Genomic DNA, 58,655 nt, shown 5'->3' with positions numbered 1-58,655 from the left:
TTGTGAAGGTGGACAAGACTTGTAGAAGAGTTTTGTGTTTGAGAATACTTGTGGGCAATCGGTTTAAGAGATAGGCTGAGGTGGCAATGGCTTCTGGCCAGAAGTGTTTCGGGGCTTTTGACTCTATAAGCATAGAACGAGTCATTTCGAGGAGAGATCAATTTTTCCTTTCTGCCATACCGTTTTGTTCAGGAGTATGAGCACATGTGGTTTGGTGTATAAGGCCTTTGTTTTGGAAGAATTGTTTCATGGTAGAATTAACGAACTCCCCCCATTATCTGACCGAAGGACCTGGATGGTTTTGTGAAACTGAGTTTGGATAAGGTTATAGAAATGGGTAAAGTGTGACAAAACTTCAGATTTTTGTTTCATGAAATATATCCAGGTCATGCGAGTGCAATCATCCACAAAAACTAAGAAATATCGAAAACCTTGCCCCCCAATAACTGGTGCGGGCCCCCAAACATCAGAGTGTACTAAGGCAAACGGGGTTTCAACACGAGTATTACTTAATGGGTAAGAGTTCCGATGACTTTTGGATAAAAGACAAGTTTCACAGTACATGTCATGCTTAGGAATAATACTAGGAAATAACAATTTTAAGTAACCGATAGATAGATGACCCAAGCGTCGATGCCAAAGCCAAGCTTTCCGATCAGCTGATCCGTGAGTTAACATGGCAGTCCCTTTTTGAGCTATCTCATCCACATAGTAAAGCCCATCACGTTCAGTGCCACGCCCAATTATCTCCCCGGTTCGGATATCCTGCAACAGACAAAATTGTGGCTGCATTAGTAACGTACAATTCAATTCCTTTGTGACATGACTAATGGATAATAACTTATGAGACATCGAATGAATATATAGACAATTTGATAACTGCAAAGTTGGGGAATGTTAACAGTTCCAGCCCCCTCAACCACTGTAAATTCCCCATTGGCAGTTTGGATATGAGATTTTAGAGGTTTCTGAAGGTTGGTAAGGTCTGAGGCATCATATGTTATGGTATCGGTTGCCCCACAGTCAAAAATCCATTTATCATTTTTCTCATGGCTATTAGATACTGCACACACAACTCCAAGCTTCTCGAGAGGCTGAAATCGATTTTGGCAAGTAGTTTGGGAAATTATGGAATTTTCAGAAGATTTGGGGGCTAATTGTGACTGAGAATTTTGGTGGGGTAAAACCTGCAATTTCCCAAAGATTTGGGGGCTTCCAATAAAAGAGCCCCCTAACCCTAATCTACCTGAATCGGGCGCCGCCTCTTCCCTCATCAATTCTTCACTCCAATCATGAATAACACTCCCACTTCCGCCGGTGACGAAGTTTGCTGCCCCGGTTGTGTTCACCGGCTGAGCAGCTTCATTTCCGGTCCTTCCTCCTGGCTGGACAGCACCGGCGGTTTGCGCGATCCCCTGCACGGCATTTCCACCGTCGCCTCCAACTGCTGCGGCGGCGTGCCCGCCACGGTTCCAGGGTGTTTGCGGTTGCGGCGGCTTGCCGTGCTTCTCCTCCCACCAATCTGGATACCCAATTAGTTCAAAGCATGAATCTTTTGTGTGTTTTTTCCGTTTGCAGTAGGAACACACCAATTTTGACTTGTCTTCTTCATCACTTTGCCGATTTCTGCCATTGCCGCCGCCGCGACCACCACCGTTGCTGCCGCGACCGCCACCCCGAGAGCTGTCGGTAGGGTTCTGCCACCCTCGGATGGCGAGGCCGGTTCCGATTCCATCCGTGGCAGCTGCTCCGCCGGTGTTTGCCTGTTGTAACACTCGGAGTCGTGTCTCCTCCTGCTGAATCAGGTTGTACGCATAGTCGACGGAGGGAAGCGGGTCCATTTTCAGTATCTCCCTCTTGGTTGTTTCATATTTGCTATCAATTGCATGTAGAAACTGACATACTCTCTGATCTTGTATTAATTTGTTATGAATCTCCATATCCTCTGGACATTTCATTGGGTTCGTCTGTTTTTGATCAATTGAAATCCAGATCTCTCCCAACCGGCTCCATATTTCTTCTAATGAACTGATTCCTTGTCTTAGTGTGGTTGCTTTAAACTGAAGGTCATACACCTGGATTTTATCTCTTCCACTCCCATATGTGACAGCCAACGCATCCCAGATATGCTTCGCCGTCGGATGTTGTGAAACTCGACTAACCAGTCGAGGCTCGATGTTTTGTATTAACCAAGTGATCACACAGTGATCGGCTTGTTGCCACTGTGTGAAGGCTGGATCGGTTCGAGGTGGGGAAGGAGGCACTCCGGTGACGTGAGAGACCATTCCCCGACCACTTATTGCCGTCTTTATCAATACGGACCAAAGGGCGTAATTTTCTCCATTTAACTTGTTCCCACCAATGTGGAGGGGCTGCGTGTCGATTCTGAATGGCACAACAGCTGTTTCTGGTGGATTTGGTTGGTTCATCGCAAAACTATTGCGCATAAAATTGGCAAACTGCCAGGCAAATTCATCTGCCATAGATGAATCTGAGGTTTCGGTTACTATATAGTTGTCATTTGACATTTTGGCTTATGGTTACAGGTACAACGGAAAAAGGAAAAAAAATGAGAAGGGGCCGAGAAAGGTATCAAGGACGATGATGAAACCTTATCTGAGTCCAAACCCGCTCTGATACCATGTTAAATGGTATAGACAACATATTTAGAGAAGAAAACAATGGGAGAAGATAATTGTATTTGATTGAATGATGAAATGGTACTCAACACCCATATATTTATAGGGATGTTGACGACCTTTGAGATCCTACAATAAATGTATATTCATGGAACTACACTATTATTGGAACATGCACATCTTCAATGCTTCTTGGAACTCCATTCTTGGAACTTTATTATTCTTTAATGCTTATTGATACTTTTCCTTTTCTCAACAATAACAACTTTCAAATTAATTGTATAAATATAGCCATACAAGTAAACACTGCATTGTAGATTCCTATTTAATTAATTGTAAATTCAAACGTACATTTCTATACCTACTTTTACTTATGGTGACAACAGTGATCATATTCATTTTTTGTCAGGCCATAATTTCTAGATTGCCCTATTGGATTTTTTTGAAAGTCAACTTATCCTCATTCTTTTTATAGAAAAAATTGTTAAATATTTCACGAAAATTGTTATGAACATCAATAGGATATTAGTGTGCACATCTCATCAAACTTTATTATTATTATTATTATTATTATTATTATTATTATTATTATTATTATTATTGTTGTTGTTGTTGTTGTTATTTCGAGTGTGATCAGTGGGTTATAACTGTTTGATTTTTTATTATGATTGTTTAAATCAATGGAATAGATGAAACAGATGGCTAGAAAATGAATTTCTGAAAAAAAATTGGGGTGGAATCTTAAAATTAGAGAATTTCGTTGGGCTCGGACAAGATCTTCATTAATTCCTAGCCGTAACCGTTACAATAGGAGAAAATAAAAATTATCTTCCCCTCTCTCCAACTCACTTTCTCATCAACTCCAACGCAGGCTTAATTATTCAAAATTTAACCCGATTTCTTTACAACCGAACTTCACTTCATTGATAGAGCACAGAATTGAATTGATGGTGAAAGGAGCCGGCTCGAAAATGGGCCCGAATCGAAACAAGGAGCGTCAGTGGAGGTCGGCGACAGCCGGGTTCGGTTCGTAGTGGAGCTGAATCCCAAGGAGACCACGATTGTTTCCTGGAAAAAGCTTTTGAAAAAGGCAAATTTAAGTGAGGGCGATGGGCCCGGTCCGTCGACTCCGGGCCCGTCTTTTGAAGCCTGTGGCGACGCCGTTGCGGAGCCGCCAACTCCGTCTGATGAGCATTTTGGGCCACTTGATGAAGATTAAAACGCTGAAGGTATTTTCCCAATTTAAGACAGAATTTTTACTTTTAGGTTACATATGTTTTGTTCTTCTTGCTATTTGGCTTTCACATGAAAATCGTCTATTTTTTCCTAGTTTCCTTTACTGTTTGATGACCTGGAATATATACTGTGTGGCTGGTTTTGGTCCTGTCACCTCATTTTTATGATATTCCATTTGGATATTTTGCTTTCGATAACCTTTTTTTGTGATGACGTTACAGAAGTATTTTGAGGTGGAACGCTATGTCTTGGCTGAGACAAATCCAAAATATTAAAGACGTGTATTCCAAATGAACTCCTCTTCTAAGATACATGGCTTAGAAGTAGATATTTGTTGTAGAACTATCTTCTTTAGTACCAACAACCGAAGCACTTTAACTTTTGAGAATAATTTTTTCCTAAACCTTAAATTTATATGGTCATCTAAAGTTATTGGTAGGGAGTTTAAACAAAACGTGAACAAAATGGATGTCCTGAAAGACGTGAAACACTTTCAGATCAAATTAATTTGGCGGTTCTACTAATATTTGATCAGATACAATTCAGGTTTCGAAGATATTCGTATGTCGATTCTGTAAACAAACTTTGAACCCAGAAATTGATCATAAGAAGAGGCTGAAAACGAAGAGTCGTGTCTCTTCATTTCATAACTGTTTTTAACAGTTTTATGCGGGAATAAGAAATTGCAAAATAGTCCTTCAACTTTCGAAAATTATGTTTCCGGATGAATTTTCTGTGCAGCAACTTTATGGAAATAAAAAATTTCCAAAAAAATTTCCAAGCTAGGCCAGGATTTCTGTACAGCTCGACCCCAGCCAGGGGCTCTGCCCCTTGGACCCCGCTACTCGGGGGCGCTGCCCCCGAACCTCCGTCTAATCATAAGAAATTCAAATAAGTGTACATTTCGTACTTCCAACTTATTTGATGTCTCATTATGATCACGTTGATCAATCAAGTTAATCCAATTACACTAAAATATCCAACAATCCTCCCATATTTCAGTGCAATCCTTGATTAACTAAAACAAGTCATCTTAAAATTTAAACTTTTACATAAATGAAATATCGTAACGATTGAATTTCACCTTAGCACAATATACATCCCATACATTCGAATACCCATGGTGTCTCTAAGGATTGAACCATGGGAACTCACTTTGAATACACGAAGATAATGTACACAAAAGTTTACATACAAATATGTTCTATCTTGACCCTATATTTACTAGCCTATGTCATTATTCTTCATAAACATGTCGAAGCCAAGTCCTAGCTTCTTGAAGCGGCTAATCTTCATGCTTATATAGGTAGTTCATTTATTCTTGCACCTACATATGCAATTTTTCAAAAGAACTATTAAGAATATATACATTCAACCTCCTTAACTTGTAGGTTTGAACAAATACCTTGGGATGATTCTTCAATGTGTTCCAATCTCCAATTATTAAGCCTTCCACATTGAATTCAGCATCTAGTGTCATACTAAATGAGAATTGGGTATCTTAATATCAGAGATTTGTAGTGGACTTTAATCTCATCCCTATAGCCAACTTGTGCACAAGATCTCTACTTAACCCTTTGGTCAAATGATCGGCTAAGTTGTTGTGAGTTCTCACAAACTCCACAGATATCACACCATACGTAATAAGTTCACGAATCATGCTATGTCTAACACCTAAGTGTCTTGACTTTCCATTATACACTTGAGTATATGCCTTAGCCAAGGTAGTTGTACTATCGCATCTGATAGATATAGGTGATATCGGTTTAGGCCACAATGGAATTTCATAGATTAAATTTCTTAGCCATTCAGCCTCTTTACCAGCTGCTGCTAATGCCACAAACTCTTATTCCATTGTTGAATTTGTGATACAAGTTTGTTTTTTTGATGCCCAACATATAGCACCTCCTCCAAGATGGAATACCCAACCACTTGTGGAAGAATGATCTTCCATATTGGTAATCCAACTTGCATCCGAATAACCTTCAAGAATAGAATGGAATCCAGAATAAGACAAACTATAATCCATGGTCCCTTTTAAGTATTTAAATACTCGATTCATTGCTTTCCAAAGGATTAAACTTGGATTGTGAGTATATCGACTCAATTTTCCAACTGCAAAGGCTATATCGGGTCTAATACTAATCATGGCATACATGAGTGATCCAATAGCCTTTGAATATTCAAGCTGATTCACAGCAACTCCTTTATTAGGCACGAGTTTTGCACTAGAATCAAAAGGACTCTTAACTAGAGAACAATCTTTGAAATTAAATTTTTCCAACACCTTCTCAATATAATGTGATTGAGAAATGGAAATTTCTTGTTCTCCATGTGTAATCTTAATTCCAAGAATCACATCAGCTTTTCCCATATCTTTCATCTCAAACTTAGATGACAAAAATTCATTTGTTTTATCCACTTGATCTTGGTCAGTACCAAAGATCAACATGTCATCTACGTATAAGCAAATGATCACCCCTTTACCAGTAGTGCCGAATTTGCTATATACACACTTGTCTGCTTGGTTTAATACAATACCATTAGACAACACCACGTCATCAAACTTTTGATGTCATTGCTTGGGGGCTTGCTTTAGTCCATAAAGAGATTTTACCAATTTACATACCGTATGTCCATTACCAGGCATGCAAAAGCCTTCTGGTTGTTTCATGTAAATCTCTTCATCTAATTCACCATTAAAAAAGCCAGTCTTAACATCCATTTGGTGAATTGTTAGATTATGTATAGCCGCAAGTGCTAACAATAATCTAATGGTGGAAATCCTTGCAACAGGACCATAGGTGTCAAAGAAATCAATTCTTTCCTTTTGTCTAAAGCCTTGGATAACCAATCTGGCTTTATATTTGTCTATGCTTCAATCCACCTTCATCTTCATTTTGAAGATCCATTTACTATTCAAAGGTTCACACCCATGTGGTAAATCAGTCAGTTTTCAAGTATTATTTTGGATTATAGAATTCATCTCATCTTGGATTGCCTCTTTCCAAAATGCAGCATCCCTCGATGCCATGGCCTATTTGTAGGTCCTTGGATCATCACCAATATTAAAACAATATTGATATTAGAAGTTAATTTCATTCCTTGATCCTTCTACCAAGTACAATTGGAAATCATCACCAAAAGACTGAGCTTTTCTTGCTCTACCACTCCTCCTAGCCTCAGGAGGTGTATTAGTCACTTTGTTCGTCACATCATAGTTACTAGAGCTTGCAATCATACCTCTAGGTTTAGGTAAAGATGTGCATCTATTCTCACTGCCAAAATCAGCATCTCTTAACTCAATAATAGAGTGCATGGATACGTAGTCATTAGGTTCTATTACATAGAACCTATAACAGACAGAATTCTCGGGATAGCCAAGAAATACACAATCTATACCTCTTTGACCTATGGTCTTTATTTTAGGGTCAGTTAGTCTTACCACAGCCCGACAACCCCAAACTCTGAGATAATTCAGTTTTGGTGGTTTTTTATGCCAAAGTTCATAAGGGGTTATCTTGTTCCTTTTATTAGGAACTCCGTTCAATAAGTAACAGGTTGTTAACATAGCCCCACCCCAAAATCCTTCACTTAGGCCAGAATAGTGCAACATTGAATTAACTATTTCTTTTAACGTTCTATTCTTTCTTTCCGCTACACCATTTTGTTGTGGTGTATATGGAGCAGTGGTCTGATGTACTATACCAATAGATTCGAAATATACTGGATCATAATATTCACCTCCCTATCAGTGCGAAGAACTTTAATCTTCACACCATGATGAAACTCTACACTTTCTTTAAAGATTTTAAATTTGTCAAGAGCTTCATCTTTTGAATGGCACAAATACACATTGCAATATCTAGTAGCATCATCAATAAAAGTAACTACATACTTTTTATTACCAAGTGATGGAGTCGAATGAAAGTCACACAAATCACTGTGTACAAGTTCTAATACCTTAGTATCTTTACTAATATGTTTATTGAAAGGTTTTCGAGCATGTCTTTCAATCTCTTATAATGTACATGTCCTAATCTAGCATGCCACAATTCTGATTTACTAACATGATTACTAGAACTAGTAGAAGTCATGCAAACAAAATTATTAACAAAAGAAACATCTAGATTCAACCTAAACATGCCACATAGATAACCAAATCCAATAAAAGTACCATGTCTAGACAGAATGTATTTATCACTTTCTAACACATGTTTATAACCATAGTTATTTAATACAATACCAGATACTAAGTTTTTACGAATTCCAGGTACATACACAACGTTTTCTAAAACTAAAGAGTTTCCAGAAGTAAATACTAGGCTAACATTTCCTATTCCTTTGATTGGTTCAGTTGCAACGTTGCCCATCTTCAAAGAAGATCCATCTTCAAAGAAGATCCATCTTCAATTGGTTTGAAATCTTTGAACCATTGACGATCCTTGCACACATGACACGTTGCACCCGAATCAACCCACCACGAGAGATCATCATCCAGCACATAAAGTGCTTCAGAAATTATTGATGGATAATAATTCTCAACAGAATGGTCATTAGGTACAGAAAACGAACTTGATTGTTTTCCCGGATCCTTAGATCCACTTGTACCAGCCTCGTTCTTTCCCTTACTTCCACCGTTCCCACACTTGCAATCCCTCTTGAAGTGCCTGGATTTACCGCACTTCCAGTACATCAGTTTAGGCTTCTTATCCCCAGCCTTACTGTTGTATCCTTGAAACTTTCGTTTCCCTTTAAATAATCGTTTCTCTTTTCCAGCCTTGGAAGATTCACCCTCTTCCACCATGTTCACAGAAGAACCAACCATTGTTTTCCCACTACCGACAGAGCTCTTTTCCATATCACGTATGGACTGTTCAATTTAGAAGTCACTTCCAAGTTCGACCAGATTCAACTCCTCCTTCTTATGTTTCAAATTATTTTTAAAATCCTTCCAGGAAGGTGGCAGTTTATCGATAATGCTAGAAACAGAAATGGATTCATCCATTTTCATATCATATTGGGAAAACTGTCACAATATCCTCAACAATTTGTTGTATTGTTCCATGACAGGCCTCGAATCCACCATTTTATAGTTAATAAAATTCCCAACAAGAAATTTCTTGCTAGAGGCATCTTCTGCCATATATTTGGCTTCGAGGGAATCCCACAACTCTTTAGCAGACTCTACGTTTTGATACACATCAAAAAGGGAATCAGACATACCGTTTAAAATGTGACCACGACATATGTAATCATCGTTATCCCATTTCATCTGCCTTCTCGTCTGTTCCAGAGTTTCATTATCAACAGCCTCGGGCATGGGAGTACTCAGAACGTACAAGACCTTCAGACCCGTTAACATGAAATGCATCTTCTGAAACCCTGGCCAGCAAACTTGTCCAAGTTCGCAAAACCTTTTGTTGTTTCCTTCGCTGTTTCCTTGTTCGACATTTTCAGAATTTGATTTGATCTTTGTTAGGGAGTTTAAACAAAACGTGAACAAAACGGATGTCCTAAAAGGCGTGAAACACTTCCAGATCAAATCAATTTGGCGGATGTCCTGGCCAGCAAACTTGTCCAACTCGGGGACGCTGCCCCCAAACCCCCGTCTAATCATAAGAAATTCAAATAAGTGTACAATTCTAGAGGTCCCCAAACCGAACCGAACCGGACGAACCGGAACCGTCGGTGGCGGTTCGAACCGTGACCGGAACCGCCGGTTCCGCCCGGCCAGTTCAGGTTTCCTATTTTGACAAACCGTAACCGGCGGTTCGGCGGTTCCTGACAACTTTTCAGGCTACTTCCGACCTACACATAGCCTTTTCAGAAACCGGGTCAGAAATTACCGGTTTTCGTCAGAAAACCGTTGACGAAACTGGCGGTTTCAACATAAAACCGGCGGTTCAGCCGGATTTTCAAAATTTTGAAATTTTGAATTTTTTTTAAATTTAATCACAATTTTTCTCTATAAATACCCCCTCCTCTTCATTTCTACTCACCTCATTCCTGTGTTAATAAGAATTTCTCTTCTCAATCTCAATTTCTCTATTCTCCATCCTCATTCTCTCAAGTTGTTTACTTTATTTGCGCTCATAATTTACTCACGTTGTTCACGTTATCATATTCACACAATCACACTACTCTCTATTCTCCACTTTCAATTTCCATAAATATCATGTCTTCATCTCGTCGTGGTGGTGATCGGGGCAAGGGAATTGCCCAAGATCAAAGTGATACTCGTCGTCGACGTGCCCCTACTAGAGCACAAGTTGCGGAAGAGGTGGGAAGGTGAGCCGCTCTTCGAGCGCAAGTAAGTTCTAATATGTTTTTGTTTTTTGCTAATTCATGTTTATTAAATTCATAATTTCATTTTTTAAATCTATGTGTCTATGTGTTTTATTTTTGTGTTAGTATTTTTACTTAGTTGTATAATTTTCGTAGGAGGAAGAAGATCGAAATGATGCCTTGTTACTTGCCCTCGCAGACGATGACCAACAGGGGGCATTCACATTCGGCTTCGCGTTTCGAATACGATGTGAATCTATCGTCGGAAGAAGGCGATGATGGATCGCATCAATTCCCCCCTTCTAGCGCCGGCCAAGTTGGCGAAAATGATGAGGGGGAGGAGGCCGATGCTCCTCCTGCTTCCGGATGACAAAAGAAGAAGATGCCACCAAAGTTGAAATCCGACATTTTCACCAAACATTACAAGAAGGTCCCGGTGGTAATTTCAAATCCTAATGATCCGACCACTACCATGGAGACAAATGAGTTCAAAGCATATTGCAACTATTGCGATAAAGTCTATCCATTTGGAACCGGTGGGGGATATGGTACTCTCCATCGCCATTTGAAGACAAAACACCCCGTGGAATATGGGCAAACTAAGTCCCTAAGCCAAATAAACTTCCCTTCGGGCTCATCGTCTCAAACAGGTACGCCTCTATTTAAATATGATCCCAAAAATGTTACTGATGCTATGGTAAGATGGGCGGCAATGAAGCATTTGCCGTTTAATTTTTTTAATGACAAAAAATATGAAGTTACTATGCAAACCGCTTTTAATGTTGCTACAAAAAGAATTCCCCCTCAACTGCTCAAAGATCTAACAACCGGCAGTTTTTTGATAAAAAAAGAGAAGTTGGAAACTTTCTATCCAACTTGGGGCACAAAGTTAATATTTGCTCCGATGTGTGGACGGATTCTTTCCAAAGAAATTCTTACATGGGAATTTCATGTCATTTTATAGACAATAGTTGGTTTTTAAATAAACGTTTAATTGGTTTTAGACAATTTCCTTCCCACACACCGCACAAGCAATTGCATCTTTAATTATTCAAGTTTTGAATGATTATGAGTTATGCAACAAAATATTTTCGGTTGGTTTTGATAACGCAACCACCAACACTGCAAGTATACCCGATTTAATTGCGGCTTGCTCCCCGGTGATAAGTGGTAAGTATTTTCACCAACGATGTATTTGTCATATTTTAAACTTATGTGTACAAGATGCTTTGTCTTTATGGTAAAGACATATTCAACCTATTACAACAGTTGTATCCTTGATCCACTAGAAGCCTCAAATTGGCAAGGCGTGGAAGAAGTATTGCCACTCGAAGAAAATAAGATACACAACTTTTACTTTAGACGTGTCTACTAGATGGAACTCTACATATGATATGTTGCATTCTATATTAGAGCATATAGAATATTTGGTTGTTTTTTATAGAACTTTCCCTGTTGATGATTTATATCTAACTTCTTCTTGTTGGGATCAAAGCATGAGTTTATTTAAATTATTCAAAGGTTTTAGAAATGCCACCGTTGAGTTATCGGGTGTGTATTATTGCACATCCGTTCTTGTTTTAGAACATTGCATGTACATATCACTTGGTTTTAAAACTGCAATGAAAAATTCCGCAAATAATCTTGAATTAATGTGTGTTTTATATTACATGGTTGAAAATGGCTCAAGTATTTCAATGAGATCCCAACGGTTTTTTTGCTTGCAAAAGTTTTGGATCCAAAATGGAAACTAGTTGGTACTTTAAAAATTTTAGAATTTTATTGCAACAATTTGGCTTCTATTGATCTTGAACCACTCCGAGCTTTGCAATCGAATGACGAGGACAACGACAACTACATAAACATAGCCCAAACATTCCAAATAAACCTCCCCCACCTCCCAACCCTGCAAAGAAGTTTTGAGTTCGACTTGCGGACTCTCTTTCACGATTACGAAGCCAAGTACAACAGTACCCACCAAGTGAGACCTAGACCCCACCCCCCCCCGTCAAACACATAACTTTGGCTTCTTCCAAGTTGATGACCCCGACGCTCAATCCCAATTGGCGGATCTATACGGCTTCAGCAGTGGAGGAAGGACGGAAAATTCGGTAAGTGAGTTAGATAGACGGTGGAGGTGGCATGGTTTGAGAGTATGTCACTCTTCTCTGACAATACTTTTGGTCGTCCATCCAAAGTCTGCTCTCTTTCGATGGTGAGAATTCTCCCGTCACTCCTTTAATCCGGTTTCTGATTCTTCAACAGCCGACGCTTCGCGGCCATTGTGCGTCCCCCATCTCTGGATCTTCTCCCATTGGCTTTGGCTTTTCCCGAGGTTGTTCCTTTAACATCGTCTTTTGGCAACAGGTTCTCAACGTCCTCTCGACGACATCTCATTCCCATCAACTCTTCACAGCGGCTGTGTGGCGACACTATCTCTCTCCCCTCGCCACCCAGACGTTGGCTGCTCTGCCTTCGTCCTCGGCAATTCTCTCCTTAATTTGGAGATTGAATCGTTTGGCAGTGGTTGATATCTCCCCTCTGCCAAACACTTCATTATAACGTAAGTTCACAACTCTCACGGCTGCCACCTCTTCGGCAGTAGATTTTCCTTTCTCAATTGCTTCTTCTTCTCCGGACCATTTATGCCTGAAGCTATCTTCTCTGGCATAGGCGCTGCTCCAATCATCTCGAATAATTATCCGGCTGGGGCTAACCTCTCCCCCTCTGCAGGATAATTCTTCGACTGCTATATCTCCTTACCTGAATGCCCTGCTGCTGGTCATGGCAAGCTTCTCACGGGCCATTCTGGCGGTACTTTCTCAGGCCAGATCTGATTGTTTGGTCGGATACTTCCTCTCCCCCTCGGCCAAATAAACTGTGGACTCCTTTGTTTTCTTCTTTTTGAAAGGGGTTGGACGGCGTCGCTCCATCAGCCACTACCAACGATACTTTTTTCCATTTTGGTGTCTCCATCTTAGAGACTTGATCTCTTCTAATGTCCTCTGCTCGCCCCTCTGCCATCTGCTCATGGTCTCCAACTGCAACACCTCACGGGGTCGTGAATTCCCATGGGTCAGTGGCTATTCTATCGTCCACTCCTTTTATGACACATGAGAGCTTCTACTTTAGATGCAGGTTGCCTTGGGAGAACATTTGGTCTTCTTCAGTGGCGGTTTGAGTTTCTAAATTGGAGTGTTGATGTTTAGATCTTGGGTTTCTAGTTTGTTGCCGTGGTGGTGGTTGTAGACTTGTAGCTGGTGGTTGTAGACTTGTAGCTGTGAAGAAGGGATGTATAAGTTTGGTAAAGGTTTTCATGGAAGATAGAAATTAGATCCAAATTCCAACTACGCAACACATATGAGTTTGGTTAGGATGGTTTTTTTTTTATATAGAGACAATGATCGATCCCTTTTGATCGAACCTGCTCTGATACCATGTTAGAAAATATAATGCATAAAATAAAATATTATTGCAGAAAGTAAAAGATGGGGAGAACTTTTAAGACTACATTGTGAATGACTTGAATTGATTATCTCAATGGTTACACAACCTTTTATAGGCTATAATTCTAGCTATACATGGAAAATATATTCTAATTGTACTGATATCCTTTTTATTTGACTTTTCATAATCTTTAATTGATTTCCTTCTTTATTTTTGCCATAACTTCATCTCTTTCCTTCTTGTTCTCCAATTAATTGATTTCATCATTCCAACAAGAATGATGTCAAGCTTCAGTATTCTAGTAGAATGTTCAAAAGGAAAACAATGCTATAATGGAAACTACATTACGGAAGTAAGTTGTCTTTTCACTATTTAATGTCTGTACATACCTAGAGCATAACAATAAATTAGTTGCACACTCTCATTGTAAGTTTCTAAGATGTCTAAGTTCGTTTATACCCTTCCTTACTTCGATTACGTGGGGATACTCAACAACGCAATTAATAATGATGTGGTTCGTTCGACAAAGACTCTAACAACGGAGACATAGATTCAGAAGGCGACAACCCTACCCTAGTATATAAGATCCTCGATGAGGACATCCTGCCAGCCATCCCGCCGACCGATCCAACCCCGGGGCCACTGTCATTTCCACCGCAGGTGCCGACCGGTCCCTCCGATCCCGCTGGCGGAGCAAGTCCCTCCACTCCTGATGTTGGAGCCAGACCCTCCACTCACACTGCCTCTGCTGGTCCCTCCACTTCTGCTGCCTGAGCCGGTCCCGCTGTCGAAGCCGACAGTGTGTAGGCGTTCTGTTTATTTTGCTTATGGATTATATATTTATATTGCTTATGGATTAGGAATTTGCTTATGGATTATGAATAGATCTATTTAATTTGTAACACGTGGAGTTTGAACGACTTTGATGATTTCCTATGGTATATTATTGTGTTTCAAATTAGTGGAGTATTAATTATTATTAACATAGCATTTATACTAATTTCAATATAATTATATCCCATTTATTATTCGAACCTATTTATCTCTCTTTCATTTTTCAGGTTTATTATTCTTGTTTAGATTTTCGGTACTTAAATTTATTTTTGTTATTTAACCGTGTGAGAAATGAAGATTAGAAAAACTTGGATCATTTTTCAGTTTTCCCTAAACTCAAATGTTAAAAGGGAAATTGATAAAAAAACTATAAACTCCCACAAAAATTTGGTATATCCCACCACCTTTAAAGTAGTCTTAAAATCACCAACTTTTCAAATTGTATGAATTTCCCACTCTAAAGTTTCCGGCATAAATTTTGCATACGAGGAATGCCGACACTAATTCTAGAGCATCCATATCATCATCAATTTCATATTCCCAAGAAGATGGAATTTAGCTTCGACCATTGCACGTAGGTTTTTTGGCATCCATGTAGGCAAAATTTATGCTGGAAACTTTAGTGTGGGAAATCTGTACAATTTGAAAAGTTGGTGAATTTTAAGACTACTTTTAAAGGTGGTGGAAAATACCAAATTTTTGTGAAAGTTTGTGGCTTCTTTTGACCAATTTCCCATTTAAAACAAACAGTGTAGAGAATTAAAATTTAGTTATTCCATAACTCGAATTCTTTAACAAATTAAATGGAGTCAAATATAGTTACAAAGATAAAATTCAAAAGAGACTCTTAAAAAACTAACAACTCCTATTTAATAATTTTAGGGAATAAGGAGAGTTACAAAAGATAAATGGAATTCGTATCGCATAAATTAAAAATTGAAATTCACACATATATCTACCTATATTCCATAGTACATATTTAGCTTTTTAGTTAGATTCAACTCAACAATACATTAGGCCTAATTTATTTAAATTAAATAAGTTGGGCCAACATGAGCCCACTACAAATTCAATTGATTATTGAATGGTTTGAATCCGGATAAATAGGAATTCAATGTACTGTTAAACTTTTATACTAATTGCTATGCGCAACGCACCCTTTTTCGTCTTCGTATTCCATTGCTTTAATCATCGCCATTTCCACATTTGCAACATCCTTTTAATCAACAGTTAGTGAAAAGGATACGAATTAGGAGCAAGTTTAACTAGATTGTATACTATGCACAAACATTCTAGTATGTCAATGTGATGACCTAATGGCGACATGAAGATATATTTCTATGCCATTTTTCAAAAAAAAAATTTAGATTTTTGGTACTTAAATTATTTTTTGTTCTTTGACTATGTGAGAAATGAAGATTAGAAAAACTAGGATCACTTTTCCCTAACTCGAACTCTTTAACAAGTTCAATAGAAACTACTTTTAATACAAAGATAAATTGGGACTCTGAAACAAACTAACTCTTTGGCGTATAATAGTCTTTCTTAGGACTCGTTCAGTTTGCTTGTATAGGAATGAGTAGAATTATTTCTTGTGAGATTAAATTGGGTAGGGCCCACGTCATTTTTAATTAATTCTAGTGTTTATGTTGTAAGGTTTGGACTCGATTTTGGCAAAAGATTTCCTTCTGTGGTAATAAATGACACTGCCATTTTGTAGACTTTGACTAAATTGCTACTTAAATTTTTTAAATGCCCCAAAATCTGCGCCCAGTAGATATAGATGAAGGGGTATATTAGTAAGTTTAGCTTCATTTCTGTGTGTGTCTTTCAAGAACAGAATTAAAAACCACCTTCCATCCAAGAATTCAAAAACACCATTTCTAAGAGGAATAGTGCGGGCCGGTTGACAATACTCGGGCGTTCCAGAAATGAGTCTAGTAAACCAAACAATTGTATTGCCCATAATTAATGCCATTTCTTGGCATATCATGCAAACTGAACGAGTCCTTAGTATTGTTGGATTTTGTACCCCATAAATTAAAATTTGAAATTCACACGTGCATCTATATCTCTCAGTACACATAAATAAGTTGGGCCAAAATTAGCCCACGAAAAATTAAATAAGTTGGCGCCCAATCTGTATAATGGAATGCCAAATATTACTTAGTTTTCTTATATACGCATTCCAACCTCTTTCGTACTCTTGATATAAGATGAGTTTGTACTCAACACACTCTTTCGTACTCTTGATATAAGATGAGTTTGTACTCAACACACATTAACTAGTAAAATTGCAGAACTTAACATGTGTATGAGCCTATGAGGCAGACTTATTATATCCTTGATGCAAAATATGTATATTCGTAATACAAGTTGTATAATGTGCATACTTGCTTGAAGTTTCTCAAAAATTAGGAAAAAATATTTTACAATCTTCACGCATAAAATTCTTATTCTACAAGAAAGAAATTAAGGCCACGTTTGGTTGACGGAAAGTAAAGTTGGCAAGGAAAATGATTCCTAGGGAAATGAATCCCAGGAATATGATTCCTAAGAGCATCCGCAATGGGCGGACGATGGCACGCCCAATGGCGCGCATCGTCCGCGCCATCCATCGTCCGCACCCATTGTGGGTGCGTGCCATAGGGCGCGGACGATAGCCGCGCCCTATACTTCGGTCGCGGAGGATAGCGCGGACGATGGCCATCGTCCGCGCCATCGTCCGCCCCATTGTGGAGGTCGCGGACGATCGACGCGGACGATGGCACGCGGTTTTGATTTTCTATTTAAATCTCGTTTCTCATTCAGTTGTGCATACGAACATATCGACTATCTCTTTACATATTCTCTCTCTACATCCAACCAAAATGAATCTTGGCGACACCAATAGTTCTAGTTCGTCTGAATCTGGTGGTTCGCTTGACGAATCATTAGCTATGCGCAAATGCTGCGTGAGAATGAGGCGACGGCCGCGGCGGCGGCAGCGGCGGCTGAGCAAGTCCATTGGCCTATTCGACATAGGTCGTATGTCCGACGCGACCACCAGGAAGCTCACAGACGTCTGGTTGAAGACTATTTTGCCGACCACCGGTTTAGAATGTCGAGGTACCTTTTTCTCAGCATTGTTCGTACATTGTCTTCACGTGATGAATACTTCACGTTTCGGGAGGACGGCATCGGGAAACCCGGCCTTACACCATTGCAAAAGTGCACGACTGCTATTCGTCAGTTGGCATACGGCACCACGGCGGACCTTTTTGACGAGTACCTCCACTGTGGGGAGACTACTGGCCGCGAGTGTCTGGAGAGCTTTTGTCGGGGGATAGTAGAGGCCTATGGCGACACATATTTGCGCAAGCCGACAGCCACTGATTGCCAGGGTCTGATGCAGATGCACGAGAGGGCGCACGGGTTTCCCGGGATGCTCGGGAGCATCGACTGTATGCACTGGGAGTGGAAGAATTGTCCGACGGCGTGGAGAGGCCAATTCACAAGTGGATACAAGGGCAACCACCCGACGATGTTCCTCGAAGCCGTCGCTGACCATCGGCTCTGGATCTGGCATGCTTACTTCGGCGTAGCCGGGTCGAACAACGACATCAACGTCCTCAACTCGTCCACCCTCTTCACCGACCAATGTAACGGCAACGGCCCGGCCATCGAGTTCACTGCCAACAGACGCCAATACCATATGGGGTACTACTTGGCCGATGGCATCTACCCACGGTGGCCAGTTTTCCTAAAGATGGTCAGCTGCCCAATTGGTGAGAAGAGGGTTTTATTTGCGCAAAAGCAGGAGGCGGCGCGGAAGGATGTCGAGCGGGCATTTGGGGTGCTCCAATCACGGTGGGCAATTGTGAAACGGCCGGCTCGTTTCTGGTACAAGGAAGTCATCGTCGATGTCATATATGCGTGCATAATCATGCACAACATGATAGTCGAGAGTGAAGGCGGAAGCATCACCGACTGGAATGAAGACGACCGTGCATCTAGCTCTTCCGGCACATCGACCGACACACCCGATAGAGGGTTACCGTTAGGCTTCGAAGAGGTTCTATCTAGACTGGCCTCAATGCCCAACCAACAGGAGCATGCGCAGCTCATGAGCGACATGATTGAAGAAGTGTGGGCTCGTAACCGCCGTCGCTGAGTTTGCGTTTTTTTTAATTCGCATTGTAATGTATTAATTTTTATTAAATGAAATGAAGTTTTTGAAATTCGTATTTTAATGTATTATTTTTTTTAAAATTCGTATGGATTTTGTAAATATTAAAAAAATGATGACGTGGCGCGCCATAGGGCGCGCCTTAGGGCGCCCCACTGCAGGAGGGGAGGTAGGAGGATAAAACTGCTGAGGTGGCCCCATTGCTAATGCCCTAATAACTTTACTTTCCTATGTTTAGAAAATATCAAGATTTTAAATTTTATATTTGATTTAAACACCAAACTAAAAAATACTTATTATTTTTTATTTATAAAATAAATAGTAATACAAATTTTTTAATAAATTATTAATTAAAAATGATGATAATTATAATATTATATTTATGATTACTATGGATAATTTAAATATGGATTATCCATCATAATATATAATAATATAATTTAAATATAGTTGCATGGAGTATTATAATCATAAATATTTACAATAATAAATATTATTATTATATTTACGAATGTTATAATTAAATAAATTTATAATTTAAAATTTCACTATGATTTGATTAACTATTAATTTATAAAATTAATTATTATTTTTTATTATATGATTTATATTATATAATTATATTTTAATTATTTAATAAATTATTAAATATTATTATTATAATAACAAATATATATCAATATTATAATAATATAGTTATAAGTATGATAATTTTAATTATAGTTATTTTTTATAATGAAATTAAGTATAATTCATATTTAAATTATTTTTAAAGCATTGTAATTAATAATAATAATAATAATAATAATATATTGCATTACATATGTAAGAATCCTAAAACTGAGAAAAAGAATACCTAAGAAAAGCTAAGATTCGGAATCCTGGAAAGTTGTACTAATTTTCCTTGTTCTTGAGATTCTGATTACTTTACCAGTTTGATTAAAAACCGAAACAAATAAAAGAATTTAAAATTTAAGGAATTTTCTTACTTTCCCAGACAGAATCCTGACAACCAAACATGACCTATCAGTTTGATTAAAAACCGAAACAAACACAAGAATTTAAAATTTTAGGAATATTACTCCCTCCGTTCCATAGTAGTGGAGTCATTTTGCCATTTTGGTACGTTCCATAGTAGTGGAGTCATTTCCCTTTTTAGTAAAAGTTAACACATTTCTTCTCACTTACTTTACTCTCTCTTACTTTATTCTCTCTTCATCTCTCTACTTTCTTAATCTCCGTGCCAAAAAGAAATGCCTCCACTACAATGGAACGGAGGGAGTATTACTTTTCCAGACAGAATCCTTACAATCAAATATGGCCTATATAATTTTGGAAAACAAACATTATTTATAACTGGTCACCAAGTTTACCTTAATTTTTCATTATACTTGTTTTGTATATATCAACAATTCATCATTTTGAATTTTAAAAAGAATTTCTGAACGTGTAAATTGCGCTGGCTACAGCTTGATGTGTCTGTACAGACGACTGTTGCTCCACAAATCTAAAAAGCAAATATTTTATAATAATTTTACTGCCACAGTGATTTTAAGTTCGAAGTTCATCCGCAATGATGTCTCTTATCCGTCTTTTAACCGTCTCATCTCTTAACTATTAATAGGCCCCATTATACTTTTCACTCTATCTCTCAACTAAGAGACAACACCTACAACCCTTCATCTCTTATCCATGTCTTAACCATCTCATCCATTAACTATTCATTCAATTTCATTTTTTATTTTTATTTCCAACAAATTCAATTAATAAAAACACACTTCATTAAATAAAATAAAATTACAACTTAAAATCCTTAAAAAAATACACAATTAAATTCATGGCAAAATAAATAAAAAAGACATAATTTAAAATACAATTTTATAGAAATTATAAAAACTACTCCGTAGGCGAATCATCTCCCGAATGCGGTGGCGGTGCACTCAAGCTACCTGGAGGCGGAATACCAATTTGTCTTACCATATACTCAATTCCGGCAAGATGGGCTTGATATTGTGGAGGCGTCATGCGGGAAGTGTCCGCCATCGTGGCGGTCAAGTACACAGACAATAGGGTGTTCGAGCCCGAGACCGAGCCTGAGCTCGCCTGGCTTGATTCGCCTCGGCCCTTCCTCCCTCTAGCCGCCTTCCCCGCCTTGGTCCCTTGCGGCCGACGGCACCCACGGGAGGAGCCCCCTGCATCGGTGGTCGTGCCATCAACCTCTTGTGAGACAACCTCTTGTGAGGCGCTGCCTGACCCACCCTCACTATACGAGTATTGGCCACCCGTCGTGTGCTTCGTGCGCTTCGAGCTCGAGCCCTAGCTGGACTGGACACCGCCGACCCACCTTTCAACGTCTTTGACGGCCTCCCAAACATCGACATGTTTGAATTATTTGCCGTTGTCGTCAAAGAAGACTCGCAAAGCCACTCTCATAATGTCGGCTCCACTGGCTCCGCTTTGGTATTGAGCTGCTTCATTCTTGTAGATGCCGCAAAATTTTTTGACATCGATGTCGATGCGGTCAAAATGACTGCGGAGCATCTTCAGAGTGCGGCGGCGGGATCGAGCCGGCTTGTTCTCGTTGTAGGCGGCAGTGACATTTTCCCAAAAACACTTGCGGGTTTGTTGATTCCCGACGATGGGATCGTACGAGACGCTCACCCAAGCGTTGAACAGAGTCATCGTGTCTGCCCGGCTGTATGGATGGACGGCATATATCCTCATCCTCCTCGGCTGCCTCCTCCTCTTCCTCCACAACGTTGAATGCGCGACCTCTGGAGCTTCCACAGCCGCGTCCTCCTTCCGGATTGGGTTCATCCGGAAAATCCTCCCTAATTTGGGATAATCCCTGCGATTGCCCATACCTCGGGGCGGAGGGACGAGCGTATGCATCCACATCAAAATGGGGTGGTTGGTACGCCGCCGACGTCGACGAGCCTTGGGTGCCCGGCGTCGACGAACCGGAACCACTCAAGACACTATACATGCCCCCCAATCGCCAAACGCGTTCAAGTCATATCCGTCGGAGCCGCCCTCGTTTCCGTCGCCGGACATTTTTTAGTTAAAAATTGGAGAGGAAATGGAGAGGATTTGAGAAGAATGGATGTGTGTTTGTGTGTATAATGATAATGAAATAGGAGTATTTATTGAGTAAAAAAAGAAAAAAAATAAATAATTTTTTTAAAAAATGACCGTTGAATGGTCATATGACTGTTTTTTATTATTTTTTTTTATTAAAATCGATTTTTTTTTAAAAAATGATTTATTGTGTCAGCACTGACGACGCCCACTCGCGGGCCGGCGAGTGGGCGTCACGCCTAGCGTCAGCACGCGCTATGTGGCGCTGGCGCGCCATCCGTCTCGCTGGGATGAGACGCGGGGCTGCAACGCCGTCTCGATGTCGTCTCGTCTCGCTGACACGAGATAGATATGTCAACGAGACGCTTTGTGGATGCTCTGACTATTGAAGTTCGAAATTCCAACCACTCAATTCGACGAATTTTCTTCACGGAGCTTTTTTTTCCTTAGAGCATCAGCAATGGCGCCCGTCCCGGCGGACGTCCGCGCAGGACTTCTGCCATTGTGCAAGGTCGCGACGGATACGGACGTGCGCTGCGGACACTGGAGTTCTGCGGCGTTTCGCGGACGTCCGCCATTGCCGAGACACGACGGACGTCCCGATTTTTAAATTTTTTTATTTTTTTGTTTAAAAGTCTATATACGGCTCGTTGAAATTCATTTCATTCGCACCACTTGTTTTAACAAGTTTCTCTCTCTCTAAATTTCTTTTATATATCCATAATGGCTAGTAGTGGTATTGGTGGGCATTATGAACACATGATGCAACTGATTCATGCACGTGTGCGGGAGGCAGCGGATAGGGAGGAACAAGCGGCCTTGGAGCCGGAGGTACCTCGACCCATCCATCGTCGATCTATAGTACCCCGGGACCACCTCACTGCACACCGTCGCTTGTACGAGGATTACTTCGCTCCGGAGCCACGATATGGGGAGAACATGTTTCGGCGACGTTTTAGGATGCATCGTCTGCTCTTTCTGCGTACCGTGGGCGCTTTAGAGCGTCGATACGGGTATCTCAAGGTGCGGGAGGATGCGGCTGGTAAACCCGGCCACACGCCGATTCATAAGTGCACTGCCTTGATTAGGCAGTTGGCATACGGAGGCACGGCCGACATGTTCCACGAGTACCTCCACATCGGCGAGACGACTGCTCGCGAGTGCCTGAAGTATTTTTATCAGGGCGTTAGGGAGATATTCAGGGATAGGTATCTTCGGAAGCCTACCCCCGAAGATTGTCAGGCTCTGCTGGATATGTACGGGAATCAGCACGGGTTTCCGGGAATGTTAGACAACATAGATTGTATGCACTGGGAGTGAAAGAACTGCCCCGCTGCCTGGAAATGGATGTACACTACTGGTTTCAAGGGCAAGAATCCCACGATGATCCTTGAAGCGGTAGCTGACTACCGGCTGTGGATTTGACATGCCTATTTTGGAGTAGCCGGGTCTAATAACGACATCAACATCCTCCAGTTGTCGCCCCTTTTCAACGACCAGTGCATGGGCATTGGTCCGGCCGTCAATTTCGTCGCCAACGGCAACCAGCACAATATGGGCTATTATTTGGCGGATGGGATATACCCTATGTGGCCAGTCTTTGTGAAGACGATCAGATGCCCCACAGAAGAAAAGAATGCCTATTTTGCGGGTCGTCAGGAGGCAACGAGCAAGGATGTGGAGCGGGCATTTGGTGTGCTCCAGGCTCGATGGGCGGCAGTGAAGGGTCCAGCACGGCTGTGGTATGTTGACAGCATCGTCGACATCATGTACGCATGTATTATCATGCACAACATGATTGTCGAAGATGAAGGTCCAGCAATGACTGATTGGACCAATGATGATGCTGATGCTGCGGGTCCAAGCCACGGCGTGGCCACTAGCAATGTACGCATGGGGATACCACACGACGAAGTCGATCGAGTCTGTGCATTTGCCGACATGCGCCAAAAACAAGCCTATGTTAAACTCCAGAACGATATTATTGAAGAAGTATGGCAGCGGATGAGTCGTTGTTGATGTAGTTTTTAATTATTGAAATGTATTTTTTTTTAATTTGGTGAAATGTACTTTTCTTTTTTTTATTTAATGGAATTTTTTTCCCTATTTGTGTCGAAATTTTAATTCCGTAAATTGTTTAATTCCGGAAATTGTTTAATTTGTGAATTGGTGAATTTTTATTATTGTGTGAAGTCCGTCGGGATGTCCTTGGGATGTCCGTCACTGTGTAGTGGGATATCCGTATGATGTGACATCCGCAGTGGGATGTCCGTATGACGTGGCCGGTGGTGTTTTTGGGATGTGGACGCGGATGTCAGCCCGGACATCCGCATCACTTGCTAATGGTCTTTATTCGTTTATCTATCCGCTGTCTCTCCACCCACTCTCCATCTCGTCAGCAATTCATCAACTCCGTATCTTCAGATCTAGCATACGTTGAAGGAGGCTGTGAATTTCTCAGGCGTGTTTTTATCGTATTTACTGCTTCAATTCAGTCTATGCGGCTCCAGATCTCATTTCTGCAATCTGTATCCATTGAATTCAGCTTATTACTTATCTGTTTGATTGTAGCCGATGTTTTGGATCTCAATTAGTATTTTATTATATGTAGAGGGAATCGTTTGTTTATTAGATTGTTGCTTGCTGGACTTCACTTTTATGTGTTCTAATTGATTCCAGTGAATGACGATTTTTTTTTTTTTGAAATTGATCTGTATCATTTTGAACCTTGCATTTGTGATTCACTGAAGAGAAAATTTTTTCTTGTGCTTTATTGAAGTATACTATTTTCTTTTTGCTGCGCAGGCAAGTTGATCGAGTTAGCTAATTCGGCATCTCTCAGGCAAGGGTGGAATGAAGAAAGTTTTTGATCAAACTGTCCGTGACATGTAAGTTTCTCTTTTAACTTTATTTACTGAACATGCTGTCTTTGCAGTTTGCACTTTATTTCATGGTTAATCTTACCACTATTATTTTATCATTTTATCTTCTCTCAAATTTCTCCAGTGTCTAGATTATAGAAGAAGGTGTTAGGAGGCTACTCTGAATATAGAATTGTTGAGCTATCAAGCTTGCACAAGCACAACTTGTTTAGATATACCATTCAGAATCTTAGATATTGTGGTGATTTAGTTAGATCATGTCTTAGTTTTGGTCTGGCAAACATCTTCTTATGAATGTTTTGTTCGTCATCTTGCAGTAAGAGAGGGGTCAACAAGAAAGTTCTCAAGGTCCCTTCAATAGAACAGAAGGTAATTTATTTTTTACTTGACTTTTCTCTTTGTACTTTACATCTTTTATTCTTCTTCTTTCTATTGACTTTTGGCCAGATTGTGATTTTTAAAATACGATTGTAATAATGAGCCGCTGCGTAGCTATTTCTTCTCAGTGGTTTTAACTAGGTGGTGCTTGTTTTATTTGTCCCCTTCAGGTTCTCGACGCAACTAGCAATGAGCCCTGGGGTCCTCATGGATCCCTTCTTGCTGATATTGCTCAGGCAACTAGAAACTAGTAAGTATAGGCTGACTCAAGTCTCAATATACTTCACTTGGGTTACTTGTCATGTAGATGGTATTGAGCTTTGCTTTTTAACAGTCACGAGTATCAGATGATCATATCAGTAATATGGAAGCGTATAAATGATACTGGAAAAAATTGGCGGCATGTCTACAAGGTTTGTCTTCCTTAATTTGAGATTTCCTTTTTGGTAACCATTTTAATGTTTTGGGTTCTTATTTTGTTCATTCATGAGCTCCAAAGCATCAACTCCAAATATAGGGAGATAACTCTGATTCATCTTCTGATACCCCTGTTTTGGAATATTTTTAAAGATGTTACTTTTTTGCCACCATTTTTAACGACCAAATCATAATTTTTTGCTGATTTCTCTACAGGCGTTGATTGTCTTGGAATACCTAATAGCCCATGGGTCTGAGCGTGTCATGGATGATATCAAAGAACATGCATACCAAATATCAGTTAGTTTCTTTATTATCTAAACTATTTCCTTATAGAGCTTCACCATAGATGTAAGTTGATGGGTGGTGTTTCTTTATTTTCCTCTTTCACAGACATTGTCCGATTTCCAATACATTGATTCCAGTGGAAAAGACCAGGGTAACAATGTTAGAAAGAAATCTCAGAGCATAGTAGCTCTTGTAAATGATAAGGAAAGGATACAAGAGGTTCGTCAGAAGGCTGCTGCTAACAGGGACAAGTAAGTAACACAACATACTCTCTGATTGCTTCTTCGACTTATTCTTAATGATACAGTATGTATTAGGTTCTGTACTATGAATTATTATCTTTGGTAATTATTTTGCTATTTGAAAGCTGTAATTGCAAAGATTCATTTGTTACTAAATGCATGTATGCATACTACTAATACTGAATCGTGTTCCTTGAACATGCTTCGTCTGGCTTAACATCTCCCGTTTTGAGGCATAGATTTTGAAATTTCATAGCTATGCTTTTATTAATGTTTTAAGGGATGAATCTACTTCGGATAGTGTTTGTGAATGAAACTTTTTTCAAGCATAATCTTTGTATTAAATCGTCTCATAGTCTCATATTTCAAGTTTCAGTCATGTGACCAAGGCCTTTCAGGGAGCTGTGCCTACCCTGTTCTATGGTATAAATTTTTTTCTGCACAATAGAGAAAAAAAATTCATGGTATAAATAAAGTTGATTTATCTCTTGGAATTTTATTTTTGTTTCTTTCCATATTTTCTTTTTTCATCTGCCTTCTCTTTGCATATTGTTTAGGTTCTTATGCCTCTTTTACTTGTCTGTATGTTTGTATTACATGATTATTTTTCTAATCATGCTGCATTTTATCATAAACCAAAATATATTTTATGGTTTATCTTTGGTGAAGCTGTGTACTTGTTTTTATAAACATTATATATCTACAGATTCCGTAGTACTCCTACTGGTGGTATGTACCATCCTGGCTCTGGAGGGTATGGAGACAAATATGATGATGATCGATATGGAAACAGAGATGATGATAGGAATGGCTATGGGAGAGATAGAGAATGGGGTTCTAGGTATGAGGATAGATATGGTCGGTATGGAGAATCATATGGCCCTGATGGAGACAGATATGGTAGAGATAATGACGAGCGATTTGGTCGAGATGGGTACAAGGATGATGACTATCAAGAAAGAAGTCAAAGCAATGATGATTATAATTATGGGTCAAGAAGTAGAAGTGCTGATCGAGAGAGAAATCCTGCAAATGAAGTTGATGGCCAATATTCATCCCGGTTTGTCGAGTCTCTTATTCTCATATTCAGTAAATTTCCTAGACTTAATTTCCTTGGCGGCCATATTGAACCTTTTCCGTGCTATGAAAAGAGTGATTACCAACTGTGATAAATTTAGCCACAAGTAATAAAAACATACTCCCTCCGTTTCCTAAAATACGAACTTTGGGAACGACATGAGTTTTAATGCAAAAATGTAAAGTAAGAGAGATGAAGAGAAAAAATGGGTTAAGTAAGAGAGATGAAGAGAAAAAGTGGTGGAATTAGTGTTAGTGGATTGTGGGGTCCATTTCATAAAATGGAGAGTTTCTATTTTTAGTAAACAAACTAAAAAGGAAAGAATTTATACTTTTAGGAAACGGAGGGAGTATTTGGTTGTGTTGAGATCTGTTTTAAGTAGTTGTTAAGGGAACGAAAATGTCAATCAAATATTAGGCTATGAATAATGTTCAATAATACTCCCTCCGTCCCCAAAAATCCATACACTTTTGCCATTTTGGACCATCCATCAAAATTAGTGTGCTTCTATTTTTAGTAAGTTTTTCTTTCTAATGAGGTGGTCTCATTCTCTACTAACAATCCTCCAATCATTTTTTCTTACTATCTCTCCCCTACTTTATCAATTTTATGTTAAACCCCGGAGTGATTGGCCTAAAATGTGTGTTTGACTTCTAAAATGTTTTGCTGAGTCTGAAGAAAACAATTTATTAATAAACGTTTCACCGGCTTAATCTTTTTAACTCGGGCTTATTATAAGTGCTTTTAAAGTTGATTTCATTATGGGAAGCGTGTTAATATATTCCTCAATGTGAAACCTTTTTGTTAAGCTTATATAGTTGGCCATTTGGATGTAGAAATGCAATGGTTAAAAATACAACGGCCTACTAGTCTGCTAGCTTCAATATTTGTCGTGAAGATTGAGAACCTAATTATGTTGGATGAGTTGGTGAAACATGCAAAATGTTCCTCAACAAAGAAGTAGTATATGTCTTGCCATGCCAATACTATTGTGTGCAATATAGAACAAACCTATATAAGATTTCAATCAGGTCAACCCTACTTGGGTTGCAGGCTAGCCCAGCCAATCAGGCCAATGGACTGCTAACGATAATGTTAACATGTGATCTTTCTAATGTATAATGATGAAAATTACTCATATTTATAGAATGTAAAAGTTAAAACATTTAATTGAGAATTTTCAGAATATATACTTTAACTCAAACACTATTAAATACTAGTTCTTGTGAAAAAAAAAGATGACATATAATATGACTGGCGTTTGATAAATCTTGAGTTGTTGAATGATTTAACATATAGAACAGGTTATGATGGATCTTGACATTGAAAATTTAGTTCAAGATTTGTAAAATTAAAATGGAACATAAACACGTTTTGATAAATTTTGAAGTTTGTTTTGGAATTAAGAAGATTTCTTATACTAAATTTGATTTTTCAATACAATTATCTATTACTATTATGGTATATTAATAAAAATCTAACTCGTATGTGTATTAAATATAAAATGGAAAGTTAATTTTTTTGAATAGTTATTTATATTTTAACTATCATCATTGAAGTCTCCAATCAGTTTTCAAACAACGGAGAAGAACATATAATATTACACCTATGTCCAACCTGCTGGCCAGGTTCGAGGTCAAGCCCTACTCAGGTTGCGGGCTGATCGGTTGTAATTTTACTGGGTTAGAAATTTCCAAATCCAACCCTCTAAATTTAGTGGCTATTCAGGCCAGTCAATGGACTTTGGGCTGCACCGACATCCTTATCTGTATTTATTGCTTGATATTTTCTTTGAAACTAGGACTTGACATCCGTTAGAAGAGAAACGAAACCTTGCTGCTGAAATTAAATTTGAGTACTTGTCAAAGCACCTTATGCAAACACTTAAATACTCCCTCCGTTCCATGTTAATAGAGGCGTTTCATTTTCTGCACTCGTTTTGGAAAAATAATACGCACTCCATCCCACAATAATATGCACTCTTTCCTTTTTTAGTCTGTCCCAAAAGAATATGCACTTTCTAATTTAGGAAAGTCTTTTCTCTCTTATGAGGTGGGACCCATTCTCCACAAACAATACTTTAATTACTTTTTCTCTCTACCTTTCTCTTACTTTACCAATTTTACATTAAAACCCGTGTCTGAACCCAAGGTGCATATTCTTTGGGGACGGAGGGAGTAATAAATAGTTAAAGTGCAAAGAGAGTAAAGTAAGAGAGAGAATAATATAGAGATGGAGGGAGTACTAAATATGGCTGTCAACATAGTTGGTAAGACGTTTCTAATCTAATCAGTAGGTTGCGCGTTCATGTCGCCACAGAGGGAAAATGGGAAGCCACTATTGATTCTCTTTAATAATAATAATAATAAATATAATGTGTAGCAGGTTCCTCTCCAGAATTTCTGATGATAATGCTCCTTTGAATGGTTTTCTGCCCAATAAATTAGTGTGGTAGCTAGAAAAACTACCTTGTCAATTTTGTGGCCCTACCTAGTTTTCCTCAGTTCCTCTATATTGAAATATAAATTTTATCTTTTTCCTTTTCAGAGGAAGTGGTGCAAAAGTTGACGAGCAATCTCAAGATGGAAGGTATATGCAATTGATCTATTTTGATATATTGTCCTTATGAAATGATTATTCACTGAAGATGTTTAACTTGTTTGATTTTTAAATCAGTACTACTGGTAAGAAGCTTGAAAGTAGATATTCTGGGCAAAGTGCTGGTGCACCTCCTAGTTATGAGGATGCCATTACTGGAACCCACAGTCCTTCATACAATGAAAGGTATGATTTCAAATATTTGCCTTCCACTGTTTTTAGTTGTGCATTAGCTCTGAACCCATATCATCATATCAGTAGTAGGGATGGAGAATCTTCACAAGCATATGCCCCAAAAGCTTCCTCCTCCAAAGATGCTAGCCCAAGCCATACAACTGCAGCTGCTCCACACCCTATTCCTGCTTCACCTCCTGCTTTAGCATCCCCTCCTAATTCTGTTCAGACTACAGCTCAACATAGCAACAGGGAAGTTGATGGATTTGATGAATTTGATCCTAGAGGTTCATTTTCAGGTAAAGTAAAAATCTAGTAATGCTTGGAGCTGTACATCACTTTATTTCTTATTGTTCTTTTAATTCATGGACTATGTTGATTGATTGGATTGATGGTGCTTCCAGATGTCTGTCATGCCATAGAATCTTGGTACTTGTTGAGATTATAATTCATAATTTGCCCATTACTCTAGTTTTTTTTTGGTTAAAAGACAATGTTTTGGTTGAGCTTGCAAAAGTTAGGGTGTATCTAAATGATATTATTATTTTTAACTCATATAGGTTGCTTTCTCAGTCATGATTTCATTTGGAATTTTATTTTAGTCACTCTATGTTGGTCACCATGGAGGCATTTGAGGGGTTCCTTTCAAATTTTGAGTGGCATGTTATCAAGTGTTCTGATAGAATGAAAATTGGGGGGGTAGGTCTGTGTGTCTAAAATTAATGACTGTAGTTGAAATTTTAGTTTCTTTTATATTGCTATTATTGCATAAAATCTATTAAATGTAACTTTTGATGAATAATTGATTTTGTTTGTTTTGTGGCCGCAAAAAATATAAAACTGAAATATTAGATGCTGTTTCGCCGTGATCTGACGACATATGATTTCTTTGTACTACTTATTCTGGACTTATGATTTTTTCCCATTTATTTATATGCTATTGGCAAGTTCCGGATGTTGGGCTCATACTATTTTCTATTTTCATAAATATAGCTGCCCCTGCTACCTCAAATGGCATAACTCCTGCCTCATCTGCTGTGGAAATGGATTTGCTGGCTCTCGTGCCTGTTGGGCAACCTGATGTTGCATCTGAAGCTAAACCAAATGCAGGCTTTACCTCTGGACCCACATTTGCTGGTGGACCGCCACCACCATTGACTAACAATCAGGTAATTTGCTGATATTGCTTTCTGACTGATGACATGTTTCGTGTACAAACAATTTTGTAGTGTATACATCTAGTGAAGTGGTTAGTTGTGAGAATCTCACATGCCAAATCAGAATGATGACAATGGGGCCAGGAAAAAAAAATCCTTTTGCTTGTTGCTGTGAACTGAACATGTGGTTTTGGTGTGAACATTATGGAAATTTGACCCCATTTTCCTGAATTTGTTTCAGCCTTTCGATGATCCATTTGGTGATGGTCCTTTCAGAGCTATTAGATCTACAGATGGTGTACCAGCTGACCATCAGATAAGTACATCCTCAAATTCCTTCTCTGCAAATTCCATTCAGAGCCTCGATGTGCCTGAGCCAGCTCCTCAGAAACCAGCAACTGAAGTTGGGGGTGCATTGTATAATGCAACAGGCATGCCGTCGGGTCCTTTTGGAATGCCACCCATTTCAGGCACATCATTTCCACAACAGGAGTCATCAACTACCAGCCACAATATTGATATATTAGCAGACATTCTACCTCCCTCGGCCCCCCAATCTTTTGTCAATGCACAAACTGGTTACCAAGCTGCACCAAACCAATCTGTGCCTCACAGCGGATTTCCACCTCAAACCAATCAACCCACAATGCAGCCATCTCTAACTGGTCAGTATGCACCCCAAAATGGTTTTCAAGAGCAACCTGGCCAACCTACTGGTTTTCCTCCTGCTCAACATGGTCAGCCTTCATTGCAAGCGAACTATCCTCAACCAACACAGTCTACTCCACAAACAAGTTTTCCTTCTCAAACCATGGCCTTAACCCTCCCTGGTCAAGCTGCTCAGGCACCACATTCAGGTTTTCATTCTCAAGGTGGTTCTATGCAGCCAAATCAGCTAAACTCGATCTTTTATGGAGCTTACCAAAACCAATCAATGGCTGCGGCCCCATCTGGTGGGTACATGGTTCCTCCTACTTCCACAGGAGTTGCTGCAAATCAAAATTTCCTTTCACAAAGTGGTTCTCAAGCTCCGCAAGTACAATCAAGCAGTCTAGTGGCTCCAGTGTCAGTTACTCAAGCTTCAACAGGTTCTGCTGTAGCTCCTAAACCGTCCGCAGACAAGTTTGAGACTAAGTCAACTGTTTGGGCTGACACTCTGAGCCGCGGACTGGTCAATCTAAATATTTCTGGATGTAAGTTTGGCATTTTCATTTTCTGACCAAGTACATTTCATCACTGAGCCTAAATCATTATTGAAATTTATGCAGCAAAAACAAATCCACTGGCTGATATTGGAGTTGATTTTGATGCCCTAAATCGCAAGGAGAAAAGGATGGAAAAACAACCGGCAACGACTACTGTAGCATCTACAGTTACCATGGGCAAAGCAATGGGCTCCGGATCTGGGGTTGGACGTGCTGGTGCTGGTTCTCTAAGGCCTCAGCCTAACCTAATGATGGGTTCTGTTGGGAATTTTAACATGGCAGGTGGACCTGTTGGGGGCATGGGTGGCTATGGGGGAAGCCAATCGATTGGGAGAGGGATGGGGATGGGACCGGGTGTAGGTATGAACATGCCGGGAGCTATGGGTATGGGAATGAACCTAGGTATGGGCCAGGGGATGAACACGCAACAACCTATGGGACATCCTCCTAGAAGCACTGTACCTGGGAGCTACATTCCAATGATGGGAGCTGGAAACTACAGTCAACAACCATATGGTGGCTACCGATGAGCTTAGAACCACTACATAGAACCATGGTAAACTGAGGTGATATTGCTGGTTTATTTTATGGAGAAAATTGAGTCCCCACCCATAAACGTCAATTGACGATCAGATATTGCAACCAACAAGTTTATGTTCACTTGTAACTTCTTATGTTGGCTGTGTGTAACGTGTGTATTAATTCTTTTTGGGGTTCTGTTTTCTGTATGAGAGTATTTTTAGGTCACAATGAGCTACTGTACGTACCCCCATAGTAATATAGTTGTTGCTTTTTGATCTTGTATATTATCAGTATTTAGGTTTACCTCTCTCAGGTGGCCATTTTTTTTTGTGATGTTCCTATGCACCATTTTGATAGTACAGTACTTGAAAGGTGGTTGCTTATTACCATCAATAAAATTGACAGTCATTTTTAATTCCATAGTTATGCTTTGGTTGTTGGTTTCTCGATCATTTCTCGATGAAACAATTGTTCGCATTTGATTTGGATGAGGAATGCACAAGAATGTGGCAAATTTATTAATGGTCTGAAAGTAAATTTGGAGTTATGTGAAAATTGATGGAACTTGACTAATGTAAAAAACAGAAATTTGTTAAAATTATTTGTGTGCTCGAATCATTTGACTGCGTAAAGAACTATTGGCAATGCAGGATTAATGTTCACTTCTCTAGTCTTTAAAATCAGAAAACGGAGAACATAGTAGGTTATAATACTACTTAAATTGGTTGTTAACATTGCAATGCAGGATGTAAATTTTTAAGGTTAAATATAATTTTTTTGATTGTTAATGAAGTAAGGATGTCCTCATTTCTTCCATATCCCTCTCTGCCTTTGTGTTTTTCCCTTGCTATCTATTGGTGACATTGTATTGAATTGAGTAGGCTTAAAAGCACCTGTAATTGTAGATAAAGTTTGTGTCCTTGTATCAACTCTGCAGAACACAGCGATCTTCCCTTTTGTATAACTGGTTATAAATTGAATGCCCCCTCAAATATAGGCATGCATGAAGCAAAAGCTAATTGAGGAAATGTGAAGACGCTAAAAAGATGAAACTTAAAAAAAACTCAGAGGAACGATTCCTGATCTTACACATTTACTACCACACACACACAACCCCCCTCTTTATTTCATTTCCCTCTAAATTAAGCCGACAGAATAGTAGTTAGTTCCGGCGAAAGAGCGAGAGAGGAAGAAGAGAAATGGCCTAACCAAATTCCTTCTTCATGTTCTGCTCCGGCGATTTTTCCACGAAACTGGTAACAATTCTTAATTTATACTAACGTTCATGAATGTCTCTGTCTTATGATTTTGAAACACACAGGTTGTACCAACTACGCTCGTAGAAGATCACGGATTTGATCATCGACGTCAAGTGTCACTGCGCCTCATAACCCAACCGGTAAGGCAGTTGAGATTCGTGAAGAGATTGAAGGAGTACCATATCTTAGATCAAAGACTGGTGATTACACTAAACATTTATACAGTATTTTGTACTCCATTTTTTATGAAAGTGTATTATTAAAGTTTGATGATTTTAACAGGAGATCCCAAAAGATTTCTCGGATGCGATGGAGATGGGAAATAAGGGGAAGATAAGTGTAAAGGATTGGAAGGGAAGGAAGTGGGCGATTAGCATAATGAATCGGAATGGTGGGATGATACGACTGTCACCATGCCGGCAACCAATGATCAACCCCATCACTCAAGATATACAGGAAGATGATGCACAACCATCAACTGAGGAAGCAGAATCCGAGCCCAGCATGAAGAACCAAAGGCCTCGTCGTGTAACTAAGCCACCCGAACGTTATCAGGATTATGTTTGATGATAGGAGTTGTTCTTTAGTAATTTTCTAGCTAAGTATTCTGTTTTGTTTTCACTATATAAAGTTGTAATAGGATAGAGTGTCGAGCGTAGTTATAAGCTCCTTTTCGGGTCTATGTGGTTCATCGCAAAAGAGAGTCGAACCACCCTAGGGTCCTTAGTATAAATAGAGACTTGACTTGTGTTATTGTTTTTTTTTGGAAATAACAAGCTCTATTTTAGTTATTCTTACTTTCACTCTCTCGTTGAAAAGTTCTCAAATTCAAGAGTGATCGACAGACATTGAATCTGCGACATTCTCTTAGTTCATTGACGCCGGAATCTTGCCATCGGAACTTTGATAAGGACGCTTGCCTTATCATGGGATTTGTTCTTTTAGCGCGGTGATGTCATTAAGGTTGTGCGCCTCGAAGCTAAAGATGGAGAGAAAATGCTTGCTCGAGCTACTTATGGAGGCTCATCCCTCTTCCTTGTTGTTACTATTGAGCATGTTTGGATCTCACATTGCATTGATAATAGGGAGGAGTCAGGAGTGTACTAACTAATGGTGTGCATTGAACACATGGATTATTCTGTTCAAGAGTGAGAAGTTTGGTTGGGTTGGGTTGGGTTGGGTTGGGTTGGGTAGATACATTTATTGTATTTGTATGTGAACTAATGGTTTACTTTCAGTCTCTTCTTACTTAACCTTTTGATGTTTATGAACTCTACAAACTCTAACGTATCATGGAAGAATGCATACCCAAATATTTAAGAGTTGTTAAATTAATCCGATGGATTTGTTATTTATTCTTTTTACAACTTTTCTTTTCATGACAAGGTACGAACTTCTAAATTCCAATGTCTATATAAATTTCAGCATCGAAGAGTTGTGATCATTTATATCAAAAGAATTTCATAAAGATAAGTTTATCAATGAAGAGGATATGCTCTATTACGAAACGTCATCAATGTTTGCCGTTTTGCGACTTCACTTGTTAGTGTTAATTGCGTGTGTTACTAATTATTATTATTATTATTATTATTATTATTATTATTATTATGAGTATTATATTAAATCCTCTCTCAAAAAAATAAAATTCTATTCACTACTCCGCAGTCATACTAACTTTGGCATGCATGTAGGCATGTCGCTAACTCATTAATTTCACGTATGTTTGTATCAAATTATCTTCACATTAAAAATTGTCAATCCTAATTAGATAAAATAGGAAGCAGGTCTATTTAATTGCGTTCGATTTAATAAATAAAATAATAGTAGAATATAATAAGGGATAATTCAAGATGAATTTCATATAAGACTAAATTAGTTTGGAATTTTATGATATTGTTTGCTTGATAAAATTATAAAAAGATTAATATAGATTTAAGAGTGTCTCCAATAGGGGAGCCGCGACTCGTGGTTCGAGTGTAGCTCGGCCGCCGCTACCTATTACGAGAGCCACGCAGGGCCGCGGCGCTTGGGCGAGAGCCGCGGCTCAACCCATTTTCGAAATTTTTTTTATTTTATTTTCTTATTTCTATAAATATACCCATTTTTCTCTATTTTTTACCCAATTCCAATCTCCACTCTTTTCAATTTATCTCAATTCTACTTTCAAAAAATGAGTTCCAACGATGAGTTTCAACAATTGATCGATATGGAGTTCAATGAACTGGTTGAAGAGGTGCAACGTGAAGCTGACGAGGAGGAGGCGGCGGCGGTCCCTCGTCCGATCCATCATCGGCGGACAATCCGCCGTGACCATGTCGGGCCTACCAGCGGCTGATGGAAGACTACTTTGGCGATAACCCTCATTATCCGCCAGAGATTTTCCGTCGCAGATTCAGAATGTCGCAACGGCTCTTCATCCATATAGCGACGTCAATGGCGCAGCGGTTCAGGTGCTTCACACTGCGACGTGATGCTAGCGGCAGAATCGGATTGTCAACATATCAGAAGTGTATCGCCGCAATTAGGCAGCTTGCCTATGCCGGTCCCGCTGATATGTTCGACGAATACCTACAGAATCAACTTCCGTACAGGCGCTGATACAGTTTTGTAATGGCATCCAGGCTATCTTCAGTCCGGAGTATCTACGGAAGTCAAATGCCGATGAATGCAAGAGATTGATAGATATGCACGGGACTGTGCATCATCTTCCAAGGATGATGGGAAGCATTGATTGCATACACTGGGAGTGGAGGAACTGCCCGGTGGCTTGGAAGGGGCAGTTCACATCTGGATTCAAAGGGAGACACCCCATGATGATTCTGGAAGCCGTTGCTGACTACCGTTTGCGAATCTGGCATGCGTATTTTGGTGTCGCAGGGTTGAACAACGACATCAACGTTCTACAGTCGTCTCATCTCTTCAACGACGAGTGCCGAGGCGAGGGTCCGACGGTCAGATTCGTGGCCAACGGCACGCAGTACAACAAGGCATACTATTTGGCCGATGGGATATACCCTCATTGGCCCGTGTTTGTCAAGACGATCAAACAACCAGTTGGGCCGAAGCAATCCTATTTCGCGGCAAAACAAGAGGGTGTAGGAAGGATGTTAAGCGAGCTTTTGGTGTCCTCCAATAGCGATGGGCCATTCTACAGTGTCCGGTACGAGTTTGGCACGAAATTGATGTCGCCTCCATCATGTATGCATGTATCATATTGCACAATATGATAATAAATGACGAAGGATTTGCTGCAGAGCGCTGGGCACCGGAAGAGGGTGCTAGTACGAGTCACGGTATTGCCACCGCCTCACTGCAGTTGGGTGTACCACGTACTAATGCATACTTGATCCAACGGTTCACCGATATGAGGAGGAAAACATCACAACAACACTACAGGCTGATTTGGTTGAAGAGGTCGGGAATGGTAGGGGAAGGGGTGACGCGTGATATGTGATGTCGATAATTTTCGCTGTATAATTTTCCCTTCTCTATAATACAACGAATATTTGTTTTTAATTTTTATTAAATTATGCATTTTTTATAATTATTATAGTCCAATAATTTTTATTCTACTTAAAAAATTTTTATAATTAAAATCATAGGGGTATATAGACTAAATGAACTCTCTCTCCTAACAAGCTAGTCTTTTAGGATGAGTTCTCTTGTTTGGTCTGTATCAATTGGTGCTTTCATTGAGAGCCCAAACGGCTCGGAGTGGTGGCCGGGCAACGAACTCACCGTGACCAACGAGTGCGTTTGGGACCGCTCAGAGTGGTGGCCCACGGAGTGGTGGCCGGGCAAAGAATCCGCCGTGACCAACGTGGCCGTGACCCACGAGAACTCGGAGTGGTGGCCCATGGAGTGGTGGAGGATGATCGCCGCCGAGATCGGGAGCGCCGGCGCCGATCACGTCCCCGTCATCTGCGGCCTCGCGAGGTGCAACCAGAGGGACATCGAGAGGGCTTGGGAGGCCGTCAGGGTCGCGAAGAAGCCGCGGATCCACACGTTCATGGCTACGAGTGAAAAAAACATGAAGTACAAGCTGAAGATGACGCCGCAGCAGGTCCTTGATAAGGCTAGGTCTATGGTGGCTTATGCGGAGCTTGGGCTGTCACAACGTCGAATTTAGCCCAGAGGACGCCGGAAGGTATACCCGCCAATTTCACTATTATCTCGTGAAGTGGAAAAAAATCGTTCCGAAATATCATATTTTTTGTGTGTTTTGAATTTTCTGGTTTGAATCTTTCACCTCTCCTGCCTCTCTATCCTTCTCTCACAGATCAGACAGAGAGTTCCTTTACACGATTTTAGGAGAAGCTATAAGAGCAGGAGCAACAACTATTAATATTCCTGATACAGTTGGCTATACACTGCCCACTAAATTTGGTCAACTGATTGCTGATATAAAATCCAACACTCCTGGAGTTGAAAATGTGATAATCTCAACACACTGTCAGAATGATCTTGGACTTTCTACTGCTAATACCTTAGCAGTGATTAATCTGCTCGAGTTCTTCTTGTGAGCATATCTGACTGACTACAGGGGGCACACGCTGGTGCAAGGCAAGTAGAGGTGACCATTAACGGCATTGGTGAAAGAGCTGAAAATGCCTCGTTAGAGGAGGTTAGCATTTTCTCCCACCTTCCATTTTGGTGAGTCGCTCACATACTTAATGAGATTCTTTTGAAACAAATGACTAAGCATAATTGTAGCAATACATGGAATCCAACATGTAACGCAAGAACACAAGTATTTTTCGTTCTTTGATCTTTCAATCTACGTCCACGGAAAAGGAAGATTATTTTTGTTTCTGATGATCAAAGGTGTACAATTTAAATATGAATTACTACAAGATCAAATATATCTCTCAATTTTCTCTTTTAGCTGCTCACTTTCCGTAATGATCTCATTGGTATGTTATGTAGTATATAGCAGCATGTATGCATAAGAATGGAATGTATAACTGCTGTTAGATCAGCTCCAAAGTAACGCCATTCTACACGTGATGAAATCATCACCCAACAGCCATAACCGAATCCTGCAACAAACCCTTCCGGTGGCATTCATGCCCTTCTTGTATGGTTATTTAATACATATCCACAATAATAATGCTATATCACAATTTCCTTCCTCCTGACCTGAATTACTTCACATGTTCTCATGCGCGTAATAGGACCAACATTCTATCACAAACAAGCATGAAGCAGTTGGTTAGATTGTTACTCCGTATATGTGATGTAATAACCAAATAAGCCTGAAATAATGTGGGGTGTGATACTCTGCTTTTTTGCACATCGAATATGCGAGGTTTTTCTCCCTATGAACACTGAATGAGATGCATTTGTGGAACTTCTGTAAGATAGTGATGCCATGAATTTGACTGGTTTTTGAATGATTAAAGAACAAATAAAAGTTGAGAGAGGAATGGAGAAGCATTTAGGCCTTTTTGCCTCGTGATTCCTGTCCCCTGTGGATGCATTTATCATTGTCTTCTTAAAACTAACCAAAATATTCACTTCCCTGGAGGTTGTGATGGCCTTGAAATCACGCGGAGATCAATTATTCGATGGTCTTTATACAGGGATCAACACACAACACCTTATTATGGCTAGTAAGATGGTATAATCATACTACCTTTTAGTTTATTGAACAATTTTTCCCTTTTCTATTACACTTTTAATATTGGAATTATAGGTTGAGGAATACAGTGGGCTGCGCATCCAGCCACACAAAGCAATTGTTGGAGCTAATGCATTTGCCCATCAAAGTGGCATCCATCAGGTTGGTGTTTGAAAACAATCTATGTCTGGGAACTTGGTTTTCTTTCATTGGCATGGGAAGAATACAGGGTAATAACATACTCCTCTTTGTTTTTCACTTTGTTATACACATGTAGGAACGCCCCCTTACATGCATAAAAAGATCCAACTAGTTGCATCCATGGTTAGTATAAACAGTATGAGAACTATGTGCTTGCCAGTCCTAGTTTGCAGCTGTATATTATCCATCCTAGTTATAAACATATTGTATTATTATCTATATCAAAGTTTTCATCAGTCATTTGAGTAGTAACCTGAGATTATGATATGCGAATTATGTGGCCATTTGAGTTAGTTCTGAACTCATTTAATCTTTATCAAAGTTTTATAAAGGACATCATGCAACTTCATAACTTTTTCAAATTCATTTTTTGTCTATGATAAATGCGCAAAGTTGCTTCTTTTCTATATAATCTACTTTTTGGCTTGAGATTTCCAAACATCATGCAACTTCCTTTGCCTTCATGGAACAAACTGTAGATCATTCTATGCATGGAAGAACTTTATGTGTTTGTTTAACATTCTCTAAACAAAAATGTTGGAGGTAATTGAAAGTGCAACCTATTTGGAAGTTATAGTGATTTGTCTCCGATAATGTATCAACTTTTCTTTGATGAATGTGGTTGCAGCTTGGATATGATATTGATGGCAATGAACTTGATGGTCTTTTCACACGCTTCAAAACAGTAGCACGAAACAAAAAGGTGATGTATGAATTTATCTCTTGATAAATTCGTATGTTCTGACATTTTTTGATATTCTTGATGTACGCAGGGTATCACAGATGATGACCTCATTGCTTTAGTTTCAGATGAAATATTCCAACCGCAGGTTGTTTGGAAACTCGTAGACGTACAGGTATGCTATTTGCAAACATCAAGGTAACGATTGGCCATATTTATGTAGCGCTGGCCTGAGTCTTCCTCGTATACAGGTCACATGTGGCACCCTTAGCCTTTCAACTGCAACCATTAAACTCGCTAACGTGAGTGGTGACGAGCACACGGCTTGCTCAGTTGGGACCGGGCCAGTTGATGCAGCATATAAGGCGGTTGATCTCATTGTTAAGGTCTGAAATTGTTGCTTCACATATCTAACTCATATGCAGATATAAAAAAATTAATTGCCATATTCCATTAACATGACAGGTTCCTGTAGTGTTGGTGGAGTACTCCATGAATCAGTGGCGGATCCAGGAATTTATATTCGGGGGTGCGAGTCATATGATAAATCATTATATAACATATCAAAAATAAAAACTAATACTAAAATCAATATATTTTGAAATATACAAATTTTACAGTCATACATTTCAAAATACAAAAATAAACTACATTATATCTAATTTATTTTTCGACGAGTCTTCATTTCTTCAAAACGATTCACTATATCATCGTCGGATACTTGTAGAAACACATCTTTCTCAATGAAAGTGACCAAACAATCGTTCAAAGGTTGATCACCCATTCTATTTCTCAACTTATTCTTCACAAACGTCATTCCAGAAAACACTCTCTCTACACTTGCAGTGACAACCGGAAGAATCAAAATCAACTTGATAAGCAAAACCACACGCGAATAAACCACATATCTTTTTGTTTCAACAAGCTTCACCAAAAGAGAACTAATATCTCGCAAATTCTGAAAGTCTTCATCACTTCTCATATCTCCCAATGAATATATCAAATTGGCACTCAAGGTCCATCAAATCAATGTTTGAAAAAAATTATTTTCATCAATACTGACTACAAAGCTTAAATTTATAAATTTTGCGACCAATTTTAATATTTCGGTTATGATTTATGGAGTAACACATTAACACATCTACTTTTGAAAAAAGTCACCGCTAACCTTACTTGACTAAAGGAAATTTCCAAGAAACGTTTTTAATAATTCTAAAACTTCCAACGGAAACTTCTGAATTGGAAAGTGTAGACTAAAGATAAGAAATGATTGAATATTTGAAGCTGTATTTTTGTTTGTATGTTTGAATCTTAAAAAAATAATGTAAATTGTGGGGCTTCCGACGGTGACAGCTTATGTCATACCCATTATTCCACACCTCAATTATCGCTACTTGCCACGATTTTTCCTCTTAAAAACTCAAATCATCCTCTCTCTCTACGAATTTATATTTAAATATATAATATTATTATAAAAAAAAATTGGGGGTACACTCGTACCCCCATTGTCCCCTCTCCCTCCGCCACTGCCATGAATGCAGTTGCGGAAGGCATTGGCGCTACAGCAACGACGAGGGTTTTAATTCGCAGAGACGATGCTGCTGCATCTAACGGGGTTTCTTTCAGGTAGGTCGTATAAGCAGACTGCAACAAGTAAGCAAAACTAGAAACTGCAGTTTGACGTTTGTTGACATCAGTGGAACGGGAGCAGAAATGGATATTGTCGTCTCTAGTGTTTGTGCCTACATCGGAGCACTCAACAAGATGCTCCGCTTCCAGGCTCCTACTAAGTCGGAGATTACCAACCAACTCTGAGGCATTTCCTCTCCGGTGGCTGGTTTTAGTTTCTTTCTTTCGTGTTTCATCAGTCAACGCGTGGAAGCTGCAGCTGGCCACCGGAGGCGGGCTGCGGCTGTTAAGACCACAATTCTCATAACGAAGAAATCCTGCAATTACACTCGCAACACACCAATCCGGCGCCCCGAACGTTGGGGTCGGCGGCTCAATTCGTGGCTGGCGCGGAGAACTTCCTCCGTCGGCAGTCTTCAAGGTTTGATAAGGAGTATTGCACAAGTAATGTGGGCAAAATAATTCTTCATTCCATGAATAAAAAGATAACAACCTAGCTCTATTTATAATACTAGAATACTAGCTTAGGGAACAAGAAAACAAGATATGAAAATATACTATGAATCAAAAGATATGGGGAATAATAAAAAGATAACTAAATATTTGGGGAATCCTAATATATAGGGGGATCGTAACAACTCCCCCACGGTTAAAATCCACCTTGTCCTCAAGGTGGAAACCATGGAACCACAGGCACAGTCGACGATAGCAAAAGCATTGAAACGTCACCTCCTGGATCGAATGCGATTAGGAACAAGATCACCATCATTTCACTTATGACTCCCACCAACATTTCTACGCCGTCCCTTTCGTCTCTCGCCTTCGTCTTCACAAAATCATCCTCGATGGCTGGGACTTGGAGGAGGCTCCGGATCATGCACCGGCTCCTGACGCCGGCATCATTCCTACGCCCCCCAAACTGCTTGTCCTCCATGAATCGCTGTACAAGGACTCTTACCAGCTGGAACTCCGCAGCAGTGAGGTTGTAGGAACGCCTCTCATCACCATCTACTCTATCATCTTCATAATCATCATCAGAGTCCAAACACTTATGCTGTGAACAATTATCAACACATGATGGTGATGAAGATGAATCAGTCACTCCCACCACATCCCAAAGCAAGTCCGAATCATCACTCATCTTCACAGAATGGCATTCCATCTTTGTGAACTCATCATCATCAAAAGTAGCCTTATCATGATTATTATCATCTACTAGAGATGATTTTGAATCATCAGCCTCTTCAAGAAAACTACCCATCCAGTTCGAGGAATCATTTTTTTCCTGATGAGCATCTGATTCTTGATCCAGGCTTGAAGAATGACAGCCGGGAATCAATTTGATTTCATAGCAAAATTCTTCATCCACCATCTTTTCTTCAAACCCCATGATTTCAGGGCGCCAAGGTTGTGTGCTCGGGCGTGGGCTGCTGCCGGAAGTGATCGGTTTGTCGCCTGGGTGTATCCCAACGACTAGGCAGACACTGTGGTGGCTGATCATAATCCGAGTATCCTTGCGATGCATGGTGAGGCGGTGGTTCCCAACAAGAGGGCTGCCATGACCGTGGTGGGTCGTAGGGCTGGAAGCTCGGTTGATGGGGGGGGGGTCCCACGATGTAGGCTGTCGGTACCCCCGAAAACCCCTATCAAACTCCGTTGTGACGCGAGCTGCTGGTCTATCCCAGCTCGTGCGAGGCCACGAAGCAGTGTGCGCGCGATATGGAATCGTGCCAGAGCCAGGCTGTGCGAGCCTTGCCTCTCGCCTGTTTAAATCACGACCCGTGCCCCTACGCCGGCGGACATCCCCACAACGGACACGCCTGCCGTGATTGAAAACTGGGGGGCCGTCCTCGTCGGTCTGCCAGATGTCTCCCTGGGAACGATACCCATCGACGTCCCCGTCGTCCGAAAAATAGGGTTGATCCGGTTTGGGAAGGCGTGTGGCCTTCAACCTATCAACCCTTCTATCCCTCGCATCCAATTTAAATTCCAATTGATCAAATCTTGCCATAATTTTGTCCAGCGCTGACAAAGTAGGTATGAGCGCCCCCGATCCATTGCGCAGCGCGCTGCTTGACTCCGGGTCGTCTCGTCGTATCCGCTGCCATCCGTCACCGAGGTAGCCACTCGCCGTGAAGCGTCGGGGCTGATCGGCCATGGTTGAGCTCTCAATGAAAGAACCAGTTGTTAAGAGCACAGTTCTCTTAACGAAGAAATCCTGCGATTACACTCGCAACACACCAATCCGGCGCCCCGAACGTTGGGCTCAATTCGTGGCTGGCGCGGAGAACTTCCTCCGTCGGCAGTCTTCAAGGTTTGATAAGGAGTATTGCACAAGTAATGTGGGCAAATTATTTCTTCATTCAATGAATAAAAAGATAATAACCTAGCCCTATTTATAATACTAGAATACTAGCTTAGGGAACAAGAAAACAAGATATGAAAATATACTATGAATCAAAAAATATGGGGAATAATAAAAAGATAACTAAATATTTGGGGAATCCTAAGATATAGGGGGATCGTAACAGCGGCCTTGAAGTTGAGGGGGTGATGTATGTTTCTGGTGTGCTTCCAGAAAGTGTAAAGTAATAAACTCTCTACTATAGTATAGTAAGTAATGCTATTATACTACTACTACTATGATTTAGTAAGAGTTTTAATTGTATCTGCTGTACCTTTCAAAGGTGGAAATAATTGATGCAACAAAACATTCCCTACTATATTATCTAAATTCATACTGTTGGCAATTGAAACTAAAAATATAACATATAACTGTCCCATATCGGTGTCAAAAAAACTGAAACTAGTATATAAGTCTCATGGGCCCCTTCTCTTATCACCAATTGGTTTTAAGATAGAACCCATGGATTAGTACCAGAGCATAATAAACGAAGGCTCAGAATATAGATTCATCATCGCCCGATACCTGTCCCGACCAGAAGGCGGACAACCGGCGAGTACCTGAAAATGGCAGAAGGAGACGATGTCAAAACCGGCAACATAAGACTCAAAGCAAGCAAGAATGTTGCAGTGGCATTCAAGCTGAACGGAAGAAACTATCCCCTATGGGCTCGATTGATGCGAGTAGCCATCGGGAGTAGAAGGGCACTACGACGCATCACCGGAGTGCCGGAGCCCCCAAAACCAACCGATAAAGAATATCTGGAGTGGGAGGAGACCGATTTAGTGGTCTTCTCCTGGATCGTAGACAACATGGAGATTGAGATCGTCGGAGACTTCGCACATCACCAGAGTGCGAAGGCAATCTGGGATAGCCTAGCCGTGACGTACCAGAGTACGTCGGACTCATATATGATATACGACCTGGAGGACAAGGCCAGCCGAATCATCCAAGGCGACATGGACCTGGAGACGTACTGGAGAACCCTACATGGAGTATGGATCGAAATCGATCGGTGTCAGACGAAGACCATCACCTGCTGCGACAAAGGAGTCGGTGAGTACCGAAATATCATAAATCAGAGGAGATTGTACGAGTTCTTGGCGGGGTTGAACCCCCAATTCGAAGGGACGAGGAGAGATATCCTCAAGGAGAGCCCAACCCCTCCAGTAGATGTCGCGTATGGCTGGGTGAAAAGGGAAGCCATACGACTCAAAATAATGCCGTCGGCGAACCCCGATTCAACCGCCGCAACAAATGGGGTAGGGCTCTGATTTGGAGGATGAGTTATCTGTATCATTTTGTTATGCTTTTACTCTTCAAATATTCGAAGAAGATGAGTTATTGGATTTAATAGAAACAAAATGAGATTAGAGTAAAATTAGCACGATGGATGAAAACTTTTTCGCTATCCCCAATATTACTCAATTTTGTTATTTCAAATTCATAGCCTAAAAAACAAATATACTCTCTTATGTTCCAAGTACTTCTACCACATGTCATTTTGAACCATCCAAAGCTACTTGTTCTACTTTATTTTTTTATAAACACTTTATTCTTTCTTTTATTTCTCTTTCTTTCTTCTATTTTATTCTTTCTCTATTAATTAATTTTTTAAAACATGTGCAGTACTTTTAAGAGAAACGGTGTCAAATAGTTTGAGACATATGTAGCAAAATGTAAATTCGGAAAACATAGGCGCCTTTTAAAAGAACAATAATAACGTTCACTTGGCTTAGAAGTTTAGAACAATTAAAAAATAAAATGATTGTATATTCAATTTTGGCCGATAAACAATCAAATTTTAAACAACCAAAATAAGGTTATATTAATAATTTGATGTATTAATTATATATTAAAATAAGAAATATAGTAAGTGGACAAGTTAAAAAGACTTATTAGCCTTTAACCTCATTTTTTATTTTTATATTTGAATTCCCTTTCTATTATTTTTAAAATTTGAATTAAAGTATGCACTATTACATTTATGGTTCCAAAAAATAAAAAAATTATACACAAATCACAAATATATGATCACAATATTATGCACTTTCTATGTACTATATATGCATTCATATATTTTAATTAAATACATATATAAACTTATTTTTTTTAAATAAACTAATTTTTTATTGTATAAAATTTGATCGTATAGATTCGTTCAACCTGGTTTGCTGAATCATCGTAGTTTTATCTTATTGCTCTTTTTATAATAATGTAACAAAAGTACAATTGTCAGGTATTTTCCCCCAAATAACAAAATGATTGAGAATATATGAAATTCAGTTTAGAAGGAGGAAAAGATCTGTGTTTGATTGGTAGCGAATGACACACGAAACCAACAAATCAAGTGCCTTTTTCTCCAATCCAATCCACGCCACGCCACCGCCCTCTCTCAGCTCAGAATCTCTCTTTCTCTCACACACACACGCAGTGATATACACACACTTCATTGATTCGTTTGTTCATTTGCTTTGCTTGGCTTGGCTGTCCGCTCACCTGTCTTCCCACCACCAATTTCTTTCTTCCGATCCACTTTATTTTTAAATCCAATTTAAACCTAATTCAGCTTGGGTATTAATCTATTCAGAGAATTAAAGGTGAGGGGCAGTCAGGAAATACTAGTACAATTCCAATTTAAAAGCGCCCCATGAATTTCGGTTGGTTTTTTCTCTCTCTTTAATGCCTTTCATTTTCTTCAATTTCCGGTTTGAATCGTATTTATATGTATCATTGCTTCCGCCTCTCCCCCGTTTTTGAGGTCTCATTTTCGCCTTCTTCTCTTTCTTGGTTCATCGCTTCCCGTTGAACTGTCATAGTGTTGCAACGGCGATGGACAATCCGCGTGGTCTGGTAAGGCCGTCTATTGGAGTCTTGATTCATGGTTTGATGAATTAAAAAAGGCTCTGTGTTGTTGGGTTTTGTCTCGGATTGATTTTCTGACGTCTTGGGATGTGGGCGACATCTGTTTCTTATAAATAACTTTCCTGTCGCTGCCTTGTCTTTGAATCTCTGATCATGTTGGTCTTCTACCTAAAATACCTGGCATCGGATATTTGTCTCATGCTTTTCAACTACCTACTTTTGCGTGGTCTTTTTTTTGGGTATTCTTTGGGAATTTAGGGTGCTGTGTTGTGATGGTGATTGTTTACCTTGGAATGTAACGCCTCTGTCATACATCTATAATCATCACTGTCTTTGTTAGATATATGTCTCGTTCCGTTAGGGGAAACAGAATGTGCTGTGACATGACAAAATCTTGATTTCTGTATCAATGCATAGAATTGGGAAGAATTACCTACCGTCTGTGGCTTTGGCTTGTGTATTTTGGCAAGTTCCTAGATACAAGAATGCATTCCTGTTAAATTAATGTGAGAGAGAAATGAAACTTTGATGTACCATATGATATTAATTTATATATGTCTGTACATAGTTATCACTTATCAATATGAATTTCTGGGACATGTCTATAAGTTAATGGCAGCTTTCTTTTGCTAAATAGCAGCTCTTTTGTCATATAAACACTAGTATAAGATTGCTCTCTGCAAAGTTTTTTGTGTGCTTGGAAGTTGGAATACTTATCATAAGTTGGTGATGGCCTTAATTTCTAATTTAAGCAATATGTAGTCCAATGGAAGAAGTTTTTTGATAATATGATATGCATAATGTAGTCAGACTGTGTGTCTATTTGCACATCATATGCTATACTTTCAAGTTGACTGACGATGTTAGGCGCAGGCACCTCCTCCCGGTCACTTTGTACGCTTGGAGAATAAGAGTGCTGCTGAAGATAATCTTTATTTGAGTAAGAGAACAAGGATGCGTAGGTGGTTGTGCTGCACCTGTCAAGTAGAGGAGTCCTATCAACCTGACGAAAATGAGCACCTCAAGAGTCCGAGGGATAATGGTGATGGTATGTTTTTTTTATTACAGAATTAAGGTTATCTGCTATTATTATGGAATATTTTTCATTATTTTCTGTTGATACTAGAAACAGATTAAGCATGAAGGTTATATAAAAGGATAAAAATCCACCTACTTGCATGTTCTACTTTATGCTTTTCTCAACTTAATAAAGAGAGAGTAGTTTTGATTTCTAGTTCTGTTAAATTGGTAAATACTTCTCTCCGCATGCTTTAGTTACAGCAAATATTGCACATCCTTCCTTCAAAAACTAAATGTCCTAGCAGTTACTATGGAGATTATATCAGACTTCTTAAGTGTGTACGAGCACATTTGTCTTAAAGTTCAGCTCGATAAAAGTGGAGACCTATTAACTAGTTCTAAGAGTATTCTCTGAAGTTTGTAAATCTTGTCATTTTTCTTTGTTGTTGTTGATCTCCCATCCTTTGGCAAGTTCATTTTTAGTATGTTGGTCTCGGTTTTTATGATGTGAGCCCATGTTGTTCAACCGATCAGCAGAAAATAGCTCTGGCAGAATCACAATTCTACCATTGGGTGAAAGCAACAGTTTAAGTTGGAAACATTAAGATGGATAACTCTGTTAATTTTGTCTCCTAATGTAATATTCCTTCTCTGCTGTTGAACTTTATGACATCTGCTTTCTGCCCACAATTAAATAAAATCTAAATGTATCAGAGTTGTCTTTGGCTCCATGATTCTCCATTGAGATTCATTGCATAGTTTCATCATCTTCTTTCTGCCCCTCATCTGTATTTGTGTAAACAACTAGGGTATCAAAGAGGCTCAAAGGTATCTGCTCCGGTGAAACCTGAAGTTCAGAAGGCAGTACCTCCTATTGAGGTACCTTCTCTCTCCCTCGAGGAACTGAAGGAGAAAACAGACAATTTTGGATCAAAGTCACTTATTGGTGAAGGATCATATGGGAGAGTTTACTTCGCACAATTGAACGATGGGAAAGAGGTTGCTGTCAAGAAGCTTGATGTCTCTTCTGAGCCAGATTCAAATGCCGAGTTCTTGACTCAGGTATACTACATTTGTTAGTTTGACACGGAGCTTTATGGTTCCCTGAAATATGCAATTTTATTTTTCCATTATGGATATTGATCAGTCTGGACATGATTGATTTCGGCTTAGGTTTCGATGGTATCAAGATTGAAGCATGATAATCTTGTTGAATTGCTTGGCTACTGTGTTGATGGCAATATCCGTGTCTTAGCTTATGAATTTGCCACCATGGGATCTCTTCACGACATTCTCCATGGTATGTGATAGCTTGCTCTTGATTAATTCTTTCACTTACTAGCTATAGGAACTAAATCCTTTTTGATACAGGAAGGAAAGGAGTGCAAGGGGCACAACCTGGTCCTACACTTGACTGGATGCAACGGGTTAGAATTGCTGTTGATGCGGCCAGGGGTTTGGAGTATTTGCATGAGAAGGTTCAGCCATCAGTTATTCATAGAGATATCAGATCCAGCAATGTACTTCTTTTTGAAGACTACAAGGCAAAGGTTGCTGACTTTAACCTTTCAAATCAAGCTCCTGATATGGCTGCCCGGCTTCATTCAACTCGAGTTCTGGGAACCTTTGGTTATCATGCTCCAGAGTAATGATCATATCTTTCTCCATTCGACAATCCCTCTTCTTTATGGATGTTTATGTAGAAGATTGATTAATATTGACTCCTGATTCATGGCAAGGTTTTGATTGATCTTGGTTCCTGATAGGTAGCAAAATAAATTCATGATACTGAGTCAATTTACTAAAACACAAGTTTTACTGTCTAGAATGCACAAGAGAAGAAAATATTTATCATGCAATCTAAATCTCTGGTTGTGCCACAATTTTTAAGATTGTGTGGGATGCCAATTTTGCTGAATTTGGTGAATGATTTCTTATGACTTGGGACAGAGTTTGGAGTATTGAAATTGGTTACAGAACTGTGGGGGCTTAAAAGCATTTTTGTGCATTAGGGCCTCCATGTTTTATAGGCTAGGACGAAGGACATGTTTTGCATGTATTGATTTTTAATGTTGGCTCTCTAAATAACCTCTACAAATTGGTTTGGTTGATTATTGATATTTTCATTGTTTTGCTTTAGTAGGATTCAGTAACTTATTCTTTGTTAGTTGGCAGTGTATTGATTTTGAATAACTTTGATGATATTCACTTGAATTTTCTTTCTGACTACAGGTATGCAATGACCGGACAGCTGACACAGAAAAGCGATGTTTATAGCTTTGGGGTTGTTCTGCTTGAGCTTCTGACTGGAAGGAAGCCTGTTGATCATACCATGCCTCGTGGACAGCAGAGTCTTGTTACTTGGGTGAGACTTTTACTATGTGTATTCTCGTAAATTTCTGATTTTTGTATTTGTTTTTAGGATTCCCCTTGTAGTGTGCATTTCCTGATGAATCATGAAATATCCATATTTTTCTTTCAGGCCACACCAAGATTGAGTGAGGACAAAGTAAAACAATGTGTTGACCCAAAACTCAAGGACTATCCACCAAAAGGGGTAGCCAAGGTCTCTCTCTCTCTATGTGTGTGTGTGTGTGTGTGTGTAAACTGAAACCAAGAAGTAAGCTATGTATGCTGAGATATTTTTTGTCCTCCAGTTGGCAGCTGTTGCAGCATTGTGTGTTCAGTACGAAGCAGAGTTCCGCCCGAATATGAGCATTGTTGTGAAGGCTCTGCAGCCTCTTCTGAAGTCGACTGTCCCTGCTCCTGAGACTTGAGAGTTGCATCATTGTTTGGTTCGATTATGACATACATGAGGTGCAGCCTCAGCGTTTTTTGCTCTGGGTTTGAGACGTATTTGGGTTACTATCGTGATTCGATTTCTTTTGGTGGTAGTGATATATCACTGGGTTATGGGATTGTAAGGCAAAAGAATTACGCTATAAACTTGGAACACCCATATTTCCATTATATCTTTTGAAATTGTTTGGATTGATTGTGAATGTGGTAGTGCCCGTCTGTCTTGTCTTTGGTTGGAAACGCAGAAGCTTCTAACTTTTGAGTCTATTTGTGAGTATTTCTTTAAAGGAGGGTGATTCGGTTTGCTTCATTCAAATCTTCCTTTCAAAGTGAAGCACCTTCTTTTATGTATTTCAAGCTTTAATGATTAGAAATAGTTGTAATGAGTTCTTCCCACCTCCCTACCTACACATCTATAGAAATTAAATAGATATGGAAACGTGTGTTAAAATAGAAATGGAAAAATATCTATAAAAAAATTCATTGAGGCCTTGTCATGCTTGGAAAGATTGATATATGTATTTATGACCAAGATGGATTTCTTTGTTTTTTCGATTTTTTCCTTCTTGGGTATATTTGATTTTAATTTGACTTGGGCAGAACTTTTGTTTCTCACTTATTATGTTCCACTGTGTCAAAATGAGATTCTCTGCTTATTTCACTTTTGGTGGCTCAAGTTTTCAATTAATTTCTTCATTTTAGTTTCTTATGTTTTAGTAGTACAATTTTTAAATTATTAGTACATATAAGTATTAGTTAGAAACGTCCAAATTAACATATTTACAACTAAAAGAAAATCCCAAATCACGCACGGAAAAATATGTCACGTTCTGTTGGAATTTTCAAGCATGCTACAAAGCAAAACATTAGAAGTAGGAGTATTAAATAGTATAACCAAAATCATACAATCTCTCACTTGATCTAAAATTACCATTCATGGCTCGAAATTTTCCCATATTTCTAACAATTTTTAAGTATAAATTATTGTAATCTTCTGAGATAGAATTATATCAACCAAAATTAAAGGGAACGTGAACACCAAGGCAGCAAGGCTAGAATGAAGCAATGGATACTTGCAAGTAGGCATGCACAAGGGTCGAAAACCGCCGGTTCAGGGTCATGAACCGGCGGTTCAAGGGTCGGGGAATGTATGAACCTGAACCGGCCCGCCTAGCTCCCGGCGGTTCCGGTTCCGGTTCAAAAAACCGGCGGGTTACGGGGCGGTTCAAAACCGCCGGTTTTCGGCTTGAACCGCCGGTTCCGGGCCGGTTCGACGGTTCGACTATTTTTTTTTTTTTTTTTTTGCATTTTTCAACTTTTCAATTTTAATCAACTTACCTTACACTTTTCAAGTTTGTTTTTTTATGAAATGTGAGTAAATAAAATTGAAAAAAATACGGATAAAGTTGCAATTTTATTGAAATTGCATGTTTACAAATTACACGTTACAAGTTACAACAATTACAAATTGAAAACATATGGCGGTCTTGAAGTCTTAAACAAAATTTAAATACAAATGAGACTACTAGTGAAGAACTAATTACAAATGACAAGAAACGATGTTGAAGTTCTTAAACGTATAAGTGTATTATATATATACTCTTAACCGGCGAAGAAGATCTTTCTACATAACTAAATTAAGGACACCTTTAGCAATTCAACTTTAAATGTTGAGTTTCGTCTAACAATCAACAAATATAGTAGAATTGTCAAAAGTTTCCCTCATTTAGCCGTATAGAGAAATATACTTCATCGACTAGAGTATATACAAATACAATTATGTAATTGTTTTTGCATATACAAAAACATATGGCGGTTCAACCCTAAACCGGCGGGTTGTCCACGGTTTCCGTCAGAAAACCGCCGGTTTCTGACCGAAAAACCGGCGGTTTCTGACCGGTTTTGCAGGCCTACACACTGACCCTACGGCCTAGCCTCTGAAAAGTTGTCGGAACCGTCAGAAACCGGCTCCCGAACCGGCGGTTTACCTCGACAAACCGGCGGTTTACCCCGCGAACCGCCGGTTCCAACGACTATACTAAACCCCTACGCGAACCCTACGAACCCCTAACCTACGAAACACTATTTAACCCTTTGAACCGGCGGTTCGAACCGCCGAACCGCCGGTTCAGGTTCAATATATTGCCGAACCTGAACCGGCCCTTCCGACCCTTCAACCCTTCTGCCGGTTCAACCCGCCGGTTCATGAACCGGCGGGCCCGAACCGGCGGTTAACCGCCGGGCCGGGTCGGTTTGTGCATGCCTACTTGCAAGGTCTTTGGACTATAAATTATTCTATTTTTTTAAGGGTTGTGTTTCTCATTTGTTATTGGATAATCAAGATCAAGGTATATTTGATATTAGTAATTGAGACGAATGTGTTATTGAATATAACAATGCACCCAGATTTTAATATAATTATGTATGTATAGTTGAAGGTAACATTGTGCATATTGTTAAAATGTGTTGTCAAAGACCACGAGGGTGAAGAGAATCACACCAACAATCCAAATGAATAGTTTGTTGATACAGTTGTTACATGTCATGTGTTCTGATAGAGAGTTTTATTACTTACAAGTCTCTTGGAGGTTAAAAAAAACTACATATAGGAGATCAAATCTCTTCCCATGTGGTTGGGTAATGTGTTTCTTTTTATCATAAAAAAATAGTCTCACCCTTAAGGGTGTGCTACCGTTCTAGACATCCAAAATAACTTCTAGTAAATCATAAGTTTTCACTAGATTATGAGTTTAGAAAAGTTGTATCGACCACATGTGAAAAAGTTCCAAGGTGAAGGTCACCTAGTGAATGTGATTTTTATGTTGAATGTAAAGCGTCATGAAAGAAAAAAAATTATAAGAGAGATAGTTCATCATCATGATTGTTGTAATGTTTAATTTATGGCATTGTGAACTGAGACATGTTGATCTAAATGCTATAAATTAAAGTGAGTGCATTTAACTCACATGAATGAAATATGTGTTGAAACCAAAATGACTAAGCTGACATTTTCACTCGATAGAGCAGAGCACAACACAAAACCTCTAGACCTAATGTATATATACGTATGTGATTTAAAATTTGTGTAAAGTATACGTAGTACGTAATAAGTATCTCATTATGTTTATAGATGATTGCAATATGCATAATGTATTTTCTTTTACACATATTGAAGCATTTAAGATTTTCAAAAATGAAGTTGAATTTAAATTGAGAAAGAAGAAATTAAGTGTGGGGAGAAATGGAACAGAGAAGAATGTGTGAAAAAAGAAAAAAAGGAAAAAAAAAAGAAAAAAAAAGGAGTGATGAAATTTACTATAAATAAGTGAAAGACGGCATTCACTGCCCTCTGCAATTCGTATCATTCCATTTCAATTCAATTCAATTCAATTCTGTAAATGCGTGTGATGGCGAGTGCGAAATCGTCCCGTTTCGCGAGCAGCAACCGTCAGTGCGGCGTGGGAAGCTCCATCGCGGCGGCATTGCTCATCTCCCCCAAGAAGCCTGAATCAACTGAAGGAGGAATGCGATTCCTCAACATCGAGGTGGTCGACGACACTGCCCTCATCGACACCTCCATCTTCTCTCAACAATCCAAGAAAACTACTCGCCCTCGCAAGGATTGGAAAATCAAGAAAGCCTCTTCCTATTCCTATTCCTATTCCTATTCCTATTCCTATTCCAGGGCGGAGATGCTCTCTCTCAATCTCCACCACCCTCACTCTATCAAGTGGTCCCAGATTTACCACGCCCTCCCCGCCTCCGTCGCCGCCGAGTACGACCAGCTCCTCGCCTTCTCTCCTCGCCCCATCTTCACCAACGGTATCACCATCATCATCATTAACACTTGCTTTCTTTCTTTCTTTTTCTTTGTTTTTGGTTAATTTGTTTATATATTGAGTTTATCATTGTCTTGCATTACTGGTATGATTATTTGTGATTTTGAATCAAAATTTTTGTACAATTGTGCAGATGGTGGTGCTACTGCAATCTGGAAAAGAAGAAGCCCTCTCAAGATCTCTGTGCATTGAATTTTTTAGCTTCTTTGAAATTGCATGTTATCATTGTTTTCAAATTTAGACCATTATGACTACTGTTGGCCTATATGCAAGTAATACATTTCTGTTCCACATTGCAAGTTTTCAATTAGTTTCACTCAAATAGCGCTTGAGTTTCAATGTTATCATTCTGCATTTTTTAGGGTTGTAAAAAGATGCCAAGAATTCACCATTTAAAATCTTTAAAAATAGAGACTAGAAAGGAGCAACACCAACTCACATATTGCCATTCCCTAATCCAATAATAAAACAATTCATCAAAGCTGGTTGCATACTTTGTATCAAGGTGAGATGTGATGTGGCTTAACATGAATCATCTTTGAGAAAAGAATTCACAGAGCACATGGTGTACATTACAATTCTTCCTTTCATAGCTGCTAACTACATAGTATAAAACAGCTCAACTTTGACAAAATCTGCACAATCACACAACCACAGCTAGGGGGCCTCATGCACCCCTCTTATTCCATCAAATGTATACTGTTCAAGAAGACGATGATTTAGAGGCGACGGTGAAGGGTTCCTGCTCAGCGCATGTGAGCAGCTCGTGAGGCCCGGCCTTCTCCCGGCCAATGCCCATTAGGTCGAGGTAGTGCTGGTAGTGAGAGATGATGGTGTTCATCTGATCAACATCACCCTGCCCACAAACACTATCCCCATAGAGAACATTCATGGTGGTTCCAAAGCCGGGGATGCGTTTGGCCAAAGTGTCGTTCTTGGTGGGCTTCCATGTCCCCACAAAGGCATCATGAGCAGAGGGAAGGCCCTTCTTGGGAGGGGTCATCCACCTCCAGATAGCGGCTTGGAAGGCAAGAGTGGCGTTCTGCTCAATGTATTCGGGATGGTTGAGCAAGTCTTGCTTGAGGGCTTCACCGGCTGCCCCATAGTTGTAGTTCCTGATACAACACAGAATTCAGAAGCTGTTTGATGACATATATGTATAAGCGCTGAGATAGTGAAGAGTGAACAAATTCTACCAGTAGAGAGGTAAGGCGCCACGGCCATAGTATTGGGCACCCGGGGAGCAGGGGTAGTCGTATTTGAAGTAGTCGTCGCAGTAGTCTTTGTCGGGACTCATCTCCTTGTTGTAGCACAGCCCCCACGCCTCCGGTCCTCCGGTGGCTACCCCATAACCACCTGCATTATTGTATTTCTCTAGTATCAATCAATACCTTTATAACATCAATGTCACAAGTTTATTAGATGATAGATCGATTATTGCAGATGCTATGCCTAATTCGAATTCATTACTTCTAGAATCAAATGAATTAAATATGTATAACTTCAAAGTTCAAACATTCATCCCGCGCAAATTCAATTTATACACATTTGATTTAATTGCAGGTAGATCCAGGCACAAAATCAATTTTACGATCGAAATCGGATTAGGCAGATGAGATGTGAGCATCAATTCAATAAATTGAAAAGAGAATTAGGGAAATGCAGCTTACATGAAGTTTTGGCGCCGACGTGGCCGAGGAAAGCGGCGACCTCCTTGGCCTGCGTCTCAGAGCCGCCGGTAGTGCCGAAGCCGTGCGGCTGGTAGAGGGCGGCGGAGGTGATGAAGGACTTGTAGTCCCAAAATCCGACGGCGTGAGCGACGGGGGAATTCCTCTTGGCGAAGAGATCCTCGAACTGATAGGTCTGGAAGAAATCGGAGATGGTTTGATTGCAGCAGTATTTGGAAAGGCCTTTACACTCCCACCCTTGATCGCACAACTTCTGCCCCTTGACTGTTTTCTCGATTATCTGCTTCGACGATTCCGCCTCTGCCGCCCAAAAACCTGCCGCTGCCGTTAGAGCTAGGATTGTGATCGCGATACCCGCCATTGTTGTTGTGGAGTAAAGAGAGAGATTTGAGAAATGTGAAAAAGTAGGTGTGAGGTGTGGGTGTTTAATAGAATGAGAGAGAAGAGAAAAATAGGGAGAGAAAGTGAAGCTCCAACTGCCATCTCTGCTCTGGAGAATCAATTTCTTTGCAAGCAAGGTTGAGCCGAAGGCGATCACTCATCTCATTACTTTTTTCAATATTTTCTTTATTTTTTTCCAAAATTTTTCGTTTAAATTTCTGGACAGTTAATCATGTTATAATTAGAGCATCAGCACTCGAGCGAAATTCCCGCGGAATTCCCAAAAACACCTCCTGCCACGTCATACAGAATTCCGACTGCACAGTAGCGGAATTCCCTCCGGAATCCCCACATTAAAAAAATTCACAAATTCACAAATTAGACAATTTCCGGAATTAAACAATTTACGGAATTAAAATTTCGACGCGAATACGGAGAAAATGCAACCACTTTATTTTAAAAAAGTCATACTTCATTAAAAAAATACATAATTACTAACAAAAAGTACATTATTATAAAAATAAAAACCGGCTTCTCACTCCTCGGATTCCTCGTCGCCAGTCGTCTCGCCGTCGGCGCCGCCGTCCCCCTCGCCATCATCGTCCGACATCCCGTCGAACCCCAAATCGCGGCGCATACTGTCGAGAAGGGGCTTAAGCTTCCGCTTGTAATGGGGGTCTGTCACTTGGAGCCATTCAACAGCACGTAAATGTGCGGCGATGCGGGCTAATAAGGGGTTCTCGGGATCGTTTTGGGGGGTGCTGCCTATTAAGCCTCGGCGGATCCGCTGGTGCTTCCCCTCGACATCCGCGCAGCGGACTTTTGCCCAACCGGGTGACGGTGGCGGGCAGACGATGTGGGTGTAGGGAACTCTGCCTCGGCGAGGGGGAGTTCCGCGGAACCAGCACTGCATTTGTACTCTCCGGAGGTGCTGATCTTCGTCCGCTTCGGCCAGCCAGATTCAACACCCGCAGTGAACTTGGGCGAAGACTGCACCACCACAAGAAACACCGGCCAATACTTGAATTCCCCGAAGCCCTTCTCAGCCTCGGGGAACTGCTGATGAGCCAGCAGCTTCACATCCTCGGCAGACATGCCGCTGGTTGCCGAGCGGAGGTTGTTTGTGTAAGGCCATCCACAATAGGAATAGTCCAGCAATAGCCCAGCCATAGCCTAGCCACAAGCTCCTCCTGCCACATCATCAACACTAAAAATCCTCCTGCCACATCATCAAAACAACCAAATAGCCCAGCCATAGCTTAGCCACATCACTCAAAATTATATAAAACAAATAATTAACAATCACACAAAATACGGAATTAAATTTACGACACAGATACGAGAAAATTCAATAATATTATTATAAATTTAAAAAGTACATTAATTAAAATAAATTATATAATTAAAAAAAAGTACATTAATTAAAAAAAAGTACATTAATTAAAAAAATTACATAATTTAACGTCGTGCAGTCCTCCGCGCCCATAACTCTTCAATTAAATCCTTTTGGAGTCGAATATGAGCCTCTGTATGTCGGCATGTGCTTGGAGGCGGCCGGCTTCATCGTGAGGTACCCCACTCCGTACGTTGGGGGCGGCCACGTCGTGGCTTGGACCGGCTTCATTATCGTCGTTGGT

The 58,655-nt window shown here is 39.8% G+C and overlaps 4 protein-coding genes and 1 pseudogene across 8 annotated transcripts; 4 read left to right on the top strand and 1 right to left on the bottom strand.

Moving 5' to 3' along the window:
* Positions 1-24,037: 24,037 nt before the first annotated feature.
* On the top strand, positions 24,038-33,051 carry LOC121758803 (clathrin interactor EPSIN 2-like). Of its 4 annotated transcripts, none has more exons than XM_042154211.1 (14): positions 24,038-24,151; positions 24,496-24,578; positions 24,890-24,941; positions 25,121-25,200; positions 25,285-25,363; positions 25,584-25,667; positions 25,761-25,906; positions 26,604-26,957; positions 29,523-29,564; positions 29,652-29,759; positions 29,838-30,046; positions 30,741-30,916; positions 31,146-32,097; positions 32,173-33,051. In XM_042154211.1, exons 2-14 carry the CDS (start codon positions 24,544-24,546, stop codon positions 32,637-32,639), a joined length of 2,784 nt encoding a protein of 927 aa, XP_042010145.1. In that variant the 5' UTR covers positions 24,038-24,151; positions 24,496-24,543; the 3' UTR covers positions 32,640-33,051. The 4 variants fall into 4 exon arrangements, with proteins under 4 accessions (XP_042010145.1, XP_042010144.1, XP_042010142.1 ...); XM_042154210.1 differs by having other exon boundaries at positions 29,835-30,046; XM_042154208.1 differs by having other exon boundaries at positions 29,832-30,046.
* Positions 33,052-37,746: 4,695 nt separating this feature from the next.
* Positions 37,747-42,471, top strand: LOC121757741 (annotated as a pseudogene).
* A 4,240-nt stretch (positions 42,472-46,711) lies between these two features.
* On the top strand, positions 46,712-51,496 carry LOC121759471 (PTI1-like tyrosine-protein kinase 3). 2 transcript variants are annotated; one of them, XM_042155057.1, is made up of 9 exons: positions 46,712-47,086; positions 47,246-47,279; positions 48,165-48,339; positions 49,120-49,373; positions 49,485-49,611; positions 49,683-49,956; positions 50,544-50,676; positions 50,794-50,877; positions 50,969-51,496. In XM_042155057.1, the coding sequence occupies exons 2-9, from the start codon at positions 47,259-47,261 to the stop codon at positions 51,086-51,088; spliced, it is 1,188 nt and encodes a 395-aa protein (XP_042010991.1). In that variant the 5' UTR covers positions 46,712-47,086; positions 47,246-47,258; the 3' UTR covers positions 51,089-51,496. The 2 variants fall into 2 exon arrangements, with proteins under 2 accessions (XP_042010991.1, XP_042010993.1); XM_042155059.1 differs by lacking the exon at positions 47,246-47,279 and having other exon boundaries at positions 46,715-47,086.
* Positions 51,497-54,476: 2,980 nt separating this feature from the next.
* On the top strand, positions 54,477-55,256 carry LOC121758030. The gene is made up of 2 exons (XM_042153468.1): positions 54,477-54,932; positions 55,083-55,256. Exons 1-2 carry the CDS (start codon positions 54,509-54,511, stop codon positions 55,139-55,141), a joined length of 483 nt encoding a protein of 160 aa, XP_042009402.1. The 5' UTR covers positions 54,477-54,508; the 3' UTR covers positions 55,142-55,256.
* Positions 55,257-55,467: 211 nt separating this feature from the next.
* LOC121758029 (chitinase-like protein 2) lies at positions 55,468-57,071 on the bottom strand. Its single transcript, XM_042153467.1, has 3 exons — positions 56,620-57,071; positions 56,146-56,305; positions 55,468-56,064 (listed from the first exon to the last, which is right to left on the bottom strand). The coding sequence occupies exons 1-3, from the start codon at positions 56,996-56,998 to the stop codon at positions 55,653-55,655; spliced, it is 951 nt and encodes a 316-aa protein (XP_042009401.1). The 5' UTR covers positions 56,999-57,071; the 3' UTR covers positions 55,468-55,652.
* Between the last annotated feature and the right edge of the window lie 1,584 nt (positions 57,072-58,655).

The sequence above is a fragment of the Salvia splendens genome, chromosome 12, assembly GCF_004379255.2.
Source record: "Salvia splendens isolate huo1 chromosome 12, SspV2, whole genome shotgun sequence".
NCBI lineage: Eukaryota > Viridiplantae > Streptophyta > Magnoliopsida > Lamiales > Lamiaceae > Salvia > Salvia splendens.
Note: the sequence above shows the minus strand (reverse complement) of the source record. Positions and strands in the feature narration are given on the sequence as shown.

What these genes read in the sequence shown, in the direction of transcription:
- LOC121758803 (XM_042154208.1), top strand. Translation starts at nt 24,544, where the DNA reads ATGAAGAAAGTTTTTGATCAAACTGTCCGTGACAT. An exon ending in GATCAAACTGTCCGTGACAT is followed by an intron (nt 24,579 to 24,889) that starts GTAAGTTTCTCT and finishes GTCATCTTGCAG; the next exon opens with TAAGAGAGGGGTCAACAAGA. An exon ending in TCCTAGAGGTTCATTTTCAG is followed by an intron (nt 30,047 to 30,740) that starts GTAAAGTAAAAA and finishes TCATAAATATAG; the next exon opens with CTGCCCCTGCTACCTCAAAT.
- LOC121759471 (XM_042155057.1), top strand. Translation starts at nt 47,259, where the DNA reads ATGGACAATCCGCGTGGTCTG. An exon ending in TCTTCACGACATTCTCCATG is followed by an intron (nt 49,612 to 49,682) that starts GTATGTGATAGC and finishes TTTTTGATACAG; the next exon opens with GAAGGAAAGGAGTGCAAGGG. An exon ending in AGCAGAGTCTTGTTACTTGG is followed by an intron (nt 50,677 to 50,793) that starts GTGAGACTTTTA and finishes TTTTTCTTTCAG; the next exon opens with GCCACACCAAGATTGAGTGA.
- LOC121758030 (XM_042153468.1), top strand. Translation starts at nt 54,509, where the DNA reads ATGCGTGTGATGGCGAGTGCGAAATCGTCCCGTTTCGCGAGCAGCAAC. An exon ending in TCGCCCCATCTTCACCAACG is followed by an intron (nt 54,933 to 55,082) that starts GTATCACCATCA and finishes ACAATTGTGCAG; the next exon opens with ATGGTGGTGCTACTGCAATC.
- LOC121758029 (XM_042153467.1), bottom strand. Translation starts at nt 56,998, where the DNA reads ATGGCGGGTATCGCGATCACAATCCTAGCTCTAACGGCAGCGGCAGGT. An exon ending in CGTCGGCGCCAAAACTTCAT is followed by an intron (nt 56,306 to 56,619) that starts GTAAGCTGCATT and finishes ACAATAATGCAG; the next exon opens with GTGGTTATGGGGTAGCCACC. An exon ending in GGCGCCTTACCTCTCTACTG is followed by an intron (nt 56,065 to 56,145) that starts GTAGAATTTGTT and finishes GTGTTGTATCAG; the next exon opens with GAACTACAACTATGGGGCAG.